The sequence below is a fragment of the Lolium rigidum genome, chromosome 3 (genome assembly GCF_022539505.1).
Source record: "Lolium rigidum isolate FL_2022 chromosome 3, APGP_CSIRO_Lrig_0.1, whole genome shotgun sequence".
Taxonomy (NCBI): Eukaryota; Viridiplantae; Streptophyta; class Magnoliopsida; order Poales; family Poaceae; genus Lolium; species Lolium rigidum.
Window position 1 is genome coordinate 304,355,351 of NC_061510.1, and position 72,089 is coordinate 304,427,439.

The 72,089-nt window shown below is 47.0% G+C and overlaps 2 protein-coding genes across 2 annotated transcripts; both read left to right on the plus strand.

The window, feature by feature from the left end:
- The first annotated feature begins 18,491 nt into the window (after positions 1–18,491).
- Positions 18,492–22,467, plus strand: LOC124703658 (2-(3-amino-3-carboxypropyl)histidine synthase subunit 2-like). The gene is made up of 9 exons (XM_047235882.1): positions 18,492–18,620; positions 18,796–18,904; positions 19,570–19,942; positions 20,336–20,405; positions 20,504–20,571; positions 21,166–21,281; positions 21,350–21,456; positions 21,604–21,743; positions 21,932–22,467. Exons 1-9 carry the CDS (start codon positions 18,520–18,522, stop codon positions 22,171–22,173), a joined length of 1,326 nt encoding a protein of 441 aa, XP_047091838.1. The 5' UTR covers positions 18,492–18,519; the 3' UTR covers positions 22,174–22,467.
- A 3,760-nt stretch (positions 22,468–26,227) lies between these two features.
- Positions 26,228–32,486, plus strand: LOC124696783 (putative receptor-like protein kinase At3g47110). The gene is made up of 4 exons (XM_047229458.1): positions 26,228–26,320; positions 29,304–31,234; positions 31,643–32,037; positions 32,116–32,486. The coding sequence occupies exons 1-4, from the start codon at positions 26,228–26,230 to the stop codon at positions 32,484–32,486; spliced, it is 2,790 nt and encodes a 929-aa protein (XP_047085414.1).
- The last annotated feature ends 39,603 nt before the right edge of the window (positions 32,487–72,089 follow it).

Sequence of the window (72,089 nt, forward strand, 5' to 3'; positions counted from 1 at the left end):
AAGTTGGGCTTAATTGCCCATGTATCTGTAACATATTAGATCGCATCTTAGTTTAGAGATAGAATCTTACTCGTGCACGGTTTGGTGCACGCCCACATTAGAAAGTCCGCTGGACTATAAATATGTACCTAGGGTTTATGGAATAAACAACAACCAACGTTCAACCACAAACAAATCTCGGCGCATCGCCAACTCCTTCGTCTCGAGGGTTTCTACCGGTAAGCATCATGCTGCCTAGATCGCATCTTGCGATCTAGGCAGCACAAGCCTGCCTACGTTGTTCACGCGTTGCTCGTACTGAAGCCTTTTGATGGCGAGCAACGTAGTTATCTTAGACATGTTAGGGTTTGCATTGTTCTTCATGCTGCATGCTTTCGTAGTGCAACCCTTGCATGTCTAGCCGCCCTTACGCCTATCTTAGGCGTAGGTGCGGCACCCCGCTTGATCATAGTTTAGTAGATCTGATCCGTTACGATTGCTCCTTGTTCTACAAGGATTAGTTTAATATCTGCAATAGTTAGGCCTTACAAAGGGGGGGAGGATCCAGCGGCACGTAGGGTGTCGTTCGTTGGCCCTAAGCAGGATGTTCCGAGGATCAACCTCGTGTTGGTTTTTAGACCTTGCTTAGGATCGGCTTACGATCGCCGTGCGTGGCCGCGAGGCCCAACCTGGAGTAGGACGATCCGATTATGCGGTGAAAACCCCACATCGTCGTAGATATCATTAGCTTTACCTTGATCAAGCAGGACCACCATATATTCGGACACCTCGTCTGAATCATGGGTGGATCGGCTCTTTGAGCCGATTCACGGGATAACCCGAGAGCCGATCGAGGCTCGTATTTAACGTTTACGTGTGTGCCCTGCAGGAAACTAAGCGAGGCATCATCCACACCTTCCCGACCAGGTATAGGTCGGGTGGCACGCCCTTGTGATAAACATCGGTGCGTGCGACCGGAAGGCTTTGCGGGCCGTCGCTCAGAGGGACTAGGGCCAGCCGCAGCCCTAGTTGTTCCCGGCTCTACGGTGTTGCCCGTCTCTGCCCGCCAGTGGGTTTCTGACGTCAACACATTCTGGCACGCCCGGTGGGACAACCTTCGACATCCACGACATCGCCATCTACATCCAAGATGGCGGAAGACACTCCGGTCACATACGCGGATCTGCTCGATGAGCTCAAGAAAAAGCATGACGAGATCAAGGCAACCCTCGAAGCCGAACTCATCGGCTCCTTCCACCGAACCCGCTCCCATGGCGTCGGGTGGAAGGGTTTCACACCTGAAGGCGCGCTCGATGGAGTGGACCTGTCCGCCCCGTCGGAAGAACGCACCGAGGTCGGCTGCGGCGAGGAGATCAACTACATGGTGGCTCATTCGCTGCACCGCCACTCGAGAGCCTCGGTGAACACCTTGGAGGGTGTCGCTCTGCGCGTCGTCCGAGGAAATCATGAGTCACCGGTACTCCCCGTCGGGACCGGCTCCGGGGACTTTCAAAGGAGAGATGCCGCTCCGGCCCCGGCCGTTCGCATGGGTAGCACCGGAACTGCCGAACTCATCGGCATACGTCGTCTACAAGATTGGTGGTGATCCTAGTGACTACCAATTCCTGCCTGAGCCACCTAAGGAGGTCCCGCACGGATACGCGTGCGCATACGTGCCAGACGGCAACGCCTTGGCACTCTCGAACCAGGCTGCAATAACGGCGGCCTCTGGAACGGCGGGAGGATCGTCGAGAGCCGATCCCGAGAAGCGGTCGTGGGCTGGCTAAGTACGCCGCCCCGACAAACCTCCAAAGCCCGGCCTCCTGCAGTTGGCTTAGAACCGAAAAGCAAGCATGGCTGGTTAAGTATGCCACCCCGGCGAATCTTCGGGGTTCGACACCTTCAGCCATCACAGCGGATCAGATTTGTGCAATTCGAAAGATCGGTTCGGTATGATGCCGAAAAGGAAGGCGTTCGGCTACACCAAGCCGTACCCCAACAGCTACGAACTGATCCCGCTGCCACCTAAATATCGGCTCCCGGACTTCACAAAGTTCGGTGGATCGGACGGGTCCAGCTCCATCGAGCATGTGAGCCGATATTTGGCACAGGCCGGGCACGATCTCGGCGTCGGATGAGTTGCGCGTGAGGTTCTTCTCACAGTCCCTCACAGGATCGGCTTTCGGGTGGTACACATCGCTACCACCGAACTCCATCGAAACTTGGAAGCAGTTGGAAGAGCAGTTCCATGAACAGTACCACTCAGAAGTTTCCGAGTCTAGCATTGCCGATCTAGCACAACTACGTCAGAAGCGCGGAGAAACTGTGACAGAATACATCCAGCGCTTCGAGAATCTTAGGAACCGATGCTTTTCGGTTCGTATAAGCTGAAAAGGAAGCGATCGAGTTGGCGTAGCAGTGCCTTGCAACACAGCTCAAGGACACGGCCTCCCAAGCAGATTATCCCTCGCCGGCGCACATGGTTCGAAGCTTTCAGCATATGAACAGCGCCACCCGGACCTGTACCAAGACAAGTTCAAGCGTGCAGTAGCCCTGGTCGATGCAGAGGAAGACGAAGTTCCTGCGGGAGACCAAGAAGTAGCAGTGGCTGAGTGGACTCGGGGAGGAACCCCCGTGTCTTGCAAATGGGTAAAGCCACCAGGCCCGCCCAGGGGATTTGATTTTGACGTGACCAAGACTGAGCAAATCTTCGACCTCCTACTCAAGGAAAAGCGGTTGAAGATACCTGAAGGTCTCAAATTCCCCACGGCGCAAGAGCTGAATGGAAAGCCATACCGCAAATGGCATAACTCGCTCTCCCATGCCACCAACGACCGCAGGGTGTGGCGTCGGCATATCCAAGCGGCGATAGAGAACGGGCGTCTAATTTTCAACCGGTACGCCATGAAGGTCGACACACACCCCTTCCCCGCCGTAAACATGGTGGAGTATGCTTGCCATGCAGGGTGCCAGCCGGGTTTCCTGTGCAATATCAACATGGTAGATCTTGGACACCACGCTTGCAAGGATGGAGATGAGGGCAGCTGCTCTCATAGCAAAGATAAAGAGGGAGCCGCTCCACGCGATCGGCTCCGCCAAGACGGCAAGCGCTACGTCACAGAGGGAGAAGTGAGGAACTTGAGATATCAGCGACCTCTCTCTGATCACCTCCTCAACAAGTATGTGGGTCAGTACGACCAACGCCGACGGTCCAGCGATGATGATGAAAGAAATCGTCTGGCCAGAGAAGCGAGAAGACATCGTCGGCATGATCGCGATGAGAAGGAGCACGAGCGTTGTGCCAAGGGAAAGGCAAGGGAGCAAGACGACGAGGACAGGCACTGGGATTGTCCTTTCTTCGAGCACTCGCTTGGGATTCGAGGAATGAGCCGATTGCCAACAATCGGCAATTGCCTAGAATGCAACCGGAAGAAGAAGGAGGCAGCCAACGTGTCCGTGTTCGAGCGCTTAGGACCTCTCCCGCCACGCGAGCAAACGAGCTGAGTCCCTCGGTTGGAAGATCTCGAAGATTCGGAAGACGAGGGAGAAGAAGAAGACAGGTACCACCGGCCAAGGTGGTGCCCTGATGGACTCAGCCGTTCCCAGAAACGCAGGGTTCAACGATTGCGCGGCCTGGAAGAAGCCGAGAGGCTATACTTGCATACATTGAGGAAAGCAAGGCCTGATCTGGCGGCAAAGGTTCAGCGAACCCTGGATGAAGAGGGTCGTCCACGGAAGATGGAGTGGCGCCCCAAGCAAAGGAAAGCCGATGATGAAACATCGGCTGGCACAAACATGGTGCTCGTTCTTCCGACGAAGCTCAGTGCTCCACGGTCACACGATGCACTCAAGGTGGGCGGCAGCAAGAGCGTTAACATGATGAAGTCAGAGATTGGGTTGGTTTTATCTACCGGCCTGAACGAGTAGCAAGAGCACATCAATGAGTAAACGTGGCGAGGCTGATCCTTGTGATCGGCCCCAAAAAATATATGAAGGGAACTTACAAAACCTTCACCGAGCAAGCAACGTGGAGGCCGATTCCAGCAATCGGCCAAAATTATCCTCACCCACCGTTCTGCTTGGGTTCAACATGTTATCCAACAGAGCCGATACCATCAATCCTCTTGACAGAATCGGCTCGGGGGGGCACCTGGTGGATAAAATACGAGGATATGCAACGGAAGCATCTCATCTTTTGGTGATGGGTATTGGAATATGGGGGCCGATGCGCTAGTCGGCCGTACAAACAAAAAAAATTCTGAAAATTCGATAATTTTCGAGCACAGCCGATGCAGCAGACATCGACTTAAGGATGTGAAAGCCGATGAATGGCCATCGACTCAAGAGGAGTAACCGTTACGATCAGAGGGCCAAGGGAGCACTAATGGAAGAGCTCCGCAATGGAGTAGTCTAAGGGCTTGGATCCTCTCTTCAAGAACAATGCCACCAAAGGAAAGGAGCCGATCTGGCCGGCAAGAACTGAAGAAACTCGGGGGGCAGCTCACCTTGAAGGTTCTCTGCTTGAGGCTACGTCATGAGTTAAGGCTAATGTCGGCACATGTGTCTGGTTCGCCTTCACTAAGGCTCGGGGGGCAGCTCGCCCTAAAGGTTATTGCCCTAGGGAGCCGATTTAATTGGAATCGGCTAGCCCTGCGACACAAGCTGGTTTGGAGAGCGGTGTTCTGTTACAGAGTCATCAGTTTGAGCATCCAAGACGGTTCCAGGGCTCTTTTAAAGTCGCTTGCTCAAAGATCAAGTCGCCAGCTTGCCAGGATTGGCTATGTCATCGTCATCGGCAGAAGCCAGCTAGCTTGGAGGGATGGCTAAATTGGCCCGTCTCGCAGATTATCATGAAACTGATGCGGTACCATCAGTCACTAAGCATGGATTAGGCCAACAGTCGACAAATTCAGCATGAAAGAAATCGGCGAAATCAAGCTAAGGGGATTCTTCATTAATATGAGGATTTCTTACAATGGGGAGCCGATTGCTCAAGGAGGGAAGAACAAAAGAAGGGTCTATTGACCAATCTACTACCGCTAGGCCTATACTATTAGATCCTAATCTACGGGCCATCACTGCCCTCATCGTCATCCTCAGAACTCTCATCGGCACTGCTGCCGATGGGCTCCTCGTCGCTACTCCCGTAGCCCTCCATGGGGGCTTCATCCCCGTCTTCGTCGTCGCCTGCCGTCGTCGTCCCACCACATGCGGAGGCGCTTCGCTGGCGGGTAGCCCTCGAGGGAGTCGTCGTCGTCGTCGTCTTCTTCTCCCTCTTCTTCAGAGGTGGGGCAGCCGTCCCAGGAGTACTGGTCGTCCTCACTTTTGGGCTCCAGTTCCCCATCGGCGAGGAACTGAAGATCTTCATCCCCGCTGGTCAAGGACTTATCGTCCTCAGACCAAATGGAGAAGGCATGGCTCTCCACGTCCCAGTCTTCCGGGGCACGAATCTCTGGCGGCGTCTCGCGGGAGGAGTCGGACCCGTAGGAAAACTCGGAGGAAGAGGAAGAAGACATGGCGGCACAGAGGGTTTTTGGTGCTAATGCGAGAAGGACGAAGGAGACGCAAGCTGTTTAGAACGGTTAAATAAAGGGGATATGGGAGAGATTCAATGCCACAGCAGTTTCCGAGAAGGTGTTGCCCAACCGGAAAATTTTACGGCCACGTGGAGAAGTGGAAGGGGCAAGGCATCATGATGGGGATTCTGCGGCAGCTCTGCTCTGCCACGACGTGACCCGACGAAAGAAAGCGTAATGATTTTGGAAATGTCATTTCCAAAACCAGGGGGCATGTGTTATCACCAGAATTTGACCAAGTCAGAGGTGGGCCGCGATCAAGATGGACGTAAAGAAATATATATATAGAAGGAATACGTGAATCGGCCTTTTATACCAAGTTGGGCTTAATTGCCCATGTATCTGTAACATATTAGATCGCATCTTAGTTTAGAGATAGAATCTTACTCGTGCACGGTTTGGTGCACGCCCACATTAGAAAGTCCGCTGGACTATAAATATGTACCTAGGGTTTATGGAATAAACAACAACCAACGTTCAACCACAAACAAATCTCGGCGCATCGCCAACTCCTTCGTCTCGAGGCTTTCTACCGGTAAGCATCATGCTGCCTAGATCGCATCTTGCGATCTAGGCAGCACAAGCCTGCCTACGTTGTTCACGCGTTGCTCGTACTGAAGCCTTTTTGATGGCGAGCAACGTAGTTATCTTAGACATGTTAGGGTTTGCATTGTTCTTCATGCTGCATGCTTTCGTAGTGCAACCCTTGCATGTCTAGCCGCCCTTACGCCTACCTTAGGCGTAGGGGCGGCACCCCGCATGATCATAGTTTAGTAGATCTGATCCGTTACGATTGCTCCTTGTTCTACAAGGATTAGTTTAATATCTGCAATAGTTAGGCCTTACAAAGGGGGGGAGGATCCAGCGGCACGTAGGGTGTCGTTCGTTGGCCCTAAGCGGGATGTTCCGAGGATCAACCTCGTGTTGGTTTTTAGGCCTTGCTTAGGATCGGCTTACGATCGCCGTGCGTGGCCGCGAGGCCCAACCTCGGAGTAGGACGATCCGATTATGCGGTGAAAACCCCACATCGTCGTAGATCTCATTAGCTTTACCTTGATCAAGCAGGACCACCATATATTCGGACACCTCGTCCGAATCATGGGTGGATCGGCTCTTTGAGCCGATTCACGGGATAACCCGAGAGCCGATCGAGGCTCGTATTTAACGTTTACGTGTGTGCCCTGCGAGAAACTAAGCGAGGCATCATCCACACCTTCCCGACCAGGTATAGGTCAGGTGGCACGCCCTTGTGATAAACATCGGTGCGTGCGACCAGAAGGCTTTGCGGGCCGTCGCTCAGAGGGACTAGGGCCAGCCGCAGCCCTAGTTGTTCCCGGCTCTACGGTGTTGCCCGTCTCTGCCCGCCAGTGGGTTTCTGACGTCAACAAAAACACACCTACATGATGCACAAATACACCATAACTGCATTGCAAAAACCACTAGAAAAGCAGCAAGATTTCTAGAAAATGGAGCAAGTTTCAGAATTAGACAGAGCCATGTTTAATCAACCAGTAAGCGCAAAACTAAACTAAACTTCTCCACCAAAACTAATGAAACATTCGATCCCGGTAGCATGCGTATGTAATTTGGAAACAATGCATTCAGCATTCGTCGAATGTATCATTTCAGAAAATGAAATAATGTACATTGAAGTTTTTACTCCCCATCCTGCAAGTCCTTCGTATTCTCTTGACAATACTTGGCTTTGGGTGATCTTTGCTGCCCCTCCTGAACACCTCGGATTCACTAGTACTGACGGTCATCCGCATCGGGATCCTTTGACAGTGCAAATACGTCTAGAATGGTTGGATCGAATGAGGTTTCTTCTAGGCCTTCTTTGAAACTTTGGAGCAAACCAACACCTGTAGAAGCACACTCGTTTTCGTCCGGATTTGGCCCTTCATCCATCCGGCGAGCCCACGCCAACCCCGGTCCCCCGGGGATCTATCGGGGAGTCCGGACGAGTGAAAAGCGGGGAAGGGCCCGCTCTGTCGGTGACCGGACACACGATCCCCACCGCCACCTCGCTCAAAATCGCCCCACCCCTCGTATCTCTCTCGCCGCCGTCACCACCCCGCCGGCTTGTTGCCCAGATTCCGCCGCCCCTCCTCCCCCACCTGCCTATATTCCGCCGTCTTTCGACGACGGCCTATCTGGCTGCTCCTCCGCCGGCCTGTTTTCCGACGACGACCTACTCCTCGTCGTTTGCGGCTCGGGTTGCCTCGACCACGCCCGTCAGGTGTTCGTCCATTTGCCTCGCCGGCCATGGACTCGGACGAAGAGGAGGAACAGATGTTCGTCGAGCTTATGCGAGAAGATATGGCAGCCGCTGCCCAAGACGAGGAGCACATGCTGATCCTCGGTTGCTTATCAAGCCTGTACGCCGGGGTGGCAACTGGTCGACGTGGTGGGTCGGCACCAGGTCGCCTGAAGTGCAAGCCGAGACAGCGAATGGAGAGCTACTGCATGTTGTAGACCGACTACTTCGCCGACAATCCATTGCACGGTTAGACTGTTTTCAGGCGTCGTTTCAGGATGAGCAGAAAGGTATTTCTGCAAATTGTGTATGCCATCCGAGACTTTGACCCCTACTTCAGATGCAAAGCCGATTGCACTGGCTTGGTTGGATTTTCGTCACTGCATAAGTGCACAGTGGCTATGAGGATGCTGGCTTATGGAGCTCCCGGTGATGGTGCAGATGACTATCTTCGGATGACGGAGTCCATCACCCTTGATTGTTTCTACCGTTTCTGCAGGGCCGTCATAGCAGTGTTCGGGGACTTTTACTTGATATCACCCACTGTCGAAGACACTCAGAGGATCTTTGCAACAAATGAAGCTAGGGGTTTTCCAGGGATGCTTGGAAGCATTGACCGCATGCATTGGAAATGGAAGAACTGTCCGTTTGCGTGGCAGGGAATGTACAAGGGTCACAAAAACGGCTGCACTGTGATACTTGAAGCAGTGGCTACCCATGATTTCTGGATTATGCACTCTTTCTTTGGTATGCCTGGATCCAACAATGACATCAACGTCCTAAACTGCTCCCCGATTTTTTCCAAGCTTGTTGAGGGTCATGCTCCCCCGGTGAACTATGTGATCAATGGTCGGCACTACAACAAAGGATACTACCTTGCGAGACGGTATCTATCCAAAGTGGGCAACATTTGTGAAGACTATCTCGAAACCTAGCACCCCCAAACTTTGCGAGTTTGTCAAGAAACAAGAAACTTGCCGAAAAGACGTCGAGCGTGCATTTGGTGTCCTCCAGCGAGAGATTTGCGTCGTCCGGTTCCCCGCTATGACTTGGTCCAAAGATCAGATGTGGGAGGTGATGAATTGTTGTGTGTGCTTACACAACATGATTATTGAAAATGAGCGAAAACATCCGGTTCCTCTGGCTGAGCAACAAGCACCATATGAGAGAGAGGGTCCTCTTGCACAGTGATGGCGTGTATTTCACACGTTCGTTGGGCAACCCCAAGAGGAAGGTATGATGAGCACAGCAGCAAGTTTTCCCTCAGAAAGAAACCAAGGTTTATCGAACCAGGAGGAGCCAAGAAGCACGTTGAAGGTTGATGGCGGCGGGATGTAGTGCGGCGCAACACCGGAGATTCCGGCGCCAACGTGGAACCTGCACAACACAACCAAACTACTTTGCCCCAACGAAACAGTGAGGTTGTCAATCTCACCGGCTTGCTGTAACAAAGGATTAACCGTATTGTGTGGAAGATGATTGTTTGCAGAGAAAACGGTAGAAACAAGTATTGCGGTAGATTGTATTTCGAGTAAAGAGAATTGGACCGGGGTCCACGAGTTCACTAGAGGTGTCTCTCCCATAAGACGAACAGCATGTTGGGTGAACAAATTACGGTTGGGCAATTGACAAATAAAGAGAGCATGACAATGCACATACATATCATGATGAGTATAGTGAGATTTAATTGGGCATTACGACAAAGTACATAGACCGCCATCCAAGCTGCATCTATGCCTAAAAAGTCCACCTTCGAGGTTATCATCCGAACCCCCTCCGGTATTAAGTTGCAAACAACGAGACAATTGCATTAAGTATGGTGCGTAATGTAATCAACAACTACATCCTTAGACATAGCATCAATGTTTTATCCCTAGTGGCAACAGCACAACACAACCTTAGAACTTTACATCCTTTGTCCCGAGTGTCAATGCGGGCATGAACCCACTATCGAGCATAAGTACTCCCTCTTGGAGTTAAAAGCATCTACTTGGCCAGAGCATCTACTAATAACGGAGAGCATGCAAGATCATAAACAACACATGTATAACTTTGATAATCAACATAACAAGTATTCTCTATTCATCGGATCCCAACAAACGCAACATATAGAATTACATATAGATGATCTTGATCATGATAGGCAGCTCACAAGATCCGACAATGATAGCACAATGGGGAGAAGACAACCATCTAGCTACTGCTATGGACCCATAGTCCAGGGGTAGACTACTCACACATCACTCCGGAGGCGACCATGGCGGCGTAGAGTCCTCCGGGAGATGAATCCCCTCTCCGGCGGGGTGCCGGAGGCGATCTCCGAGGATCCCCCGAGATGGGATCGGCGGCGACGGCGTCTCGGTAATGTTTTCCGTATCGTGGCTCTCGGTGCTGGGGGTTTCGTCACGGAGGCTATTTGTAGGCGGAAGGGCAAGTCAAGAGGCGGCACGGGGGCCCACACCACGGGGCCGCGCGGCCAAGGGGGGGCCGCGCCGCCTAGGGTTTGGCCACCCCGTGGCCCCTCTTCGTCTCGTCTTCGGTCTTCCGGAAGCTTCGTGAGAAAATAGGCCTCCGGGCTTTTATTTCGTCCAATTCCGAGAATATTTCTTTACTAGGATTTACGAAACCAAAAACAGCGAGAAAACGACAAGCGGCACTTCGGCATCTTGTTAATAGGTTAGTTCCGAGAAAATGCACGAATATGATATAAAGTGTGCATAAAACATGTAGATAACATCAATAATGTGGCATGGAACACAAGAAATTATCGATACGTTGGAGACGTATCGGCATCCCCAAGCTTAGTTACTGCTCGTCCCGAGCGAGGTAAAACGATAACAAAGATAATTTCCGGAGTGACATGCCATCATAAACTTGATCATACTATTTGTAAAGCATATGTAGTGAGTGCAGCGATCAAAACAATGTGTATGACATGAGTAAACAAGTGAATCATAAAGCAAAGACTTTTCATGAATAGCACTTCAAGACAAGCATCAATAAGTCTTGCATAAGAGTTAACTCATAAAGCAATAATTCAAAGTAAAGGTATTGAAGCAACACAAAAGAAGATTAAGTTTCAGCGGTTGCTTTCAACTTGTAACATGTATATCTCATGGATATTGTCAACATAGAGTAATATAATAAGTGCAATAAGCAAGTATGTAAGAATCAATGCACAGTTCACACAAGTGTTTGCTTCTTGAGGTGGAGAGAAATAGGTGAACTGACTCAACATTGAAAGTAAAAGAATGGTCCTCATAGAGGAAAAGCATCGATTGCTATATTTGTGCTAGAGCTTTGATTTTGAAAACATGAAACAATTTTGTCAACGGTAGTAATAAAGCATATGCATCATGTAAATTATATCTTATAAGTTGCAAGCCTCATGCATAGTATACTAATAGTGCTCGCACCTTGTCCTAATTAGCTTGGACTACCTGGATTATCACCGCAATACATATGCTTTAACCAAGTATCACAAAGGGGTACCTCTATGCCGCTCTGTACAAAGGTCTAAGGAGAAAGCTCGCATTTGGATTTCTCGCTTTTGATTATTCTCAACTTAGACATCCATACCGGGACAACATAGACAACGAGATAATGGACTCCTCTTTTAATGCTTTAAGCATTCAACAACAATTAATTCTTTTCTCATTAGAGATTTGAGGATGTTTGTCCAAAACTGAAACTTCCACCATGAATCATGGCTTTAGTTAGCGGCCCAATGTTCTTCTCTCACAATATGCATGCTCAAACCATTCAACTCGGTGTAGATCGCCCTTACTTCGAGACAAGACGAACATGCATAGCAACTCACATGAAATTCAACAATGAGTTGATGGCGTTCCCCGATAAACATGGTTATCGCACAACAAGCAACTTAATAAGAGATAAAGTGCATAATTACATATTCAATACCACAATAGTTTTTAAGCTATTTGTCCCATGAGCTATATATTGCAAAGGTGAATGATGGAATTTTAAAGGTAGCACTCAAGCAATTTACTTTGGAATGGCTGGAAAATACCATGTAGTAGGTAGGTATGGTGGACACAAATGGCATAGTGGTTGGCTCAAGTATTTTGGATGCATGAGAAGTATTCCCTCTCGATACAAGGTTTAGGCTAGCAAGGCTTATTTGAAACAAACACAAGGATGAACCGGTGCAGCAAAAACTCACATAAAAGACATATTGAAAGTATTATAAGACTCTACACCGTCTTCCTTGTTGTTCAAACTCAATACTAGAAATTATCTAGACCTTAGAGAAACCAAATATGCAAACCAAATTTTAGCATGCTCTTTGTATTTCTTCATTAATGGGTGCAAAGCATATGATGCAAGAGCTTAAACATGAGCACAACAATTGCCAAGTATCACATTACCCAAGACATTTATAGCAATTACTACATGTATCATTTTCCAATTCCAACCATATAACAATTTAACGAAGGAGAAACTTCGCCATGAATACTATGAGTAGAAACCAAGGACATATTTGTCCATATGCTACAGCGGAGTGTGTATCTCTCCCATAAAGTGAATGCTAGGATCCATTTTATTCAAACAAAACAAAAACAAAAACAAACCGACGCTCCAAGAAAAAGCACATAAGATGTGGCCGAATAAAAATGTAGTTTCGGGGGAGGAACCTGATAATTTGTTGATGAAGAAGGGGATGCCTTGGGCATCCCCAAGCTTAGACGCTTGAGTCTTCTTGATATATGCAGGGGTGAACCACCGGGTGCATCCCCAAGCTTAGAGCTTTCACTCTCCTTGATCATGTTGCATCATACTCCTCTCTTGATCCTTGAAAACTTCCTCCACACCAAACTCGAAACAACTCATTAGAGGGTTAGTGCACAATATAAATTGACATGTTCAGAGGTGACACAATCATTCTTAACACTTCTGGACATTGCATAATGCTACTGGACATTAGTGGATCAAAGAAATTCATCCAACATAGCGAAAGAGGCAATGCGAAATAAAAGGCAGAATCTGTCAAAACAGAACAGTTCGTATTGACGAATTTTAAAATGGCACCAGACTTGCTCAAATGAAAATGCTCAAATTGAATGAAAGTTGCGTACATATCTGAGGATCATGCACGTAAATTGGCATAATTTTCTGAGCTTCCTGCAGGGCAGTGGGCTCAGATTCGTGACAGCAAAGAAATCTGGAACTGCGCAGTAATCCAAATCTAGTACTTACTTTTCTATCAACGGCTTAACTTGGCACAACAAAACACAAAACTAAGATAAGGAGAGGTTGCTACAGTAGTAAACAACTTCCAAGACACAAAATAAAAACAAAGTACTGTAGGTAAAAACATGGGTTGTCTCCCATAAGCGCTTTTCTTTAACGCCTTTCAGCTAGGCGCGAGAAAGTGTGTATCAAGTAACATCGAGAGATGAAGCATCAACATCATAATTTGTTCTAATAATAGAATCATAAGGTACCTTCATTCTCTTTCTAGGGAAGTGTTCCATACCTTTCTTGAGAGGAAATTGATATTTTATATTACCTTCCCTCATATCAATAATAGCACCAACGAGTTCGAAGAAAAGGTCTTCCCAATATAATTGGACAAGATGCATTGCATTCAATATCCAAGACAACAAAATCAACGGGAACAAGGTTATTGTTAACGGTAATGCGAACATTATCAACTTTACCCAAAGGTTTCTTTGTAGAATGATCAGCAAGATTAACATCCAAATAACAATTTTTCAGCGGTGGCAAGTCAAGCATATTATAAATTTTCTTCGGCATAACAGAAATACTTGCACCAAGATCACATAAAGCATTACAATCAAAATCTTTAACCTTCATCTTAATGATGGGCTCCCAACCATCTTCTAGCTTTTTAGGAATAGAGGCTTCGCGCTCTAGTTTCTCTTCTCTAGCTTTTATGAGAGCATTTGTAATATGATGCGTGAAAGCCAAATTTATAGCACTAGCATTAGGACTTTTAGCAAGTTTTTGCAAGAACTTTATAACTTCAGAGATGTGGCAATCATCAAAATTCAAACCATTATAATCTAAAGCAATGGGATCATCATCCCCAATGTTGGAAAAAATTTCAGCGACTTTATCGCGAGCGGTTTCAGCGGTTTTAGCGGTTTCGAGGCAGTTTTTCGCGCTTTGCATTAGAAGTGGAAACATTGCTAACACCAATTCTTTTATTAGTATGAGTAGGAGGTGCAGCAACATGTGTAGCATTAGCATTACTAGTGGTGGTAATAGTCCAAACTTTAGCTATATTCTTCTCTTTAGCTAGTTTTTCATTTTCTTCTCTATCCCACCTAGCACGCAGTTCAGCCATTAATCTTATATTCTCATTAATTCTAACTTGAATGGCATTTGCTGTAGTAACAATTTTATTTTCAATATCCCTATTAGGCATAACTTTCGATTTCAAAAGATCAACATCGGAGGCAAGACTATCAACTCTAGAAACAAGAATATCAATTTTATTGAGCTTTTCCTCAACAGATTTGTTAAAGGCGAGTTTGTGTACTAATAAATTCTTTAAGCATGGCTTCAAGTCCAGGGGGTGAATTCCTATTATTGTTGTAAGAATTCCCATAAGAATTAGCATAACCGTTACCATTATTATAAGGATATGGCCTATAGTTATTACTAGAATTGTTCAGGTAAGCATTGTTGTTGAAATTATTATTTTTAATGAAGTTTACATCAACATGTTCTTCTTGTGCAACCAATGAAGCTAACGGAACATTATTAGGATCAACATTAGTTCTATCATTCACAAGCATAGACATAATAGCATCAACCTTATCACTCAAGGAAGAGGTTTCTTCGACGAAATTTACCTTCTTACCTTGTGGAGCTCTTTCCGTGTGCCATTCAGAGTAGTTGATCATCATATTATCAAGAAGCTTTGTTGCTTCACCAAGAGTGATGGACATAAAGGTACCTCCAGCAGCTGAATCCAATAAATTCCGTGAAGAAAAATTTAGTCCTGCATAGAAGGTTTGGATGATCATCCAAGTAGTCGAGTCCATGGGTTGGGCAATTTTTAACCGAGAGATTTCATTCTTTCCCAAGCTTGAGCAACATGTTCAGTATCTAATTGTTTAAAATTCATTATGCTACTCCTCAAAGATATAATTTTAGTAGGGGGATAATATCTACCAATAAAAGCATCCTTGCATTTAGTCCATGAATCAATACTATTCTTAGGCGAGAGATAGCAACCAATCTTTAGCTCTTCCTCTTAATGAGAAAGGGAACAATTTTAGTTTAATAATATCACCATCTACATCTTTATATTTTTGCATTTCGCATAGTTCAACAAAATTATTAAGATGGGCAGCAGCATCATCAGAACTAATTCCGAGAAAATTGATCTTTCATGACAAGATTCGATAAAGCGGGTTTAATTTCAAAGAATTCTGCTTGTAGTAGCGAGGTGGAGCAATAGGTGTGCATAAGAAATCATTATTATTTGTGGTTGTGAAGTCACACAACTTAGTATTTTCAGCGTTGGCCATTTTAGCAATAGTAAATAAAGCAAACTAGATAAAGTAAATGCAAGTAAACTAATTTTTTTGTGTTTTCGATATAGCAAACAAGATAGCAAATAAAGTAAAACTAGCAACTAATTTTTTTGTATTTTGATATAATGCAGCAAACAAAGTAGTAAATAAAATAAAGCAAGACAAAAATAATGTCAAGAGATTGAGAAGTGGAGACTCCCCTTGCAGCGTGTCTTGATCTCCCCGGCAACGGCGCCAGAAAATATGCTTGATGGCGTGTATTTCACACGTTCGTTGGGCAACCCCAAGAGGAAGGTATGATGAGCACAGCGGCAAGTTTTCCCTCGAGAAAGAAACCAAGGTTTATCGAACCGGGAGGAGCCAAGAAGCACGTTGAAGGTTGATGGCGGCGGGATGTAGTGCGGCGCAACACCGGAGATTCCGGCGCCAACGTGGAACCTGCACAACACAACCAAACTACTTTGCCCCAACGAAACGGTGAGGTTGTCAATCTCACCGGCTTGCTTGTAACAAAGGATTAACCGTATTGTGTGGAAGATGATTGTTTGCAGAGAAAACGGTAGAAACAAGTATTGCGATAGATTGTATTTCGATAAAGAGAATTGGACCGGGGTCCACAGTTCACTAGAGGTGTCTCTCCCATAAGACGAACGACATGTTGGGTGAACAAATTACGGTTGGGCAATTGACAAATAAAGAGAGCATGACAATGCACATACATATCATGATGAGTATAGTGAGATTTAATTGGGCATTACGACAAAGTACATAGACCGCCATCCAAGCTGCATCTATGCCTAAAAAGTCCACCTTCGAGGTTATCATCCGAACCCCCTCCGGTATTAAGTTGCAAACAACGAGACAATTGCATTAAGTATGGTGCGTAATGTAATCAACAACTACATCCTTAGACATAGCATCAATGTTTTATCCCTAGTGGCAACGAGCACAACACAACCTTAGAACTTTACATCCTTGTCCCGAGTGTCAATGCGAGGCATGAACCCACTATCGAGCATAAGTACTCCCTCTTGGAGTTAAAAGCATCTACTTGGCCAGAGCATCTACTAATAACGGAGAGCATGCAAGATCATAAACAACACATGTATAACTTTGATAATCAACATAACAAGTATTCTCTATTCATCGGATCCCAACAAACGCAACATATAGAATTACATATAGATGATCTTGATCATGATAGGCAGCTCACAAGATCCGACAATGATAGCACAATGGGGAGAAGACAACCATCTAGCTACTGCTATGGACCCATAGTCCAGGGGTAGACTACTCACACATCACTCCGGAGGCGACCATGGCGGCGTAGAGTCCTCCGGGAGATGAATCCCCTCTCCGGCGGGGTGCCGGAGGCGATCTCCGGGATCCCCGAGATGGGATCGGCGGCGACGGCGTCTCGGTAATGTTTTCCGTATCGTGGCTCTCGGTGCGGGGGTTTCGTCACGGAGGCTATTTGTAGGCGGAAGGGCAAGTCAAGAGGCGGCACGGGGGCCCACACCACGGGGCCGCGCGGCCAAGGGGGGGCCGCGCCGCCCTAGGGTTTGGCCACCCCGTGGCCCCTCTTCGTCTCGTCTTCGGTCTTCCGGAAGCTTCGTGAGAAAATAGGCCTCGCGGGCTTTTATTTCGTCCAATTCCGAGAATATTTCTTTACTAGGATTTACGAAACCAAAAACAGCAGAAAACGACAGCGGCACTTCGGCATCTTGTTAATAGGTTAGTTCCAGAAAATGCACGAATATGATATAAAGTGTGCATAAAACATGTAGATAACATCAATAATGTGGCATGGAACACAAGAAATTATCGATACGTCGGAGACGTATCACACAGCCTAATCACCAGGTGCCTCCATCATGGGCCGCCTTCATTGCTATGCGCCAGGAGATTCTAGATTCTACAATGCATCAACAACTGCAAGATGATCTGGTGGAGCACATATGGACGCTCCGAGGCAACGCCAACACCGACGCCAACTAGTCTGTCATTTTGTTTGAAAAATTGTGAAATTGTGTGCTTCATTTGTTTCAGCACTTGTTAAACATTGTACTGATTATCGCCGAATTTGTTTCAGCAATTTTCGGACTCTTGCTCGCCGAACTTGTTAAATTTTATGTTGAATTTGTTTGAAATATGTCAAATGGTCGAGGTTGGGGGTTTGCCGAGGGGACGGCTGGAACTTCGGCGCTCCCCAGGCCAAATCTTCCTCCAATCCGGATGAAAATTTCGCCGGATTTGGGCGTGGGGAGCGCCAACGAGTGGGATATGCTCTTAGAGCATCTCCAACAGGCGCTCTATCCCGCGCTGTATCCAAAAAAGCGGCTGGTTTAGCGCTCGGGCGTAAAATTATGCTCCAACAGGCGCTCTATCCCGCGCTGTAAAATACAGCTTGAGGCAAAAGCGCTATATCGTGCACTATATCTACCGCGCCGGAAAGAGCGCGCTGTATCCGTCGCGCGCGAAAGCAGTACAGATTTTTACAGCTTCAAGGTTTAGAGCTTCTGCTGGAGGTGAATATGCCCTCACGCACAAAACATGGATAGAGCGCGCTGTAAAGCGCTTTTACAGCGCCAAGATTTAGCGCTCCTGTTGGAGATGCTCTTATGTCTTTGGTATAACCAATTGAAATTATTTCTTCCTGGGGAATGGAGGGCGTGATGACTGTGTCTGAACCCTAAATTTTCTATCCAACGGCTCAAACAACCACTCAGCTGCAGCGGCGGCCGGCGGCCGGCGGCGGCCCAAAGGGCAAAACCCTCTTCCTCCTTCCCCCTTCCTTCCCCTGCGAGCTCTCCTCCAGCCCTTCTGCTCTGCGCTTCCGAATTGAACTCATTCTCAACTCGAACCCCCGGCCATGGACAGCATCAGCTCCAGGTACGAGATCTCGAGGACGGCCAAGTTCCTGCGGGGCCGCGCCTACACCAGGGTCGCCCTCCAGGTAATTTCCCCCCTTCTTCTTCTTCTATCTGCCAAGATTTTCTTTTTTTCGATTTCGAGCTGTATCGCTGCGTTTGATTCCCGAACCATTCACCTGTCCCTGGTCTCGTCTTCATGGCGCTTCTAGTTCCCGGACGAGCTGCTCAAGGACGCGGCGCCGGTGGCGCGGGCGCTGCGCAGGGAGCTCGGCGGCGGCGGCGGCGGCGGGACCAAGCTGTTCGTCATGGCCGACACCGCCTACAACTCCTGCTGCGTCGACGAGGTGGGGGCGTCCGCCATCGACGCCCACTGCGTCGTCCACTACGGCCACTCCTGCATGAGCCCGTGAGCCCTTCTTGTCCCTCCTCATCGCCAGTTCTTGCGCTCTGTTCCTTACAAAAGCGTCACTTGCTTAGCTGCGCTCTGTTCCTTACTGCAGGAGCGTCGGTTGTTACGCTCTGTTGCTTATACAAATCTAAATGCAGAACTGTGTGCTGACACCAACAAATCTAAAATGCAGAACATCGAATTTGCCTGCTTTCTTCGTATTCGGGAAGGCACCGTTGGATGTCGGTGCGTGCTGCCGTTCATTGCTGGATTGCTCGAGAGAAAGCAATAAACCCATTCTTGTATGTCTCGAACCGTTTCTTATGATGAAAATTGTGCTTCAGTTCATGGAATAAACACCAATCCTGTTTCTTGTTATTTGAACTCTGAAGTCCACAACTTTCTTAAACTTTACATTACAAGATTAACATACTGAAAACGTTTGACTTTCTTACTGCAATAAAATTAGCCTTTCTAACAATAATGGTACATAAACTTGAAGTTAGAAAAGTGGAAATTCCTGGATATATACATTTTCTTTATAACTTGTAACATTTATTGTTGAGAACTGTATGTACTACTGGTAAGCTTAAAATTAATATCAATTAGACCATATCTTTCTTGAGGAAGTACACACAAATAGTTTGATTCTAAACTAGACGATCTGCAAATAACCTGAGCCTCTAAGTAGTTAGAACAAAGCCAGAGGACTGTTGTCACTCAGTTGTGAGGCCCTTAATGGCAACATCTGCATTAAATTACCCTGTTTCCAGTAATTATTGTGTAAGGCATGAATATGGCTTAATTTATCTGTTGAGTATTTCACTATGTTGCTGCATGTTTCCAGTATTACTACTATTTTCTTGTTTGACTGTGAAATAGCTGGTAAAATGTGTTAAACTATCAATTTTAATCTTATTTAATTCTACTTGTAGTACTAATTCTGCTGCTCTGACTTATTACATAGGTGTTATGTGGATTGGAGTATGCACATGCCTTGGATGATCTTAAAGGAGCAGCTGCGGAATTATGCAAATCAGATTCTTGCAATCATGAAATTCAGTATGCAGATGTTATGTGTTCGCAAATGAGTCCTTCATCAAGTCCTACTGCTGAAGAGCAATGCCCTCAGTCCAATGAAAGCACACACAATGATGATTTGGCGAACTTTGTGAATAGTTGTTGTAATGTGGAAGGGTCCATGCGCAAGTATAATCTTGGAGGCCTTACGTGGAGTATATCGATAGATGAGAAAATAGATGACTATTTGTTATACTGGATTGGGGAAGATAACTCTGCTTTTGCTAATGTTGCACTTACTTTCAATAAATGCGTTATAGGTTTGTTTATGTCTTCCACCTGCTCAATTTTCTAGTCTGCTCTAGAATATATAATATCAATGTACAATCAAGTTTGCCTTCTCTCTTGACATGCGTAAATGAATTACAAGATAATATGGAAACAACACTATCGACAGTTTGCTTGTTTGACTCTTACAACATGTATACTTAATCCTCAATTATTTATGATTTCTGCTAAATTATCTATATTGTTGCCATATTGTAACCAGTAGGTCCCTTCATTTTATTAGGGGCCTGGCACCCTGGTATGCAGTGGTTCCATTATAATTTGATAGCATCGGTTTGAGCATCCTTTTGTTAAATGTTTGCTCCAAAGATAAGATGTCTTTATGATGAAATGTGTTTGAATATTAATGAAATTTTTACATGCAGTTAGGTATGACACGGTGGCAAATCAATTGTCAAGGGATGTCTCCCATCTAATGAAAATTCTTAGGCGCAGGTAGATTTCCATCCACCAGATGGATTCTTTTGTTTCCGTGTGAAATGCATGTATGATATTATCTGTATAGTATTAATTACAATACAAGCTGTTTGTAGATATTACCTGGTCGAGAAGGCAAAGGATGCAAACATCATTGCCATTTTGGTGGGAACTCTAGGTGTTGGTATGTACATTGCTACCTTTGATATTAAAAATACCAATGCTTGGCAGGTTAGTTTGAAAAGCAGGTGGGAACTCTAGGTGTTGGTATGTGTACATAGCTACCTTTTATATTAAAAATACCACTGCTTGGCAGGTTAATTTGAAAAGCAGGTCTGTTTGAAATTCTAAGAGGGTCTAGTGTTGGTTCTGCTACGTGATATCAAGGCACTATTCGAATTTGACTTGTGCAAGCATGCCATGTGTTGAACATTGCATCTGTCTGTATTTCAGTGTAAACATGCCATGTGTTGCCGAATCAAATTTGTTGTGCATGTTAGGTCTAATTTGGTTTTATATGGCCCGGTCTGATTGGTTCAAGCCATGGCTGATTCTACTGGTTTGAAGAAATTCAAAATGAGAGATGTGTATGAACTGTTCAATTTTTGTGGTTGGTTAGCCAGATTATGCTTTTTTATCAGTTGAACTTCCTATTTTTAGTTTTAGTTTTTTCATAATAATTCATCCACTGCACTATGCAACATTATTTCCTTAGCTTACATATTTAGATTTTTCACTTTGCTAGTTATGTGGCACATTGAAGTGTTTTATGATGCAGCTGGTTATCTTGACATAATTGAACAAATGAAAAATCTGATCAAAGCTGCTGGAAAGAAATCTTATACGCTGGTCATGGGACGGCCTAATTCTGCAAAACTTGCCAACTTTCCAGAGGTACTACTAAGTTCTAAATTGCTCTCCTTCTCATATGAAGATTAACTGACAGATTTTTTCAATGGCAGTGTGAAGTTTTTGTATATGTTTCTTGTGCCCAAACTGCTCTATTGGATAGCAAAGAATTTTTAGCCCCAGTTATCACACCATTTGAAGCTGTATTAGCTTTTAGCAGGTACATGCATTATCGACACTAGTAGTATCCTTTGCAACACTACACACATCAATGAATTACTAATTTATTTGTAATAGTTAGGTCTGGCATTAAACTTGAAGAATGTGTTATTTACGTTTTTTTATTAAATCCGTGACGTGCTTTCAGGGGAAGAGAATGGACTGGAGAATATCTTTTGGATTTCAAGGATTTGATTACTTCAGAGAAACCTGAAGTTGCAAGCAGAAGTAAAGAAGCACGATTTTCTTTTATCAAAGGTGGCTATGTTGAAGATGATTTTCCTCAAGGTAGTATCTATACATCTGTCACTGTGTGCACTAGTTTTATTGGCATACTGAAGTTCCTGCAACATTAATATATTGTTTATTGAGCTCTATCTTTCACGTGGAAGCGCTAATACCTGGTCTCATGGTTCATGTATGTCTTTCTCTTTTCTTCTAAATCTTACCTGTATTTCGACCATTTGTCCACACAGAAAATGAAGAGCATCCGGAAACATCACTTGCACTGGCTGAGCTAACGGAGAAGACCCTTAGTGTCCGAAACCAAAATAACGATGCAGTTCTCTACCAAGGAGGTGCCAAGTCTGCGATCGACTACCTCAAGGCACGGTCCTACCGTGGTCTCACTGGAGAATACGAGGTAGCACCAGACACGGTCTTGATAGGCAGGACAGGGAGGGCTGCTGTTTACTCTGACGAGAAAACAAAGCAATGACGGATTGCTGCATGCGGTGCTGTGGGCATTTTCCTTTGCCATGTTTATTCATTTTAGCGGGAAAAGAGAGACTTGGATGACGTGTTACTGGCTTAGGGCCTTATTGGGCTGTTATTTCTTTGTTGTATACTAGAAACTACTGTATTCATAGGGTCAGTTTTGTTGTGATCCATGAGCCTTGTGGAAATATGTGTACTACTATGGCACCTGATGAGAGCTTGTGATAAACGCAGTCTGCCAACTGAAGTACTCCATCTGTCCCAAATTTGGATAAATCTAAGACAAGTTTTATTAGACGGAGGGAGTAGATCATTTGCGGTATGGTTTATTGTTCCGTACCCTGTCTAGGCAAACCTCTTGCTTCTACTACTATGTCTCTAGATGTGGGCTTGGTTTGACTTGCTTCGTTAGTTCACCTTGGTTCTGAAAAGGGATAGTTATGGAGGAAGTTGGTACACCTTGGGAATTGGTTTTGCCCAAAGCATCGGACCAATGATCACCCATGATTTCTGTGTACCACTAGTGCCAAATTGGTCCGTCCGGATTAGCCAGACAAAATGGGAGTTTGTATTGATGTACGGAGTAATTGTTTTTACCACGGAGTTGCAGGGGAAAGCTCTGGCAGTAGATTGTTATTGAAAGAAACAAAAGTTATTGACAAGATATATTGGGAATGTACATCAAGGAGGACTGGATATGCAAAGCTTTAAGCCAAGCCTGAATAAAGATAGAAAGCTCCTCCACTCTAAAGTAGATAATAATATAAGAAGTATCTTTTTTTGTACTGTAGTTTCCAAGGTTGTTAGCCTACCCCAACTATTTGGGGAAAAAGCTTTGATGTTGTTTGTAATTTCCAGGGTTGTAAAAGTAAAACTTGTTTTTTCTCTGACCAGTGACTGCGGATATTCCATGGTAGCCGCATAAAAAATGCAGAGGGTGCAGATGCAGTCATTTATGACATGTAGACTACGCCTCCCAGTGTTGATTCTATATATATCTAGGAGAAGGCTAACATAGAGATCCCAGATCCAGGTGATGCGAGGTAAGAGCGTCAGTGTGCTGATTCCTGAAAGCCAAAGAGTATTACTGTATTTCCTGTAGGAGTAGGAGGTGCCGGGAGAATCATGATCTCCAATTTGTCAAATCACCCTGACCACTAGTATTTGAGTCGCTGTTCCAACTGAAACTGACGTCCCCGTCTTGCCGCCACATGTCAATGACCAATAGTCAATGTTCCATAGGCATTCTGTAGTTGAGAAAACAAATGATGCAAACGTTCTTGGCATTTTGGTGGGAACCCTATTTGTTTCTGTGCGTCTGCTACATGGTACTGATGCCCTGTTCCAGTTTTACTAGTGCAAACATGCCATGTGTTGAGGCGTTGAGCACTAATTGCATCCCTCTCTATTTCACTACTGAAAACCAAATTTCTTGACCATGTTGGGTCTAATTTCAACGCCTCCGCAAGGAAATGTCTATACAGTTGTCGTCGAACGCCCTAATCCTGCAAAACTTGCCAATTTTCCTGAGGTGCAACTAAATTCTGAACTGTTTTCCTCAGCATATGAGGAGTAACTGAAAAAAAACCAACGGCAGCGTGAAGTTTTTTTAAATTTGTTTCTTGTGCCAAAAACATACAATTGTTCGCCTCCTATCTGTTTTTTTGGTTACTCCTGATATATATTTAGCTAGAGGTTGAGGAAGACTCACGCAGGTTCAGGCAACACACTTCTGCCTCCTTTTCCTTTTCTCAACTCAGTAAAGATAACGGTGATTACAAGGGCTTAAATAGCCGGTCCAACCCAGCTAATACGCACCCACTAATCCATGCAACACACGGTCAAGCCACACAACAGCTTGATCCGATTCTTACTCCACGCACACACACGTTCAGCACTAACACAGCTGAAGCTCGTCTAACGGCCACGCGACTCGGCCATTTTGATCCCTGCATGCAGCAAACTCCTACTAACAAATACTTAGCTAATTCACGTGCATGCAAGTACTAAACTAGCCGCTGAACCGCACTCTCTCTATCACTAGTGCAGTACTCTCTTGCCAGTCTGCTCCTCTGCCATTAGTACATGCACTTAATTAACCCAGCAACTAAACACATGACATGATGCAATCAAAGATAAAGATGATACTAAAAATGTATGCAACAAGGTTAACTCCAACAACTCCGATGAAAAAAAAGACCGCAATGAAGAACTGCTGCATGCCTGCGGGCATATCCGCATCTGAATTGTTTGCCTCTCCTCGCCGATTCACTTTCATGGATGTCTTTTACTGTCCTAGGGCCTTCTTTGGCATTTCTTTTAGGTTTTGTGAACTAGAAACTAATTAATCACATGACCAGTTTTCATATGGCACTTTTTTTTTGCGAACCAAGGAGCTTCATCAATTACTCAGGGCTATTACAATCTTCCTCAAGAATAGTAGCTAAAAACTATGGTATATAGTTTAACCCCAACTGTGGCACTTGTTCAGAACTTGGGATATACACGGATCAAAGTCGCTGTAAAGAAATCGTATACGGTGGTCATGGGACGGATTAATTCTGTAAAACTCCTCATGTGAAGAGTGACTTTAAACAATCAATATCTTTGTTCTCAAAATCCGGACCACTAGTCTAGGAGGCGTTGTCTGAAGGATACACACTGTCCCAAGTTTACCAGCAGGATTCACTAAACTATAGCCAATGTTCTGTATACAGTATTTTGGAGGAATATAGCCAAGCTTGTGCCAATAAAATCGTGGCAATGAAGCTAAGACATCTTTGGTTTCCTTAAGCCTTTGACCAGCCGGTCAGTGGGTCTTATCCTAGTTCAGAAGAAACTGATCAGAAGAAAATGATCAGCTGACCAGTGTAGAAACCACTTCATGGATCTATGGATTTTAGGAACCACTTCATGGATCTATGCATAGTTCAAAAGTTGGAGTCAACTAGCATTGTAGGAACACACCCAATACATGCATGAAAGCATGTGTTCTGAATAAAGTTGCCTTGATTTGATTCTCAAAGAACAAATTCTGATTTGGTGGTGTGATCGGTACTATTTTTGCTTTCTGCCCCTTTGCAACTAATAGTCAAGGCCTGAAAGTTTCAGAACATGTGTAGTCCTTCCAATCATGTCTGAGCTGAGATGGAAATGTAGTACTATTCCAATTTCCAAATTGGTTCATATTGCAAATGTTGGTACTGGTTTTGCAACTTGCAGCTATTGCATGCGTATGTGTGACATACCCTACTTGTTTTAGCTTATTTTTAGATGGATCTGCTCATTCATTTAATTTCACATTTTCTAGGTCAGACCATTGATATTTGACAAAGCTACAGATGACAAACTGCATCAGGAAGAACAGTCTGTGTGTTGCAATACTTCAAGGAAGCTCAGTACATGTTGAGCAATGGGCCATATTTAGTATGATGCTTTACATGTCGAAAGATGATTCAGGACTAGCTAATTATCAAACATTTATAGCTATATCTTAATACTGTGTAGTTTAAACTGAAACAACTCAGATTTTGCTATGATATTGCTCTGTTGATTGTTTAGATCATGAGATGCATTACAATGTGAATATGATTGGAACCTGATATTTTACTCTAGTACTTGAATTTGGCATGAATGGCAACCTGCGATATTGGGGAGAATCGCTCCCTCATGCCTTTAGTCACCAAGGTCCATAATTTCTTGGTTATAAAAGTGTCTGGTAACAACGGCTGCGTGTCAAACATCAACTAGAGACTCTGGAGAAAAGAACCTCTCCCGGGCCGCTCGCGCGAGCGGCTCTGGAGAAACCCCAACCCTAAAAAAAACAGCGCCCCTCGATCTCGCCCGTCTGGCCGCTGCCGCCGCCGGCGCCGGCGGTGGCGGCCGCGCCCGGCCGTCGAAGACGGCGGGTGGGGGGTGGGCGCGCTCCGACGGGTTCCCTTCGCGCGGAGGGAGACGTCATCCGGGCGGCGCGGTGGGTGATGTGCGGCGGCGGGGGCGTTTTCTGAGCTCCGTCGTCGCGGCCGGGCTGCGGCGTCAAGCCGAGGGCTGGCGCCATGGCCGGCGGTCTTGGGCAGGGGCCTGGGCTGCGCGTGTCCGCCCGGGACGGCGGAAGGCGCCTCCTTTCCCCCGCTCCGGGCGAGGCTTGGGTGCGTGTACTCCGTTTCCGGCAGGTGGCCGAGACTCCGGCTGTCCTGCTGCCTCGGCCTTCTGGTGGGTGTCGCGGTCCGGCGATGTCTCGGCCGTGGCCATGGGATGGCGGCGGCGGGCCCAGATCTGGGCCGGCGGGCCTAGGTCTGGGCCGCTTCCTGGTGATCTTGGCAGGGGCCGGGTCATCTGGTCTCTCTCGGGTTTGCTCCGGCTCGTGAGTGCTTGGGATCTTTGGCTGGTGGGGTGGTGAGGCAATGGTACGGCGACGGCTCGCCGCTGCCGGTATTTTGATCCTCTCCAGCCAGTCTGACAACCGCTGGGACGGTGTGTCTCGGAGCTGCTTATCTGGTTTGGTCTCGTGGAGTTGGGCCTGCTGGGACGCTGGCGTGCGCGATCGTGTGTCCGCGAAAGCACCGCAAGGCTTCGGCCAATGCCGGCGACGACGATGTTTCCGGACGCCGTTTACCTCCTTGGAGGCGTGGCCATGACATACTCACCCCGCCGCTGGTTGCTGTCCCCTGGGTTTTATCAGCTGCAATACTGACCGGCGATTTCGCCGAGGTCCTCCGCGGAATCCCTCTCGTCGATGCCCTGCGTCAGGCTATGATCGGCTTCTTCTAAACGGTGTGCCTTCGGATAGCGCGGCCTCTCTCGAGCCTAGGGTGGTTGTCGGAGTTTGTGCCGTGGCACGTGGGACACCGGTACTCCTCATTAGCTGGTGGTTGTCCTGATGGCCGGCGCAAAGACTTAGGTCTTCCTTGGTGTGGGTGTTGAAGCAGCCGCGAAAGCGTTGCACGTCCCCGTGCCGACAACGGCGACGCTCGAGAGCGCCGCTCCCCTTCCCGGAGGCGTTGTCGTAGAGCTTCCCCTTTGATCTCTCGGTGGCTCGTCTCGCTCTTTAGCGCAGTCTGCTAGTCCCATGGTGGCAGTGGTCTTCTGCTAGCTGCCGTGTGTACCTCTTCAGTCGGGAGCAGTTCCGCGGAGTGGCGTCTCGGCGCTTGAAGTTTCGGCCTGAGACACCGGTGTTTAGCTAAAGTCTTGGGCGCCTGTGTAGTTTGTGGAGTTCCGAGCCTGGCTCTGCTCCGCCTAGTCTTTTTTGTTAGACTTTAGCTTTCACCACCAGTGCTTGTATTTCGAACTGGTATCCCCAGTTTTCATTTTCTTTTGTTGTGTTGCTGTCCTCGTTGTAACCTTGTGTGGCTTTATATATAAAGCTGGGCCGATGGGCCTTCTATTTTTTTTTTTTAAAAAAAAAAGTGTCTGGTCATCAACTAGTACACGGTGACTAAGGCTTTTAGTTACCAACTTACCATGCATCCATTGGTTTGAAGAGATGGCTAGTCATGGACTACCACACAGCGGCTAAATACTTTTAGATATCATGCAGCTAGACCTCCATGAAGAAGTTAAGAAGAGCCATGTGAAAGTAGATTTCCCAGCAGGAAATATGCAGAGGGAGCATCTCCATTCGTTGGTGACATGAAGGCTGCGGCTCAAGTGTTGAGCCTAGATAAATGGCTATATGCCTATATCATTCATGAGAAGCCAAGCAAATGTCCAGATCCAAGCCTGGAAGTTCCACGGGCTAGGATTAACATTCCGAAGAAAAAATAACCTGGCATTTCTGACTCAAGATATTCCGTGCAGCCGCAATGAAGATTTCCATAGAGAAGCCAAAAAGTACCATGTGAAAGGAGATCTTTCACCAGGGAGACTGCAAATGTAGTTATTGGTGACATTCCAGTAAAAAAGTTATTGGTGATATGAAGACTCCACACGCTCCTCTGTTCTATAATTCTTGTCGTGATTGTAGTTTAAGATTGAACTAGAACCATGGCAAACATTATGGAACTAAGAATAACTGAACCCAGGGAGTGCTAATTTTTTTTCCAATGATAGGTGGGAGTCCCAAATTAGAGGTCCAAATCCAGTTGATCGAGGTAAGAGTTTCCATGTGCTGAAAAGCCAAAGAGTAGTAGTACTTCCGGTAGGATTAGAAGACGCTGGGAAAACTATAATCTGAACCTGGCCTTAAAATCCGGGCTACTAGTCTAAATGGTGCTGTCCCAAGCATACCCACTGTCCCAAGTTCACTCCGAGGAGTCACTGCAAATAGTCAAGGTTGTGTTGATAGTATATTGTGAAAACTGAGCCAAGGTTGTGATGATAATATTGTGGATACTAGCCAAGGCTTGGCTGCCAAGGCATCTTTCATTTTTTATGAGCCCTTGACCATCCGGCCGGTCGATCACGTCATACTTTCAAATAAAAGGACGAACGTGGAGTCATTTTCATCATTCCAGTATACCAACAACCACACCCTGGATTCTATGGACAAGTGACAGACGAATAGTAGAGTCAACTATCATGGAAAGGAACGTCATAGAATGTGTTTTCAATGAATTTGCCTTGACTTGAATGCCTATTAGCTAGAGAGAATGGAGTCCTACAAAAGACAGAGAAGAAACGGACATTCGCTCCAGACTCACCTCGATCGGTCTTGTTTACTGACCAAGCTCTTCGCCGGCTATTGCTTCATCGCCATCGGAGTCTCCACCGTGCCGCCGTAGCTGCCGGGTGGCTGTCCGTTTTGTCTCTAGCCGCTGATATTGATCACCCAGCCATAGGCAAGTAAGCTTCTCTCGTTTAATCATCTGTTCTTGCTATTCTCTTTTGCTTCTCTTCACGAACTGCATCCATCGTCGTTCTCTTCTTTTACATAGGGACGTGAAAAAAAGTCATGAGTGTCGCACATATGTACAGTAGCAAAGTCTTCCATTTATTCTGAATGAAGCTTCCCGAAGAATCTTGACAAAGGGAGGTTTAGCTGCAAGTGAAACTAAATCATTTTCAGGTAAACTACATATAAAATTAATCATGTTATTTGGATGTTCGAATGTTTTTTCTGACTATCTAAATATCACCCTTAATCTATTTCATGTTGTTTATGCATATGAATATTTATGCGTATGAATATTGTAGAGATCCGGCCAGAGTAGCATATACAAGACAATGAAGGATACTGTCGTTGGGCAGCTTCTCATGCTGCTCATAGCTTCCGGTGCTGCACAAGCCATCGCCAGCTCCACCCTTGGGAATGAAACAGACCGGATTTCCCTGCTTGAATTCAAGAAGGCCATCCTCCTCGACCCACAGCAAGCCTTGGTGTCCTGGAATAAGAGCACTCACCTCTGCGACTGGGAAGGCGTCTCCTGCAGGACCAAGGATCTACGCCGTGTCGTCTCTCTTCGCCTTGCGAACCGAGGACTGGTTGGGCAAATCTCTCCTTGGCTTGGCAACCTGACGTTCCTGAGAAATCTAGCCCTGCCGACGAACATTCTTACTGGGAAAATCCCTCAGTCCCTTGGCCGCCTTCGTCGCCTTCAAACACTCTACTTGAGCAACAACACTCTCCAGGGGATCATTCCCAGCTTTGTCAACTGTTCCGGACTCAAGGTTCTGTGGCTGAACAACAATGGTCTGACTGGGCAAATCCCTGCAGATTTCCCTCCAAACATTCAACAGCTGCAGTTTTCATCAAACGATATTAGTGGAACTATCCCCCCTTCTCTCGCCAACATCACAGTGCTCAAGAAGATTAGCTTTGCGTTTAATCGTATCCATGGCAGCATCCCTGATGAGCTCGCAAAGTTGGACGGGCTAGAGATTCTGTACGTGGGCAGTAATAATTTGGTTGGCAGATTTCCAGCAGCCATCCTTAATCTTACCAGTCTCATTGGCCTGGGACTCAATACCAATATGTTAGGTGGTGAGCTGCCTCCTGATCTCGGCAACTCTCTACCTAATCTCCAAATACTCTCGTTTGCCCAGAACTTCTTTCATGGCAAAATCCCACATTCGTTTGTAAATATGTCCAATGTACAAGTATTCGACATATCAACGAATAATTTTACCGGGGTTGTGCCAAGCTCCATCGGCAGACTCTCTAAACTTGTCGAGTTCAATATTCAGATGAATAAACTCCAAGCAAGCCACAAGCAAGAGTGGGAGTTTATGATTAGCTTATCCAACTGTACTGAGCTACAAGTTCTATCGTTAGCAAGCAATCACTTACAAGGTCATGTGCCAAGTGCGTTGAGCAACCTTTCCATTCAACTTCAGCATCTATATTTGGGACAAAATCAATTGGAGGGAAGTTTTCCTTCCGGCATAGCCAACCTCCCAAATCTGATCATTATGGGATTGGATTACAATCGATTTACAGGCATGGTGCCACCATGGCTTGGATCTTTCAAAAAATTGCAAAAACTAAGCTTATCCACTAACATGTTTGCAGGCAACATTCCTTCTTCCCTTTCCAACTTGTCTCAATTAACAGAACTCCTTCTAGACACAAACCGATTCAGTGGGCACATACCCACAGGCTTGGGAAACTTTCAATCGCTTGCAACACTAAGCATTTCCAATAATAATCTTCATGGTGGGGTACCAGAGGGGATCTTCAGAATCCCAACAATCGCGCAAGTTGGGTTATCGTCTAACAACCTTCATGGGCAACTTCCTGCCGAAGTAGGCAAAGCCAAGCAGCTCATGATTTTGTTGCTTTCATCCAACAAGTTATTTGGAGATATTCCTAGCACTTTGGGCGATTGCAGAAGTTTGGAAGACATTGAGTTGGACAACAATATTTTCAATGGAAGCATCCCGACTTCATTTGGCAACCTATTTAGCCTAAAAATTCTCAACTTGTCATACAACAACCTAACTGGACAAATACCAGATTCTCTTGGCAAACTTGAGCTTCTTGAACAACTAGATTTTTCATTCAACCATGTTGAGGGTAAGGTTCCAATACATGGGATATTCATGAACACAACTGCCACGCATATTGATGGAAATAAGGGCCTCTGTGGTGGTTCAGCAGACTTACACTTGCCTCCATGTTCTGTACTGTCTTTAAGTTCATCAAAACACAACCTATCTTTAGTACTCAAAGTAGCGATCCCACTCACCTGTATCCTTTCACTTGCTATGGTGATCTTTGTCTTATTTCAATGGAGGAAAAACTATATGAGAAGATCTATGCATATGTATTCGCCCTCATTCGATAGCAAATTCCCAAAAGTTTCTTACAAAGACCTTGCCAGAGCAACAGATGGATTCTCAGCATCCAATTTGATTGGGAAGGGAAGATACAGTTCTGTGTATAGAGGGGAAATACTTCAAGATAAAAATGTGGTTGCCGTAAAAGTATTTTGCTTAGAAACAAGGGGAGCCCAAAAGAGCTTCATTGCAGAGTGCAATGCGTTGAGAAATGTTCGACACCGTAATCTAGTCCGTATCTTAACTGCATGTTCTAGCATCGATTCTAGTGGAAATGATTTTAAAGCACTAGTGTATGAGTTCATGCCAAAAGGGGATTTGCATAACTTGCTATACTCAATGGAATACGATGGGAACTCTTCAAAATTACGCTACATATCACTAGCTCAAAGGTTAAGCTTTGTGGTAGATATATCAGATGCAGTTGCGTACCTGCACCATAACCACCACGGAAGTATTGTTCATTGTGATCTCAAACCTAGCAATATTCTTCTGGATAGTGACATGGTAGCTCATGTTGGAGATTTTGGACTTGCAAGGTTGCAAGTCTATCCCGAACCATCATCCTCTGGTAACTCGACATCGAGTTCTTCGGTTGCGATAAGGGGAACCATAGGATATGTTGCTCCAGGTATTCTCCAATTTTGTATCGCTGTGTTTTGCTTCCTATTCAACTTGGAATCTGGTGATTTAACCGATATCTTAATATGTGCAATCTACAGAATATGGCGGGGTGGTCAAGTTTCTACTGCCGCAGATGTTTACAGCTTTGGGGTCATTCTACTCGAAATATTCATCCGAAAGAGCCCAACAGATGACACGTTCAAGGATGGATTGAGCATTGCAAAGTTTGCAGAGATCAACTTCCCTGACAAGATGTTGCAGATTGTCGATCCACAATTGGCACAAGAGTTGTACCTACGCCAAGAAGCTCCCGTGGCTGATGACAGTGCAGTACATTGTTTACGTTCTGTGCTTGATGTTGGCCTTTGCTGCACCAAGTCATCTCCAAGTGAACGCATCAGCATGGAGGAGGTGGCTGCCAAGCTGCATCGGATCACGGACGCATCATGCATATATGGGAACTTAAGAGGAACCTGAAGTAGTTGAACGGTTGCAGAACTGGGCCCCAAAAATTTGCAAAAGAATTGTCTTGTGGACCTTTTGTTCTCTTCGAATGACTAGCCACTCTCTGTTTTTTAATATGTAAATGGTCTAGTTGAAGAAAACAAAGATATATATATATGCATCTACAATTCCAATTTAGTCTGTTGTTTCCACTTTGTGGCAAATGTTTGTCAAAGCATATAACATTTGTCCTTCATACAACATGGTGTGCTACTCAAGAATACACAAGCTGATGCTAATACTTGTCTTCTATATAGTTACTCAAGGAGTGTTTGCCTTTTAATACTGTACTTTGTTGGGCACTTTGTTTTACTACCTTATGTTCTGCTCTCAGGAATGGAAAGTACAGTGCTTGCGTTCGTTACTTTTCTGGGCCTAATACATTGTCTTTATTGGAGGAACTCACTGTAGCCCCACAAGCCCATGTCTATTAACCTAGTTCTCTACAATATCATCTATACAATTTTACAGATTTATTACTGAAAGGTTTTTTGCAAATATGTTTCTATCTGCCAGTATAATTAGAAGAGAAGTTTCAGTGCAAAAGAAAAGAGACACGAACTGATGTGAAGTGGAAGAATCACAAAAGGGAGGGGCCAAGTAGCTGTCAATCACGAGATGATCTAAAACCAAACTACTCAAGTTTGGATGAACTGATTATGCATTGAACTATTTGTTTAGATCGAAGATAGTGATATCTGGTGACGCTTCGGTGTTGTATTCAGTAACATTTTTCTCCAAATTTTCATAGCATCAAACTTACACAATGAGTCACACGTTCTATCCTATCTCTGCGAAAGATCTGCATCAAAGTTGGTTCACAGTCATGGATAATAACTCCTGAAGCGAGTTGGAATTACAAGGACATGGAGACACTGTCACTTGTTCAGTACATAGAAAAACTGAACACTGACCGTGGCTGTTCGCGCGACAGATCGAAGACGCCGGGGCGGGGACCTCCGGCCGTGGCTATTCTGCGGAGACCTCTGGCCGTGGCTGTTCTCGCGGCAGGGGTAGGATGCCGTGCGGAGGCCTTGGTCCGCGACGTCTCGTCGGGGCGGCGCTGCGGGTTGCGTCCGGCGGCCTTGGCTGCTTGGGCGGCGTGGCGGCGGCAGATCGCAGCGTGGAACACGCCCCAGCAGAGCACGGCTAATAGCATGTGCAAATGAGTAAAGGGAGTTATATAGTCTAACATGCACAATTCAGCAAAAGAACAAAACCAATTTGTAGGAATGAATCAATTGCTTTGTTTCATGAAAGTTCCGAGACAAGGACACATCAGGCCTCTAAATTGTTTTGTTTGAACCCTCGTTGAGAAAGAAGTTCATATAACCCCCATAAGTATCATAGTCTGAACGCAGCACCCCCTTATGTTTAAAGTGGCACACATAACCCCCTAACTATCAAAAACCAGGCAATTAACCCCCTGACCCCTTCTAAGCTGTTTTGCTGGCTGGTTTTGTTGACGTGGACCTGGTTTTAGGCCATGTCATGCCGTGCACCTTCGAGTTATTATGGTTCTTTGGTTCTCACATGCCATGACATTGCCATGCCGTGCACCGTCTAGTGGAGGAACGCCAGAACCAAAAGGGCGCAAGTCAGGCACGCGACACCGCACCCGGCAGGAGCTCCGGCGAGCCAGTCGCTACCGTACGGCATGAGCTCGTGCACCACGGCACCCCCTCTTGGAAGGCCCGACGAGCGTGATCAGACCAGGATGCCTCGCCCTCCTGATGGCTTCCCCCGGGCGAGCAAACACTGCCACCAAAAGTTGGAGTTCGCATGCAGCTTTCTCAACGCCGTTCCAAGTACCGATCTCAACCGTTGCTCGCTCTCAAGGAGCCTGGTGGACACAGACACGTAACCTGTTCGACGAAATGCAATAAGAACAGAGCAGATGTAGCTCATAGTGGCGGATGTGCCGGTGTTGATCAGGGGTGATGACTGGAAGGAGCATGGGCGTCTCATTGGTTAAAGGGCTGGAGGAGCAGAGGGCATGGCGCGCGGCAGCCCCGATCACAACTACAGCGTCGATGGCGTCTTGCCGACCTTTGTTGGAGATAAGCGTGGTGTGGTACGTGTGTGCTGATTCTCCGTAGGTACCTAATCAATCTAACAAGTTGCATACGTGAAGCTAGCTAGCACGTTTCGATTAAGCATTCAAGCTAATCGATTTGCTTGGAGTATGGATTTCGATTAAACCGGAGCTGTGGAGCCTGGGCTGATGGATCCCGTGCCCGCTTCCACCTGCTGCCAGCCGTTGGTGTGGCCGTGTGCCCCGTGCGTGCGTGCGCCCGCGCGTGGCTTCCACGCGAAGACGCGTCTTTATTCGATGGTTTGCAGCCGTGCTCTCGGCGGTACTTCGGCAACACAGTGGTCCGCCGTCCACACATCGGTATCGGCCATGGTGGCCGGTCATCCACTCTGCTCATATAGGAACTACAACGTGAGGAGAGATGATTCTGGTATGCTAAACAGGCATTGTGGCGCTACATCAGGACGACGTGGCATCCACATCTGTATAATACCAGTCAACAAAACTGGTTTTGACTTAGCAAAACAGCTTTCACTAGGCCTGAGGGGGTGTTTTGCCCGGTTTTTGATAGTTAGGGGGGTTAAGTGTGCTAGTTTAAACTTAAGGGGGTGCTGCGTCCAATCTCGAATACATGTGAGGGTTATATGAACTTCTTTCCCTCGTTGATATCTCTCCAAGGGCGTTAAGGATAAAAGCGAGTATTGGAATTCTCCATTGCGGTTTGCGATCAAAATAGCCCTCACTGTTATGTGAACCATAAGGCATGGTATATTGGAGGGAGTTGAGACAATTTTGTGCCAATAAAGTTGTGGAAATGGAGTCAAGACATCTTTGATTTTTTAAGCCTTTGACCGGCCGGTCAGTGGGTCTTAGCCTAGTTTTAATGATCAGCTGACCAGTACGTGTAGCAACCACTTCATGGATGTACTCCCTCTTTCGCATTTTATTAGGCGTGTGTATCCCTAGGTCGCAAATTTGATCAAATTAGCATTAATTATATGTTGTAAAAATTATATCATTAGAAAGTATAAATATTCTATTTTCTAATGATATAATTTTGCATTATATAAGTAAAATTATATAAGTTAAATTGGTGACCTAGGGATACGGAGAAAACTAGTAAGAGGGAGTATTGGGAAAATGATGATAGAGTTTGGAGGAGTGCTCCTGTGCTTTCCGACTCATTTTTGCACACTTGACAAAGAAGACTGACGGCTATGATTAAGGGCGCTAATCTCACCTACTTATCCTAATGAAAAGGTATTACGTCACTTTCAAATCCCACACAAAGAAACATGTGCCAAATCCCACACAAAGAAACATGTGCAAACTCTTGTCCAGCTCGCCCCGTTGGCCTGGCCCGTTCGTACCCTTCTGATCGCTCAACTCCCTCTGCCTTGTCCCGTTTGCCTTAGGAGGACGCCGCCAGCCCCTTGCTGAGACTCTCTACGAGCGCCCTGCCGCGCAACCTCCTGCAGCTCCATAGTCAAGTGCTCCATCAAGTGCGCCCGTCTCTCAGCCGTGCAGCCCCTCCATACGAGCAGCCGAGGCAGGCGTGCATGAGGACTCACATCCGGTGGCGGTGCTGCAGCTGCACGAGCTCCTGGACGAATGAACTGCCGAGAGAGATGAGGTGATCGTTCGTCTCCTGGGGAACGAACGGAGGTGTCATGGGAGGTAACCGACAGATCATGGTGTCGAGGGGCTAGAGCAGGCGCGGGACGAGCTCGACGGTTCGGGCCAGATGAATTTGAGATGCGAAGTGATGTTAGTACCCTTTCATTAGGCAAACCGATGTGATTAGCTCCCTTAATCACAGCCATCAGGTTGCTTCGGAAAGCGTGCAAAAAACGAGAGTTGAAAAGTACCGGAGCACTCGCCTAAAGTTGGAGTCAACTAGCATTGTAGGAACAAATTATGATAGCAACCCATTACATGAAAGCATGTGTTTTGAATAAAGTTGCATTGACTTGATTCTCATAGCACAAATTCTGATTTGGTGCGGTTGCTACTATCTCTGTTTTCTGTCCGTTGCAACTACTAGCTAGTCAAGGCCTGAAAGTTTCAGGAGTCAGGACATCTAGGGTCCTTCTAATTATTTATGAGCTGAGATAGAAATGTAATACTATTCTAATTTCCAAGTTGGTTCATATTGCAAATGTTGGTACCGGTTAGCAACTTGTGGCTATTGCGGATGCAACCATAGCACTAAAGCATAGGATCCATTCTCATCAGGACTCCAATGTTATGCCTACTTCGACGAAATTAGTACTAGGATGTGTGACCTTATGGGAAGTCCACCCCTTTCATTCGAAAAAAACTTGTAGCTGTTGTATGCCTATGCATGACATACACAACTTGTTTTAGGTTTTTTAGATGGATCTGCACATTCATTTAATTTTGCATTTTCTAGGTCAGACCAGTGATATTTGACAAAGCTATATATGAAAACCTGCAGCAGGAAGAACCTTCTATGTTGCAATACTTCAAGCAAGCTCAGTACATGTCCAGCAATGGGTGATATTTAGTATGATGCTTACATGTGTTAGAGCAATATGCTTGTTGTATTACCAGGGGCCAAAGGCCACAATATATAGTACATGTACAGGTGCACATATGTAGAAAGCCCCCTAACATATGGGGAAACTACAATATACAGATATATACATCTAACACCCCCCCTCAAACTCATGGTGGATCCACAACATTGAGTTTGGAGAGTAAGAAATCATGCCGCGCTCGAGTCTGGGCCTTCGTAAAGAAATCCGCCAACTGCAAATCTGAAGGCACATAATGAACCGCAACAACATCATCCTGCACCTGAACACGTGTGTAAAAAGAATCAACACCAATATGCTTGGTCAGCTCATGCTTGACCGGATCACGTGCAATACTGATAGCACATGTACTGTCAGACAAAAGTGGAGTGGGTGTCGTAACAGATACCCCAAAATCTGCAAGCAACCACCGTAAACAGGTCACCTCAGCAATCAATAAAGCCATAGCCCGCAACTCAGCCTCAACACTCGAACGAGAAATTGCTACCTGTTTCTTCGTCTTCCAAGCAACAAGAGAACCACCAAGAAACACACAGTAAGCAGAAAGTGAACGACGATCCGTAGGATCACTCGCCCACGTAGCATCCGAGTAGCACTGGAGCTGAAGAGAGCTGGAACGGGGAAAGAAAAGGCGACGAGTGATCGTGCCACGAAGATAACGAAGAACACGGAGGAGATGACTATAGTGATCAGTGGTAGGAGCGGAGACAAACTGACTCAGAATATGAACAGGATAAGAAATATCAGGACGAGTGACAACAAGATAAACAAGACTCCCAACAAGATGGCGATAACGAGTGGGATCAGGAAGAGGATCACCATCGATGGGACGAAGCTTAACATTAAGCTCCATAGGAGTATCAACCGTGCGCTCATCCCCAAGAGCAGCACGAGCAAGAAGATCCCGAATGTACTTTTCCCGAGAGATAGAAAAGCCATCGAAGTGGAGGAAACCTCAATGCCAAGAAAATAACGAAGAGGACCAAGATCAGTCATAAGAAACTGATCGCGAAGACGAGCCTTAACGAAGGCAATATACTCAGGATCATCACCAGTAATGATCATATCATCAACATAGAGAAGAAGAAGAGTACGTCCACGAGGAGAAGTGTGAACAAAAAGTGTTGGATCATGAAGACTAGGAGAGAAACCAGCAGCGAGTCACCACAGAGGCGAAGCGCTCAAACCGGGCACGAGGGGCCTGTTTGAGACCATAGAGAGAACGTCGAAGACGACAGACCATCCCATCGGGAACAGAATACCCAGGAGGAGGCAGCATGTAAACCTCCTCACTCAACTCGCCATTAAGAAAAGCATTCTGAACATCAAGCTGGGAGACAGACCAGCGGCGAACAAAAGCAATAGAAAGAAGGGTACGCACAGTAGTCATATGAGCCACAGGGGCAAAAGTCTCATCATAGTCACGGCCGTGCTCCTGCTGAAAACCACGAGCCACAAGACGCGCTTTATAGCGCTCAAGAGAGCCATCAGAGCGAGTCTTAATTTTATAGACCCACTTACACGTGATGGGACGAACACCAGAAGGGGGAGAAACAAGATCCCAAGTGCCAGTGCGCTCAAGCGCAGCGATCTCCTCAGCCATGGCAAGCTGCCATTCAGGATGACGCTCGGCATCCCGATAAGAAGTTGGCTTGGAAACGACAGAGAGACCATACTGACTAGGAGAGTAACGAACTGGAGCACGACGCTGACGAACAGGCCGTGAAGGGGGAAGCTCATCTGCAGAAGATAAGTCATCAGAAGAAGAGGAAGAAGGGACAGCATCGGAAGGAGCCGAAGCCGGAGAACGGGGAGTACTAGGTGGACTAGACGAACGAGAGGACGGCGCTGAAGGGGGCGCATCAGGAAAAAGAAGAAAAGAGATATCATCCACCGGGTAAGTACCCGAGGTGGGGCGAGGATAGAAGGGACGTGTCTCATCAAACGTGACGTCACGAGAGATGCGCATCCGACGACCAACGGGGTCCCAACAGCGATAGCCCTTATGCTCATCATCAGTATCCGAGAAAAACACACTCAACGGATCGAGCGGTCGGTTTGGTGCGTTCGCGAGGAGGCAGAAGGACATAGCGGACACAACCAAATGAACGGAGAGTCGAGTAGTCCGGAGAAACACCGGAGAGACGCTCGAGAGGAATGCCACCCCGTAGAGCAGCGGAAGGCTGAATGTTAATGAGGTGGGCCGACGTAGCGACAGGCCTCAGCCCAGAAATGTGGCGGAAGAGAAGAAGCAATCATCATAGCACGGGTGGTCTCAAGAAGATGACGATGCTTACGCTCGGCGACGCCATTTTGAGCATGCGCGCCGGGACAAGAAAACCGAGCGAGGGTGCCCTCCTCAGCAAGGACACCACGAAGGTGCCGGGAGATATACTCACCGAGCAGAATCAGCACGGAACACGCGAATGGGTGAGGAATACCGAGTGCGGACCATGGCCGCAAAACGCCGATAAATAGAGAGCACCTCACTGCGAGAGCGCATGAAAAACACCCGGGTGTACCGTGAAAAATCATCAATGAATAAGATATAGTATCGATGGCCCCCTTTCGAAGCGAAGGGAGCCGGACCCCAAACATCCGAATGGACTAAATCGAACGGTCGCCGAGAGACGGACACACTAGTAGGATAGGGAAGCTGAATCTGTTTGCCTAACCTACAACCCCGACGAGTGTAACGACCCATCTCCAGAGACAAACCCCAGAAGGCCACGATGAACCAAAGACGACAGGCGAGAGTCACAAAGGTGACCAAGACGATGATGCCACTGCTGAAAAGAGCCGGTGACAGAGGCAACAACCGGAGGAGAACTAGCAGATAAAGTGGCAGCGGAAGGAACACGAAGCCAGTCTAACTCCCAAAGCCCCGGAGACTTACGGCTACGAGGGCCAGCTCCAACCGGGGCTCGTGTGCGACGATCCTGAACCGCACAAGACTCGGCGTCAAGAATGACGCGACAACCGGAATCGGTGAGCTGGCTAGCAGAGAAAAGGTTCATCCGAAGGCGAGGAACATGAGAAACATCGGGGACGAGAGAAAGAGGGAGTAGAAAGTGTGCCTCTACTAGAAACAGGAATAGAGGTACCATCAGCCGTGACAACACGGACGGGAGATATAAGAGACCGAAGAGCAGACGTGAATAGAGGACTCGGAGGTCATATGAAAGGAAGCTCCGGAATCCGGATACCACGGGGACGTACCTGACCGTGTAGAAAGTGGTGGTCGCGCGAGTGCCGGAAGAGCCGATCCACGGAACCAGCAGTGCCCGACGAGGAAGAGTCTGTAGTAGCGAGCAGACCACGAAGACCCCTGAGAATGTCCTGATCAGAGAGTGCAACTGCAGAAGATCCTGAAGAGCCAGCCTGCTGACGATCCTGGAACTGCGGACATAAACTGGGATACCGCGTCCAGCAGGTGGAGGAAGTGTGGCCAACCTTGCCATAGTAGGTGCAATGAGGATGAGGGCGGAGACTCGGACCGCGAGGCTGCTGACCTAAACTGGAATCCCAAGCATCAAGCAGGCAGTGAAGCTGTGCTATCTCATGCGCAGAGAGGGGCACGACTGGAGAGGTCGACATACAATCAGGTGCCGACGAGGAGCTATCACCCACACGCACAGAGGCCACCAAAGGGGCCGACAGAGAGCAACACGCCGATGAAGACAGAGTCGGCAAAGCACGGTCATAACCACGTGAAGAGGCCGCGAAAGTCGATGTAGAGCGGCAGACCGACGTAGACGGAGTCGACGAAGCGCGGCCATAACCGCGGGAAGAGGCCGCAAAAGTCGATGTAGAGCGGCGGGCCGACGTAGACGAAGTAGACGAAGCGCGGGCAGAGCCGCATGAAGAGGCCGCAAAAGTCGATGTAGAGCGGCAGGCCGACGTAGACGAAGTCGACGAAGCGCGGGCAGAGCCGCATGAAGAGGCCGCAAAAGTCGATGTAGAGCGGCAGGCCGAGGGAGACAAAATCGGCGAAGCGCGGCTCGGGCCGCGGGAAGAGGCCGCGAAAGTCGGTATAGAGCGGCGAGCCGACGTAGACGGAGTCGGTGAAGCACAGGCAGAGCCGCGGGAAGAGGCCGCAAACGGCGATGAAGAACTAGCCGTCATACACGGAGGCAGCGGACAAAGACCAAGTACCGAAGGGAGGCCCAAAGATAAGGCGGGATCAGCAGAAGAAGACATCGGATAACAGTATTTTTTTTTTGTTTTGCTCTTTTTTTTTTTACCTCAGACGTAAGTCAACTAGCCGCTCCGATCGAGAACACAGCGGGCGAGGCTGGAGGCGGCCGAGCGGAACAAGGAGCACGGCCACGCGCGGGCCGATCGGAGAGCAGGGAGCGGCCAGGGAGATAGGCCAGGGAGCACGGGTGAAGCAGCGTCAGTGATTCAGCACGGAGCGCGGGTGAAGCAGGGAGATAGGGGGCAGCACGGATCGGGGAGCACGGGAGATCGGAGAGCAGGCGGGCAGCACGGATCGGGCGGGCGTATCGCGCGCGAAGGAGCAGAGCAGGAGATCGATCCGGGCGTATCGCGGGCGGGGCGGGCGTATCCGGGCGCTGTGAATCGAGCCGCGCGGACGCAGGAAGGAGTCCTGGCGCTGCAGCGGGAGCGGCCTGGCGCTGGAGCGAGAGCGGCCTGACGTCGGGCGGCGAGCCAGCTCCCAGATCGGGCGGAGGGGGAATCGGGCGGCGAGCGGGAGCAGTGGTATCCGGCCTCCCGAGCGTGAGCAGGTCGGGCCTGCGACGGATTTGGAGCAGAGGACGGGCGATTGGAAGACGAACAAGCCGGAACTAGAGGATCAATTTTTGCTCTGATACCATGTTAGAGCAATATGCTTGTTGTATTACCAGGGGCCAAAGGCCACAATATATAGTACATGTACAGGTGCACATATGTAGAAAGCCCCCTAACATATGGGAAAACTACAATATACATATATATACATCTAACAACATGTTGAAAGATAATTCAAGATTAGCTGATTGTCAAATACTTGTAGCTATATCTTAATATGGTGTACTTTAATCTGAAGAAACTCAGATTTTGATATGATATTGGTCTATTGATTGTTGAGATCACGAGATGCATTACAATGTTGATATGATTAGAACCTGGTATTTTACTCTGGTTTTTTTTGTGCAGGTATTTGAATTTGATATGAATAACAACCTAAGATATTGGAGAGAATCCCATCCGTCATGCCTTTAGTCACCAAGGTCTATAATTTCTTGGTTACAACAAATGTCTGGTCATCAACTAGTACCCGGTGGCTGAAGCTTTCAGTTACCCACTTACCATGCATTACCTGGTTTGAAGAGGTGGCTAGTCACCAACTACCACACAATGGCTACACACTTTTAGTTATCATGCAGCAAGACCTCCATGAAGAAGCCAAGAAGAGCCATGTGAAAGTAGATTGTTAGCAGGAAAGTTGCAAAGCGTGCATCTGCATTCATTTGTTTCATGAATGTTGTAGAGGCTGTGGCTCAAGTGTTGAGCCTATATCATTGAGGAGAAGCCAAGCAGAGGCTAACATATCGTTCCAGTTCTAGGTGTTCGAGGTAAGAGGGACCATGTGCTGAAAAGCCAAGCAGTGATACTTCCTGTAGGAGTAGGAGGCACCGGGAAAATCATAACCTCTACTTGTTCCAATAATCCGGGCCACTAGTCAAGAAGGTGTTGTCCGAGATGCACTAACTGTCCAAAGTATATTGCCAAGAGCCACTGAACAACAATCAAGCAGCTTGTGTCGATAGTATATTGCGGAAAGGGAGCCAAAGGTGTGCCAATAATATTGTGTAAATGGGGGCAAGCCAAGGTACATGTTGCTTGTTTGAGCCTTTGAACAGCCAGTTTGCGGATCACATCATATTGCGAAGAAAATGAATAGAATCCCGGTCTACCAAGAACCATCATGGTTCTACAGGCAATTGAGGCGGAATGGAAGTCGACCAACATGAAAAAGAACATACACATCATGTGATATACCGAGTTTTAATTAAAGTTGCCTTGACTTGACTCTAGCTAGATGCTAGCATTCTAGGCTATAAAGACCACAGAACTGGCATTCTATTCGATCTGGTGCCCTCTTGATCTGTTTTATGATGAAACTTTATGCTTTGCCTCACAGAATTAGCATCAACTATGTTCCTTGTCATTTAGTTCCGGAGTCCATAATTAAATTCTATAAACTACAATACACGATGAACACGCTGAAAATGATTGCATGTCCAACTAAAATAAAATGACCGTTTCTAACTATATTACCCAAAATTAAGTTAGAAAAGAAGGCATTTTTGGATATAGACATTTTGTACTAAATCCCCGACACTTATTATGTATCAGAGGGTGTAGTATTTATTGGTGGGAACAATGTAATTTACTGTTAAGTTTAGCTTAAAATTAACATCAATTGGACCATATATCCTTCTTAAGGAAGTCCAGAACGGTGTGCAAATAAAATGAGCCTATAAGTAGCTAGAAAAAAATCAAATTGACTGGACCATGGTTATTCTCTCTTGTGTTGCCGTTAATGGCATCTGCATAAAATTTCCATGTTTCAATAATATTGTGTCAGGCATGTACGTGATATAATTTATCTGATTAATATTTCAATATGCTGCTCCATGTTTCCAGTATTACTCCTATTTGGTTGTATGACCACGAAAGAGCTGATAAAAATGATTGCACTATCTTGATTATCTTTTTATAGATTTCTCACCACATATGCCATGTGGTATTCTAGTGAGCAATCAATTCTAATATTATTTAGTTTTACTATTTTATATAAAATCCCTACTTTACATTTATAAAGCTAACACAGCCGAACGATACACCGTGTTGAGGAGAGCCTCTTACAAAGCATAACAAATACCAAACAAAACTTGAAAAAACAGAGGACAAATAATTATCGGAGCACATATCCATACAGAGCTATGCCGATGAGGAAGAGCGCCTACTGGATGGGCAAAGTTGTCGGGGCGGGGCTCACCCTAAATTTCAAACACACCAACAAACGTTGCACACCGCTGCGAGAGCACCACACCAACACAGGCACCACCAGGGGACAAAGGCTCGAAACAGCAAAAAAGACCCCACAACAGTTGAAACAAGCTTGGCATTGAAGATGAACGAATCTCCACTAATATAATATAATATAATATAAAAAGAGAGAGAGGGTGGTGATCCAACTAATATTGGCCTTGCAACACTACGATCAACGCTCAGGCTTCGTTCGGTTGTTCCCTACCCGACCGGTTTTGGGCCCAGATACACGTGGTCACACCAGGGTTGGGCCCGGGGGGGGGTAAAATACCGGCCCACGCTGGAGACCCGTTCGGTTAAACCTCGTTGGTTTTCTGCCCCGCCTAGTTTTGTACAAAACCCTCTGTTTTGGCTGGTTTTTAGAAACGCTAGGCTCGACCCGTGGATAGCATCCCGACTCCGAGCGCGACGCGATAGTGGCGGCGGCGGCGACTCGAATGGAGGGTTTGAGGGGACGGCGGCGGCGACTAGACGGTGGCTGGCTGGAGGAGAGGAGTTGACGCTGCCCTTCCTCGACGCGGACGCCGCCGTGGAGCCCGACCGAAGCCCTAGCCGGAGAGCTTCCTCTTCCCCGCCTCCGACGCTAGCCGGTAGAAGGTAAATAATCTCCTCCTCCTCCCCTCCGCCTCTTCTTCTTTTCTGGCTTGTTCGTGTTGGTTGGTCCCAGTAGTGATGTTTCGATCTGGCTTCGGTCTGCTCGGGATGAACCAGAGATTGATCTAGTAGATGTTGTACAGGGTGAGATGTTGAACCAGAGATTACTCTAGCTTTATTCCTATGGTCCGATCTGTATCTCAGAGTTTGAAAATACTGCTCTAGCATGGTTTTGTTAATATTTTGTTTGATGTGGAATGTTGCCGTCTAGATGTTCACCTAGGCTGTACAGTGATGTTCACATCCATGTGTATGTTATAGTTTATGTTTGTTCATATGGTTGTCTAGTCAACTGTTGATGCAATACAAATGATCTCTAGGACTCAATACAAATGATGTTCCAATTTAAGCATTGGTGAATTGATCTGAGAATCCCAAAATAATCAGTTCTTGCTGTATCTTTTTTTTGTTATTGTAATCCAACATGCAAAATGACTGCCAAACAATGACAGATAAGCTTGATAGCAAGATTTTTCTTTCTTCTGAACCAATTACAGAGCTGTGTTTCAATTGAAGTAGAAAATTTGCTCGATTGTTTACGCAAACTTGTCTTTCTTGTACTATATTAATTCATCACTCCATACTCCACAGTTGGAGATGGATGAAGTGATTGCGATTGCTTGCAAGTCTGATGTGTTGAGGCAGTACTAACCTGTTGAGTGTAAAAGTGTAATTGAGTGATGTGGTATTTAGCTGCAATTATACTCTTTGTGTTTTCTTTGTGTTTATGGTATTTAAATCTACATCTTTCAAACTAAGGTAGATGGCTTTGAGAATTACGGATCGGATTACGAAGAGAGAGGAGGAGGAAGAGGAGGAGGAAGAGGAGGATGATGATATGATTCTATTTCTTTTACCAATGCTGCATCTACTGGGTGAACCAAGGGAAAAAAAAGCCCCGCCATACATCGACGATAAGAGGCGAGGAGGTTGTAAGGGACTTGCTGGAAGGCTCTTGTGGATTTGCTCCATGAGTGATGACCCACAAGTATAGGGGGTGTATCGTAGTATTTTCGATAAATAAGAGTGTCGAACCCAACGAGGAGCAGAAGGTGTTGACAAGCAGTTTCGATGAAGGATTCACTGTAAATGCTCACAGACAAGTATTCAGGGGGTTTTGATATAGCAGATGAATAAAGTACAAGTAAGTAAAATGCGAGAGTAATAATTGCAGCGAGTGGCCCAATCCTTTTTAGCACAAAGGACAAACCGGTTTGTTTACTTATAATGACCAAACGTTCTTGAGGACACACGGGAATTTAGTCTAGTGCTTTCGCTTCATATAGCTGATTAATCTTCATTGTTTTGATAAGTGTTGTGTGGGTGAACCTATGCTAATGCACCGCCCTTCCTAGGACTAATACATACTTGTGATTATACCCCTTGCAAGCATCCACAAATACAAGAAAGTAATTAAGATAAATCTAACCACAGCCTTAAACTCGGAGATCCTGCTATCCCTCCTGCATCGATGTACCAACGGAGGTTCAGGTTTCTGTCACTCTGGCAACCCCACAATTAGCAAACGAATACAAGATGTATTCCCCTAGGCCCATAAAGGTGAAGTATCATGTAGTCGACGTTCACATGACACCACTAGAATAATAACACCACAACTTAAATATCAAACCATTGAATATTACCCAACATAATTCACTACTAACATTTAGACTTCACCCATGTCCTCAAGAACTAAACGAACTACTCACGAGACATCATATGGAACATGATCAGAGGTGATATGATGATGAATAACAATCTGAACATAAACCTTGGTTCAATAGTTTCACTCAATAGCATCAATAACAAGGAGTAATCAATACCGGGAGAGTTTCCCCTACCAAACAATCAAGATTTAACCCTAGATGTTACAGCGGTGACGAGGTGCAGCGGTGGAGATGGCGGTGATGATGATGGAGATGATGGTGATGATGATCCCAATGATGTCCAGCTCGATGACGGTGTCGATGGCGTCGATTTTCCCCTCCGGAGAGGAATTTCCCCGGCGGATTTCAACCTGCCGGAGAGCTCTTTTCTCTCTGGTGTTTTCCGCCCCGCAGAGGCGGCTGTGTCTCTTCGTGATTATTCCCCGGAGCTTGGGTTTTCGGGGCGAAGAAGTACGCGAAAGAGAGGCGGCCGAAGGGGGCTATGGGCCCCCTCCCCACCAGGCGGTGCGGCCAGGGCAGGGCCCGCGCCGGCCTATGGGGGGGCCCATGGCGGCCCTCCTCGGTCCCTCCTTTTGGCTGGCTTCGTCTTCTGGAAAAATAAGATCTTCAGTGTAATTGCCGTCAATTGTTGATCTTCCGAAATATTGCATTCTGACGGTGCTTTTTCCAGCCTAATCCTGACTCCGGTGAGCGATTCTCCAATAATCATGAAACATGCAAAATAGGTGAAATAACATAAGTATCATCTCTAAATATGAAATACACCAATGAATAACAGTCAATTATGATATAAAATAGTGATGCAAAATGGACGTATCAACTCCCCCCAAGCTTAGACTTCGCTTGTCCCCAAGCGAAACTGAACTCAGTAAACAAGACCACATGTTTATGGAGTGAAGAGTCGATAAATAAAATACGGACAAGAAACATCATATTAATTCACACAAGACATTCTAGTGAACAACTTCCCCATATGATTCAACTTGAAACAAGTAAAAGGAAATCACAAATAAAGGTGCATAGGAAATCATAATTGGTGATGGCAAACTTCGTTCTTGGTCAGAGAACAATTGACAGATTGTACTTATCTATCGAGCAGCGCTCTTATATTAAAGCTTATATGGCAAAACTTGCATACTCAATCATAATAATCTCCTCATAATCATTGATAACCTTCAAAGCTATATTCATTCGGATAAAACTTGTACTAAACAAGGAAGAATAAAAGGCATGATTAAGTAGATCACAGTATAAATGGTTTGATCACAACAACTCAATTGCTTGCTTAAGACAGAGGGAAATAGGTTTACTGACTCAACATAAAGTAAAAGATAGGCCCTTCGCAGAGGGAAGCAGGGATTAAATCATGTGCTAGAGCTTTTTATGTTTTGAAATCATATAGAGAGCATAAAGGTAAAGTTTTGAGAGGTGTTTGTTGTTGTCAACGAATGGTAGTGGGTACTCTAACTCCCTTTCCAAACAGACTTCCAAAGAGCGGCTCCCATGAAGGACGTTATCTCTACCAGCAAGGTAGATCATCCCTCTTCTCTTTTGTTTACACATGTACTTTAGTTTATTTAAGGATGACACTCCCCCCAACCTTTGCTTTCTCAAGCCATGGCTAACCGAATCCTCGGGTGCCTTCCAACATTTCACATACCATGGAGGAGTGTCTATTGCAAAATTAAGTTACTTACTGATGAATCATGGCAAAACATGTGAAGAGAGTTATTAATGAAAGTTGATTAATTGGGGCTGGGAACCCCGTTGCCAGCTCTTTTTGCAAAATTATAGGATAAGTGGATGAAGCCACTAGTCCATTAGTGAAAGCTGCCAACAAGATTCAAAGATAAAACAGCACATACTTCCTCATGAGCTATAAAACATTGACACAAATAAGGGATGATAACTTTTGAATTGTTTAAAGGTAGCACATGAACTATTTACTTGGAATGGCAGGGAAATACCAAATAGTAGGTAGTTATGGTGGACACTGATGGCATAGGTTTGGTTTAAGGGTTTGGATGCACGAGAAGCATTCTCTCTCAGTACAGGTCTTTGGCTAGCAAGGTTGATTAGCAAGCATACGAGTTGAGGGAAACAAACAAACATACATGTGATAGAAACAATCATGCATCTTCCTTGTAAGCACAAACAATTTTAACTTCAGAATACTAAGCTAGGAACTAACGAGAAAGAAAGATAAAGAAATAACATATCTACATGTATTTCCTATTTTCTACTTAAACTCAAAGTGTTGTTGCCATTGACCAATGCTAATTAAGTTTGCCAAAACCAAATAGATTTACTCAATGCTCCCAAAGTGATACCAATACTAACAACAAGATCAATCATATAATAGAGATTGCAAACTAAAATAAGATGTGCAATATGTAAATGATAAAACTTCTCATTAATATTCCATAATGATAACTCACACCAAGGGATACATAGATAACCAACTAAAGAGAGATACTTCCATACCGCAACACATCTTATATGATAACTTCCCTACTCATGATATGACGCTACTTGACAGTAAAAAGGTAAAAGATAGTGATGATGTGATACCGCGACACTCCCCCCAAGCTTGGAACAAACCAAGGGGGTGCCAATACCGATGATGAATTACTCCTTCGGCGGTGTTGTGGGTATACTTTATGGGTATATCAACGGCATGGCCTAGATCCGGCAAGCCCGGGTGGCCCATAGTTGGTGATGAGGCATGCGGCCCATCGGACGGCCCAGTTGCTGTAGATTCTGAAGGATGAAGTCCAGCCCAGGAACAGGAAGCCGGATCCTCAACCGACCTACGAAGGAGGCCGGATCCGTGACGGCCCATGAAGTATCCGGATCCAGCACGGTCTTAGAGGAAGGCGGATCCTTGACGTACATGGCAAGATATTGTACCGTAATTAGGCAACTTGTATTCCGGCTAGGACTCTCCATGTAAACCCTAGATCCGTGCGCCTTTATAAGCCGGATCCCGGGGAGCCCTAGAGGCACAACCACAACTCATTGTAACAACGCGAAAGCGCCCAGATAATTCCGGACAAGCAGCAGTAGGGCCCTGTCATCGTGCGGGTGTTCCGAAGCTGGGTAAATCGCGTACCACCGTCCCGTGTGCACTCCGCCCTATGGCCCCTACTTCTTCTCCCCCTCGTGAGGATCCCTCCTCCGAGGCACCGTCGATTAGGCAACGACAGTTGGCGCCCACCGTGGGGCCAGCGGCGTCTGGAGGCCGGAACCGGGAGGGTTCCGCCATGGGAAGCTACGGCGACACCATCGTTGTGGGGCGCATCCTTTACGCCGGAAACCTTCCGATCGTCCCTCCGGACGAGTGCTGGATTCCGGCTAAGACAAACCCCGTCAAGCTCTCCATCGTCCTGATGGCGTGTATTTCACACGTTCGTTGGGCAACCCCAAGAGGAAGGTATGATGCGCACGGCAGCAAGTTTTCCCTCAGAAAGAAACCAAGGTTTATCGAACCAGGAGGAGCCAAGAAGCACGTTGAAGGTTGATGGCGGCGGGATGTAGTGCGGCGCAACACCAGGGATTCCGGCGCCAATGTGGAACCTGCACAACACAACCAAACTACTTTGCCCCAACGAAACAGTGAGGTTGTCAATCTCACCGGCTTGCTGTAACAAAGGATTAACCGTATTGTGTGGAAGATGATTGTTTGCGTAAAACAAGTAGAACAAGTATTGCGAGTAGATTGTATTTCGAGTAAAGAGAATTGGACCGGGGTCCACAGTTCACTAGAGGTGTCTCTCCCATAAGACGAACGAGCATGTTGGGTGAACAAATTACGGTTGGGCAATTGACAAATAAAGAGAGCATGACAATGCACATACATATCATGATGAGTATAGTGAGATTTAATTGGGCATTACGACAAAGTACATAGACCGCCATCCAACCGCATCTATGCCTAAAAAGTCCACCTTCGAGTTATCATCCGAACCCCTCCGGTATTAAGTTGCAAGCAACGGACAATTGCATTAAGTATGGTGCGTAATGTAATCAACAACTACATCCTTAGACATAGCATCAATGTTTTATCCCTAGTGGCAACAAGCACAACACAACCTTAGAACTTTTCATCACTCGTCCCGGTGTCAATGCGAGCATGAACCCACTATCGAGCATAAGTACTCCCTCTTGGAGTTAAAAGTAAAAACTTGGCCGAGCCTCTACTAGAAACGGAGAGCATGCAAGATCATAAACAACACATAAGCATAACTTTGATAATCAACATAACAAGTATTCTCTATTCATCGGATCCCAACAAACGCAACATATAGAATTACATATAGATGATCTTGATCATGATAGGCAGCTCACAAGATCCGACAATGATAGCACAATGGGGAGAAGACAACCATCTAGCTACCGCTATGGACCCATAGTCCAGGGGTAGACTACTCACACATCACACCGGAGGCGACCATGGCGGCGTAGAGTCCTCCGGGAGATGATTCCCCTCTCCGGCAGGGTGCCGGAGGCGATCTCCTGGATCCCCCGAGATGGGATCGGCGGCGACGGCGTCTCAGTAATGTTTTCCGTATCGTGGCTCTCGGATGCGGGGGTTTCGTCACGGAGGCTATTTGTAGGCGGAAGGGCAAGTCGAGAGGCGGCACGGGGGCCCACACCACAGGGCCGCGCGACCAAGGGGGGCCGCGCCGCCCTAGGGTTTGGCCACCCCGTGGCCCCTCTTCGTCTCGTCTTCGGTCTTCCGGAAGCTTCGTGAGAAAATAGGCCTCCGGGCTTTTATTTCGTCCAATTCCGAGAATATTTCTTTACTAGGATTTCTGAAACCAAAAACAGCGAGAAAACAACAGAATCGGCACTTCGGCATCTTGTTAATAGGTTAGTTCCAGAAAATGCACGAATATGACATAAAGTGTGCATAAAACATGTAGATAACATCAATAATGTGGCATGGAACACAAGAAATTATCGATACGTTGGAGACGTATCAGCATCCCCAAGCTTAGTTCTGCTCGTCCCGAGCAGGTAAAACGATAACAAAGATAATTTCTGGAGTGACATGCCATCATAATCTTGATCATGCTATTTGTAAAGCATATGTAGTGAATGCAGCGATCGAAACAATGTGTATGACATGGGTAAACAACTGAATCATAAAGCAAAGACTTTTCATGAATAGCACTTCAAGACAAGCATCAATAAGTCTTGCATAAGAGTTAACTCATAAAGCAATAATTCAAAGTAAAGGTATTGAAGCAACACAAAAGAAGATTAAGTTTCAGCGGTTGCTTTCAACTTGTAACATGTATATCTCATGGATATTGTCAACATAGAGTAATATAATAAGTGCAATAAGCGAATATGTAGGAATCAATGCACAGCTTCACACAAGTGTTTGCTTCTTGAGGTGGAGAGAAATAGGTGAACTGACTCAACATTGAAAGTAAAAGAATGGTCCTCATAGAGGAAAAGCATCGATTGCTATATTTGTGCTAGAGCTTTGATTTTGAAAACATAAAGAGAGCATAAAAGTAAAGTTTTGAGAGGTGTTTGTTGTTGTCAACGAATGGTAGCGGGTACTCTAACCCCCTTGCCCGACAAACCTTCAAAGAGCGGCTCCCATTTTATTTGATTTTTGGGTGGCACTCCTTCCAACCGTTCTTTCACAAACCATGGCTAACCGAATCCTCGGGTGCTCGCCAACAATCTCATACCATGAAGGAGTGCCTTTTTATTTTAGTTTTATTATGATGACACTCCTCCCAACCTTTGCTTACACAAGCCATGGCTAACCGAATCCTTCGGGTGCCGTCCAACAATCACATACCATGGAGGAGTGTCTATTTTTGTTAATTAATTTGGGACTGGGAATCCCATTGCCAGCTCTTTTTGCAAAATTATTGGATAAGCGGATGAAGCCACTAGTCCATTGGTGAAAGTTGCCCAACAAGATTGAAAGATAAACACCACATACTTCCTCATGAGCTATAAAACATTGACACAAATAAGAGGTAATAAATTTTGAATTGTTTAAAGGTAGCACTCAAGCAATTTACTTTGGAATGGCAGGAAATACCATGTAGTAGGTAGGTATGGTGGACACAAATGGCATAGTGGTTGGCTCAAGTATTTTGGATGCATGAGAAGTATTCCCTCTCGATACAAGGTTTAGGCTAGCAAGGCTTGTTAGAAACAAACACAAGGATGAACCGGTGCAGCAAAACTCACATAAAAGACATATTGAAAGCATTATAAGACTCTACACCGTCTTCCTTGTTGTTCAAACTCAATACTAGAAATTATCTAGACCTTAGAGAAACCAAATATGCAAACCAAATTTTAGCATGCTCTATGTATTTCTTCATTAATGGGTGCAAAGCATATGATGCAAGAGCTTAAACATGAGCACAACAATTGCCAAGTATCACATTACCCAAGACATTTATAGCAATTACTACATGTATCATTTTCCAATTCCAACCATATAACAATTTAACGAAGGAGAAACTTCGCCATGAATACTATGAGTAGAAACCAAGGACATACTTGTCCATATGCTACAGCGGAGCGTGTATCTCTCCCATAAGGTGAATTCTAGGATCCATTTTATTCAAACAAAACAAAAACAAAAACAAACCGACGCTCCAAGAAAAAGCACATAAGATGTGATGGAATAAAAATATAGTTTCAGGGGAGGAACCTGATAATGTTGTCGATGAAGAAGGGGATGCCTTGGGCATCCCCAAGCTTAGACGCTTGAGTCTTCTTGATATATGCAGGGGTGAACCACCGGGTGCATCCCCAAGCTTAGAGCTTTCACTCTCCTTGATCATGTTGCATCATACTCCTCTCTTGATCCTTGAAAACTTCCTCCACACCAAACTCGAAACAACTCATTAGAGGGTTAGTGCATAATATAAATTGACATATTCAGAGGTGACACAATCATTCTTAACACTTCTGGACATTGCATAATGCTACTGGACATTAGTGGATCAAAGAAATTCATCCAACATAGCGAAAGAGGCAATGCGAAATAAAAGGCAGAATCTGTCAAAACAGAACAGTTCGTATTGACGAATTTTAAAATGGCACCAGACTTGCTCAAATGAAAATGCTCAAATTGAATGAAAGTTGCGTACATATCTGAGGATCATGCACGTAAATTGGCATAATTTTATGAGCTTCCTGCAGGGCAGTGGGCTCAGATTCGTGACAGCAAAGAAATCTGGAACTGCGCAGTAATCCAAATCTAGTACTTACTTTTCTATCAACGGCTTAACTTGGCACAACAAAACTCAAAACTAAGATAAGGAGAGGTTGCTACAGTAGTAAACAACTTCCAAGACACAAAATAAAAACAAAGTACTGTAGGTAAAAACATGGGTTGTCTCCCATAAGCGCTTTTCTTTAACGCCTTTCAGCTAGGCGCAGAAAGTGTGTATCAAGTAACATCGAGAGATGAAGCATCAACATCATAATTTGTTCTAATAATAGAATCATAAGGTACCTTCATTCTCTTTCTAGGGAAGTGTTCCATACCTTTCTTGAGAGGAAATTGATATTTTATATTTCCTTCCCTCATATCAATAATAGCACCAACAGTTCGAAGAAAAGGTCTTCCCAATATGATTGGACAAGATGCATTGCATTCAATATCCAAGACAACAAAATCAACGGGAACAAGGTTATTGTTAACGGTAATGCGAACATTATCAACTTTACCCAAAGGTTTCTTTGTAGAATGATCAGCAAGATTAACATCCAAATAACAATTTTTCAGCGGTGGCAAGTCAAGCATATTATAAATTTTCTTCGGCATAACAGAAATACTTGCACCAAGATCACATAAAGCATTACAATCAAAATCTTTAACCTTCATCTTAATGATGGGCTCCCAACCATCTTCTAGCTTTTTAGGAATAGAGGCTTCGCGCTCTAGTTTCTCTTCTCTAGCTTTTATGAGAGCATTTGTAATATGATGCGTGAAAGCCAAATTTATAGCACTAGCATTAGGACTTTTAGCAAGTTTTTGCAAGAACTTTATAACTTCAGAGATGTGGCAATCATCAAAATTCAAACCATTATAATCTAAAGCAATGGGATCATCATCCCCAATGTTGGAAAAAATTTCAGCAGCTTTATCACGAGCAATTTCAGCAGTTTTAGCAGTTTCGAGCAGTTTTTCGCGCTTTGCATTAGAAGTGGAAACATTGCTAACACCAATTCTTTTATTAGTATGAGTAGGAGGTGCAGCAACATGTGTAGCATTAGCATTACTAGTGGTGGTAATAGTCCAAACTTTAGCTATATTCTTCTCTTTAGCTAGTTTTTCATTTTCTTCTCTATCCCACCTAGCACGCAGTTCAGCCATTAATCTTATATTCTCATTAATTCTAACTTGAATGGCATTTGCTGTAGTAGCAGGTGGAGCAATAGGTGTGCATAAGAAATCATTATTATTTGTGGTTGTGAAGTCACACAACTTAGTATTTTCAGCGTTGGCCATTTTAGCAATAGTAAATAAAGCAAACTAGATAAAGTAAATGCAAGTAAACTAATTTTTTTGTGTTTTCGATATAGCAAACAAGATAGCAAATAAAGTAAAACTAGCAACTAATTTTTTTGTATTATTTTGATTTAGTGCAGCAAACAAAGTAGTAAATAAAATAAAGCAAGACAAAAACAAAGTAAAGAGATTGAGAAGTGGAGACTCCCCTTGCGGCGTGTCTTGATCTCCCCGGCAACGGCGCCGTAAAAAGAGCTTGATGGCGTGTATTTCACACGTTCGTTGGGCAACCCCAAGAGGAAGGTATGATGCGCACAGCAGCAAGTTTTCCCTCGGAAAGAAACCAAGGTTTATCGAACCGAGGAGGAGCCAAGAAGCACGTTGAAGGTTGATGGCGGCGGGATGTAGTGCGGCGCAACACCGGGGATTCCGGCGCCAACGTGGAACCTGCACAACACAACCAAACTACTTTGCCCCAACGAAACGAGTGAGGTTGTCAATCTCACCGGCTTGCTGTAACAAAGGATTAACCGTATTGTGTGGAAGATGATTGTTTGCGAGAAAACGGTAGAACAAGTATTGCGAGTAGATTGTATTTCGAGTAAAGAGAATTGGACCGGGGTCCACAGTTCACTAGAGGTGTCTCTCCCATAAGACGAACAGCATGTTGGGTGAACAAATTACGGTTGGGCAATTGACAAATAAAGAGAGCATGACAATGCACATACATATCATGATGAGTATAGTGAGATTTAATTGGGCATTACGACAAAGTACATAGACCGCCATCCAACTGCATCTATGCCTAAAAAGTCCACCTTCGAGGTTATCATCCGAACCCCCTCCGGTATTAAGTTGCAAGCAACAGACAATTGCATTAAGTATGGTGCGTAATGTAATCAACAACTACATCCTTAGACATAGCATCAATGTTTTATCCCTAGTGGCAACAAGCACAACACAACCTTAGAACTTTCTCGTCATCGTCCCGTGTGTCAATGCAGGCATGAACCCACTATCGAGCATAAGTACTCCCTCTTGGAGTTAAAAGTAAAAACTTGGCCGCAGCCTCTACTAGAAACGGAGAGCATGCAAGATCATAAACAACACATAAGCATAACTTTGATAATCAACATAACAAGTATTCTCTATTCATCGGATCCCAACAAACGCAACATATAGAATTACATATAGATGATCTTGATCATGATAGGCAGCTCATAAGATCCGACAATGATAGCACAATGGGGAGAAGACAACCATCTAGCTACTGCTATGGACCCATAGTCCAGGGGTAGACTACTCACACATCACACCGGAGGCGACCATGGCGGCGTAGAGTCCTCCGGGAGATGATTCCCCTCTCCGGCAGGGGGCCGGAGGCGATCTCCTCGGATCCCCCGAGATGGGATCGGCGGCGACGGCGTCTCGGTAATGTTTTCCGTATCGTGGCTCTCGGTACCGGGGGTTTCGTCACGGAGGCTATTTGTAGGCGGAAGGGCAAGTCGAGAGGCGGCACGGGGGCCCACACCACGGGGCCGCGCGACCAAGGGGGGCCGCGCCGCCCTAGGGTTTGGCCACCCCGTGGCCCCTCTTCGTCTCGTCTTCGGTCTTCTGGAAGCTTCGTGAGAAAATAGGCCTCCGGGCTTTTATTTCGTCCAATTCCGAGAATATTTCTTTACTAGGATTTCTGAAACCAAAAACAGCAGAAAACAGCAACTGGCACTTCGGCATCTTGTTAATAGGTTAGTTCCAGAAAATGCACGAATATGACATAAAGTGTGCATAAAACATGTAGATAACATCAATAATGTGACATGGAACACAAGAAATTATCGATACGTTGGAGACGTATCACGTCCCAGTTTGCGGCATACACATCTTCATCGGGGAAACCGTCGATTCCGACGGAAACCCACTGGTAAGTAGCACTGACGCGACCGCCGCTGAGCAGGAAGCAGTCGCGAAGATCAGATCTGAGATGCAGGAACTTCCCAGCGAAGATTCCGCCTTAGATCTGGAAAAATCAAAACCCACCCAATCCGCCCCTGAGCAGGAAACAACGGTGGAAGACCAATGCAGTTCCGCCTGGGTCTCCCAGGTGTTAGAGAAGCAAAGGTGTCACTTCGTACACTTCTTGGCCCATACCGCCGGAACCGCCCCTCAAGAAGCCGGAGCTGGTCCCGAGCAGGTCGAGGCACCGGAAAACAACGCTGCTCTGGATCAGCAGGAGGCTGTCGGAGAAAGCGGTACTCTGGTTGAAGAGTCGATCCTGGGTAACCTAAGCCCAATTTCCGGGGATGCCCCCTCCATGGATACTGAAGAGTTCGATCGCAAGGTTAAGGAATACGGTTACGGTGATCAGCCCGAAGTTGAATCCGCCCAGCCTAAACAGGTCCTCGCAACCTTGGCGGCGCTGGATCAACGCGAATCAGAGGATGACAACACCTACTCCGATCCACAGCCATCCCGTGCAGGATCTCCGCTCTCGCGGGAACGTCCGCACAAGGAAGTACTATCCCCAGAAGAGCTGGTTGAGCAAGCAGGCATGGAGGCAATCGCACACTCGGATATTCTCAACAAACCCATAACCCCTGACGATGCCGCAGATCCGGAGGCTCTAGAGGCTAAAAGGCAGGAGATGCTGGCAACAGCCCAGAAATTCGCCAGAACCGCAGCGGCAATGCTGGATGAGAGGAAAGAAGCCGCGCACTTCGTGGAAAATTTCCACCAGCGAGAGCTTGAGGTTGACGAACAACTGGTAAAAGTCAAGGAGCTCCAGCAACACTAGAAAGACAAGGTCACCGAGCTTCAGCGGGAGGCCCATAAAATCAGGCGGGATGTTGTACCTCCCCGTAAGATCACCTTCGCGACCACCACTGAGCAACAGCCACTCGCAACTCCAAAGGATAACATGAAGAAGGCTGCGGAGATCTTGAAGAAAAAGACCGAGGAGATTGAGATCGACTACGTCCGTACGCTTGTTGCCTCAGCAATGAAGCAGCAGAGCAAGGCAGACACTTCGCGCAGGTTGGAATCCAACCCGGAGCATTGCATCTCTACTGCGCAGAAGGACGCCTACGACAATCGCCATCGCGATGACGAATCGCGAACCGGATCCTCGGAACGCAGAAGGAAAACCAGAGAACACCCAAATCCAATCCCTGTACCATCAAAGACACCTCCGTCAGATCCGAGAAAGGGAAAGGATGCGATGTACACTGGTAGAAACAAGTACCAGAATCCCTCACCTCCACCCAACGGATACCCGCGTCCTCCACTCCCTCGCCGCCGTAGTCCAGTCGGAAACACCAGGCCTCACGGTCCAGGTGGAATCAACATCCGCAACAACGTGCCGCCTCCGAGGAACAGAGAGCCTACGCCGGAACCCCGCCGAAGCCGGAACAATGATCGAGAACCCGAGCCTAGGAGGAGTCGGAACGAGGAACGTGACCCAGAGCCTCGCAGAAGCTAGAACGACGAAGGCAACCAGCACCATGGTGAAGGCAGCCATCGAAGCCGGAGTCAACACCGCGAAGGACGGGGAGAGTCGGATGGCGGAAGCAAGAAGTCACACCGGCCCCCTCGCAGGTCTCCCTCACCACCATCTAGCGGTGGAGGCGGAGGTGGAGGCGGAGGCGGTGGCCGGAGATCTCGCTCTCGCTCAAAACCCCCCCACCACGGCTCGCGGGACGCACGGGAACGTCTCAATGAATACAGAACTGATTACATAGGCCCAAAGTACTTCGGCAGGATGATTCGAGAGGAACCAACGCCAAGGATGAACCTCAAGCTACCCGGAAACCTGAAGACCTATGATGGCACCGAAAGGCCGGATACCTGGATTGAGGATTACTATAATGCAGTAACCTTTGCCGGAGGAACCCCTAATATCGCCTGCCGCATGCTTCAGCTGTACCTTGTGGGTCCAGCCCGGATCTGGCTCAGTGACCTCGAGAAGAATTCCATCTTTTTTTGGTTTGACCTAAAGACCGCCTTCGAAAAGCACTTCAGGGGCACCTACAAGAGACCTTCCACGACAAGCGACTTACAGGCATGTATCCAGAAGAAGGGTGAAACATCAAGGAACTTCCTCACCCGATGGTTGGCATGTAGAAACGAGTGTGAAAATGTCGATCATACGACAGCTATGCACGCCTTTATAGGTGGACTGCAGAGGGGAGGATTGTTGCGGCACAAGCTCACTTGCTTGGCTAACGCAAACAAACTGACTTTGGATGACATGATCTCCATTGCCAGCGACCACACTGCCGCCGATGACGACGCAGGCGAAGACCTCGCAGCCACAACAATTCCCCTACACCAGCAGAAGAAGAACCGTGATAACGGTAACACTGGCGGCACTAAGCGGAAAAATCCACCTGACGACCAGAAGTGTGGCGGATCCGAGATGGTCGCCATGGCTTTCCAACGCGGAGGTCAAGGAGGCGGAAGAGGCCGCGGACGCGGAGGCGGAGCCGGCAGGGGCCAGCAGCGTGATGACGAGGTCACCGCTGCCGGAAACCGCGCTCCCCAAACATACGAGGAGTACAGAGACATGCCCACTCACACTAACCGCAACTGCAAGTGGGTCAATGATCTGAAAAACGACCCGGAAGCAGGATACAAGCGAGCCCGGAAGCACCGCCCACGCGGCAAAGGAGGCAAGGGCAAGAACAAGGACAAAGAGGAAGACAGGTTCCGAGGCGATGGATGAGGATGACGCTTCGCCGGAACCCAAAGAGGGATCCGCAGCTAAATCCAACCCCTTTGGCAAAAAAGAGTGTAGGCGCGTACCACACCTTCCTCGGAACCCCAACAGTCCGCGCAAGCAAGTCAGCTTTCCGGATCCTGAATGCCACAGTTCCAGCTGTGCCGCAGTATGTCAGGCGGTCGGAAGTCCCGTGCACGTTTGATAGGCAGGATCACCCTACCATTTTGCCAAAAGAATGCTACGCCTTGGTTGTAAGTCCCCGCATTGACGGGTATGACTTCTCCAAGTGCCTCATGGATGGCGGAGCCATCTTGAACATCATGTACCTGGAGACTCTGGAGCGGATGAACCTTACCAAGGAGCATCTTAAACATAGCACCACTGAATTTCATGGTGTGGTTCCGGGTAAAAAGGCGAATTCCCTTGGCAGCATCAGACTTCCCGTGGCCTTCGACGACATTAATAATTTCCGCAAAGAGATGATCACGTTTGAGGTCGTGCCCTTCAAGAGCTCCTACCACGTCATCTTCGGCAGGCCCACATACCACAAGTTCCACGCAAGAGCGTGCTACATCTACAACAAGCTCAAGATTCCGGGTCCAAATGGTATGATTACCGTATCCGGAGACTACAAGAAGGATCATGAGTGCGAGTTGGGCGAAGCCGCCTTCGCAGAGTCTGTGATATCTGGAGAGGAGCTGAAAGGCTACAGAGCCACGGTGGATCCGACTGAAATGCAGACCACCAAGAAACAGATCTCCGAACAGAAAAACTCCTTCAAGGCCGCGATAGAGGCCAAGAAAGTCAACTTCAAAGAAGGGGACGCTACCAAGCAGTTCTCGGTCGGAGCCAACATGGCCCCCAAATAGGAAGACGCGCTCGTCGAGTTCCTTCGCGCTAACATGGATATCTTCGCATGGCAGCCTTCTGACATGTCCGGAGTACCAAGGGAACTCGCTGAGCACTACATCAACATAAACCCGGGGGCTAAACCGGTGAAGCAAGCTATGTGACGCTTTGGAGATAAGAAGCGCCGCACCATAGGAATGGAATTAGCAAAGTTACTAGAGGCAGGTTTTGTAATAGAAGTTATCCATACTGAGTGGGTCGCAAACCCCGTCCTTGTACCCAAAAAGAATTCTGAAATACTAAGAATGTGCATCGATTACTCCGGCTTGAACAAGCATTGTCCGAAGGATCCGTTTCCCCTGCCGCGCATTGACCAAGTCATTGATTCGACGGCGGGGGCGGAACTTCTGTGTTTTCTTTACGCATATTCCGGGTATCATCAGATCCGGATGAAGAAGTCCGACCAAAAGGCGACCTCGTTCATCACCCCATTTGGCACTTACTGCTATGTTACTATGTCCTTTGGCTTGAAAAACGCAGGTGCCACCTACCAACGTACGATGCAGCGGTGCCTGAAGGACCAAATTGGCCGGAACGTACACGCTTACGTCGACGACATCGCGGTCATGACCCGAAAAAGATCCGACTTGATCAGTGAACTCACAGAAACCTTTGAGAATCTCCGATGATACAAGATGATGTTAAATCCGCTGAAGTGCGTCTTTGGCGTTCCAGCCGGAAAACTCCTTGGCTTCATTGTCTCTAATATGGGCATTGAAGTTAACCCGGAGAAAATCAAGGCAATCTTGTGCATCAAAAGGCCAACTTGTCTCAAAGATGTGCAACGACTAACTGGTTGTGTTGCAGCGATCAGCAGGTTTGTTAGCCGTCTTGGCGAGAAGGCGCTACCCCTGTACAAGCTATTGAAGAAGACAGACAAATTTGTCTGGGACGAGGCAGCGGATGCAGCGCTTCAAGGGTTGAAGGAAATACTCACCTCCCCACCTATTCTAGCAGCGCCAGTAGAGTCAGAGCCTATGCTCCTTTACCGGGCGGCTACCAACAGAGTCATCAGCCTCGTCATCGTGGTGGAGCGACAGGAAGAAGGACACGAGTATGGAGTCCAAAGACCAGTATACTACATCAGCGAAGTGCTGACGGAATCCAAACAAAGATACTCTCACTTTCAAAAGCTAGCCTATGGAGTATTCCTGGGTAGCAGGAAGCTGAGACACTACTTCCAGGAGCATCCAGTAATAGTCGTGAACAAAGCTCCGCTGTCAACGATTCTCAATAACGCTGACGCAACATGACGCACAGCAAAATGGGGCATTGAATTATCCGCCTTCGACATCAACTACAAAGCCAGGACTGCGGTTAAATCCTAGATCTTGGCGGATTTTATTGCAGATTGGACAGAAGCTCCGGATATAAATCTGGAGCCGGAACCAGAGACATGGGTTATGCACTTCGATGGATCCAAGCAGCATCAAGGCTCAGGAGCCGGAGTCACCCTGAAGTCCCCTACCGGAGAAGAACTGCAGTACGTTCTGCAGATCCACTTCGAAGCTACAAACAACATGGCGGAATACGAGGCTCTACTACACGGTCTGCGCATCGCTAAGGAGATAGGGATCAAGCACATCATTTGCTGCGGCGATTCCGACCTGGTGGCACAGCAAGTGGCCGGAACCTGGAACGCCAGAAACTCCGTCATGGCGGCTTACAGATATGAAGTTGACGAGATCGCCAAGTGCTTCCTCGGATACGAAGTCAAGTACGTCAGGAGAGACGACAACGCAGCGGCAGACATGCTATCCAAGCTCGGATCCGGCAGGAAACCAATTCCGCCTGGTATTTTCCTGGAGCATCTACGGATACCCTCGGTGAAGGGCGCTGACAACCCACAAGTATAGGGGATCGCAGCAGTCTTCGCGGGTAGTAAAACCCAATTTATTGATTCGACACAAGGGGAGACAAAGCATACTTGAAAGCCTTAACAGCGGAGTTGTCAATTCAGTCTGCACTCGGAAACAGACTTGCTCGCAAGAGTTTATCGAGTAGTAACGGTTTTATAGCGATAGCGGTAGTGAAATAACAACGGTAGAGTAACGAGAGACAGCAGTAGTGATTATAGTAAACAGCAGGATTAAAATACTGTAGGCACGGGGACGGATAACGGGCCTTGCATGGATGAGAGAAACTCATGTAACAATCAAGCGGGGCATTTGCGGATAATAATAAAACGGTGTCCAAGTACAAAGCAATCAATAGGCATGTGTTCCAATTATAGTCGTACGTGCTCGCAATGAGAAACTTGCACAACATCTTTTGTCCTACCAGCCGGTGGCAGCCGGGCCTCAAGGGAATCTACTTGGATGTTAAGGTACTCCTTTTAATAGAGTACCGGAGCAAAGCATTAACACTCCGTGAACACATGTGATCCTCACATCACTACCATCCCCTCCGGTTGTCCCGATTTCGTCACTTCGGGGCCATTGGTTCCGGACAGCGACATGTGTATACAACTTGCGGGTAAGACCATAAACAATGAATATCATGATGAAATAATAACATGTTCAGATCTGAGATCATGGCACTCGGGCCCTAGTGACAAGCATTAAGCATAACAAGTTGCAACAATATCATCAAAGTACCAATTACGGACACTAGGCACTATGCCCTAACAATCTTATACTATTACATGACCAATCTCATCCAATCCCTACCATCCCCTTCAGCCTACAGCGGGGGAATTACTCACACATGGATGGGGGAAACATGGCTGGTCGATGGAGAGGCGTCGGTGGTGATGGTGGCGATGATCTCCTCCAATTCCCCGTCCCGGCGGAGTGCCGAACGGAGACTTCTGGCTCCCGAGACGGAGTTTCGCGATGTGGCGGCGTTCTGGAGGGTTTCTGGCGACTTCGACTTCCTCCTGTGCGTTTTTAGGTCGAAGGCAATAAGTAGTCCGAAGGAGGGCGTCGGGGGCCGACCGAGGCCGCCACACACTAGGGCCGCGCCGGCCTAGTGTGTGGGGCCCTCGGGCCCCCACCGGCTCGCCCTTCGGCTCCGCCAATATTCGGGAAAATAGGACCTTCCGCATAAATTCGAGGATTTTCCTGAAAGTTGGATTTCTGCACAAAAACGAGACACCAGAACAGTTCTGCTGAAAACAGCGTTAGTCCGTGTTAGTTGCATCCAAAATACACAAATTAGAGGCAAAACAATAGCAAAAGTGTTCGGGAAAGTAGATACATTTTGGGCGTATCAGGCGCTAACCCGGAAAACCCAGATGTGGCAGTATCTCCGGCTAGAGAAGTGATGGCTATCATTCCGGTTTGGACGCAGCCTTTCCTGGACTACCTCATCGATCAGAAGTTGCCAGAGGACGAGGTCCTCGCGCGATAGATCATCAGACGAGCAAGATCCTACACAATCGTTGACGGACAGCTCTACAAACGAAGCGCAACAGGAGTATTTCTCAAATGCGTCTCTAACCAAGATGGTATTGAGATACTCAGAGAGATCCATGCAGGGGACTGCGGGCATCATGCCGCCCCCAGATCACTCGTTGCAAAAGCTTTTCGGCTTGGATTTTACTGGCTCACAGCTAAAGAAGATGCTGACAAGCTAGTGAAGACCTGCCGAGGTTGCCAGTACTACGCTACTCAACCAAACGCTCCAGCCCAAGAGCTGAAGACCATCCCTATCACCTGGCCATTTGCGGTCTGGGGGCTCGATATGGTTGGTAAACTAAAGAAATCATCCCCTGGCGGTTTTGAGTACCTCTTGGTCGCTGTTGACAAGTTCAGTAAGTGGATCGAGGCAAAGCCAGTGAGGAAAGCCGACGGTGTTACGGCACTAAAATTTGTTTGCAGCCTCGTGATGAGATTCGGCATCCCACACAGCATAATCACAGATAACGACACAAACTTCACACAGGGAGAATTAAAGGATTATTGTGAGGAAGTAGGGATACGGCTAGACCTTGCCTCTGTGGCTCATCAAAAGTCCAATGGTCAGGTCGAAAGAGCCAATGGCCTCATATTATCAGGAATTAAGCCACGCCTTGAAGAACCGCTGCGACGCGCAGCTGGAGCTTGGGCTGATGAGTTGGACTCTGTCTTGTGGAGTTTGCGAACTACCCCTAACAGATCAACATGATTTACCCCGTTCTTCCTGGTATATGGATCCGAATCCGTGCTCCCCTCCGACATCATCCATGATTCGCCGCGAGTCTCCGCCTATAATGAAGGAACTGCTGACGAGGCCAGACAGCTATATGTGGACCTGATAGAAGAAGCTCGGAACCTAGCTGACCAACGCTCCACCATATACCAGCAGAAACTCCGACGCTATCATAGCCGTCGAGTTCGGAATCGCTCTTTCATGGCCGGAGACTTGGTCCTCCGCCTTCGTCAGGTGAAAGACCATAAGCTACAATCTCCATGGGAAGGACCCTTTGTCGTTAGCAAAGTGCTCCACAATGGATCGTACTACCTTGTCGATTTTGAAGAGCTCAAGGACAGACCTGCCAACTGGCACCGGAAACGCAAGCGAGAGGATCCGGATGACATCTACGACAAAACAGATCGCCCTTGGAACATTGCACAACTACGTCCTTTCCACACTTAAGCAAATTTTCCGAGTTACATACTCTGTAATAGTTATACATGATCAATGAAATAAAGCTTTTGGTTCACTCTCTGAGTCCTTTACCTCCTTTACTCGTTCATTTTTAGATCGCGTATGTTTTTCCAACTAAAACCTTAGAGCTGGATATTTCCGCCTAGGCGTGTATGAAAGTTGTGATTTTCAAAAATCTTCCTTTAGGACGTAAGCTTAAGTTTTCTGATGGAAATTTTTTCCGTTGCGAACTCGTGGATTCCTACTAGAGATTTCCGGCACCTTGGCTGGGGGCTTGTTTCCGCGGTTATTGACGGATTGCCATTGGGCTTCGTCGCCATCGGCGAGCGTTTCCGGCTAAAGGTTTTCCGGCTCGCGGAAGGTCAAATGAGCAAGCCGGAAAACATAGAAATCAGCACTTGCTTTCCAACAAAAACGAAACATGCAAATAATATTAAAGGATAGCAGGATAAGTTGTTTCCGCCCATGCATAATTGTTTCGTCCCTAACTACTTAAGAATTTAAAGTTATATTACAAACCCTCTCGGGGCCAAAATGATGCATTGTTTTTTCCGCAGGACCAAGTTTTTTACTTCTCCTTAGCCGGAGAAATTTCCACATTGGCATCAACTTCTTTTGCGTCAGCCGGAGTTTCCTTCTCTGCGTCTTTGGCGGGCGAGGAGACATCTTCGTCTTCTTCCTCTTCATCTGCAGTCGGAGAAGCAGCACCACCTTGGTCCTTCGAGCCTGTCCATGTATAGTGGCTTCCGGATTAGGCAGGCCTGGATTCCGGTTCGCGCTCCTTGAGAAGCTCAGCTTCGAGGGGCTCGTCAGCAGGAAGAACCACCTTGTCATAAAGTTCATCATGGCGAATTCTCTGGGAAATGCGTGTATCATTACCACTGACTGCATCTAGAAGTGCATTGATATCCGCGTCCGGAGGAACGCCAGCAGTGACATATTCAAGGTTTAGCTTCGGGTTTTGCGCCAAGCACATTGCCAAGGACATGGCAGCTGCGCCCCGTGCCAAAGAGGCTTGCAGATCCACCACCAACTCCGGAAGCACATCCATCCTCTTGATGAGCTTGCGCACATCGCAGGTTCGGCTCTTCTTGATGTTGAGGTTGTGGCAGATTTTCCTGGAGGCGGAGATGAGGTCTTTGCAATCTTCTCCGGCCAGCTGCAGCAGGTCATCGCGCGGGAACTGGCTCCAACGTTCCTCATCATATCCAAGTGGATCTGGAAGACGCAGTTTTTTGATAAGTATAACAAGTTAAGCGCAACATACGCACTATTCTATGAGTTTCGAGGACTTACCCATGAAGTCGGAATTGAGCAGATCCCAGCAGCTCTCCGCTGTCTCCATATATTTACGGAGTCCACCAAGCTCTTTTTGCTGCTTCTGGATGGTGTCGCTGTCAGTTTTGCTTTTCAGCTCGAACTCGCCTTCCTTTCGGATAAGCTCCGAGTTCTTTTCAGCAAGTTTTTTCTCCGCCTCTGCGAGTTTCGCCTCAAGATTCTTCTGGGAGGCGCGCAGGGTTTCCAGCTCGGAGGAGGCTACCGCGAGGGACGAGGATGCACCTATTCAGAAATATTAAACGTCAAGTTTGAGAGGCGGAATATAATCCACAGGCAAACGGCAGTCGGAAACCAACCTTGAGCTTCAGACAGTTGCTTTTTCAGATCTGCGTTTTCTTGTTTGAAGAGTTGGATCTTCTCCGCCTGGCTGAGGGTAACGCGGCGTTGTAGAGCAATATTTTTATGCAGCTCATAATGCAGAGCCTGCTGTTTCTGAAAATCCAGTCAGAGCCGGAGTAAGTTCCACAAGTTTTTTCGGTTAAGTCTTTCTAAAGCATTGCTGCCGGAAATTTTTCCGCCATAATGCTTGGGGGCTACCACGACATTTAAATCTTTCTTCAGTTTGAATTTTCTCTAAGTATCTAGACACTAACCACTCTAGTTTCCGCCTAAATACTTGGGGGCTACTAGGGAGTTACCTTTTGTTTGCAGATAAGTTTGTCCAAGAATTGACCGGTTTCTTTCTTGAAATTTTGGATCTCCAACGTCTCGGTATCCGGCTTGCCCCAGGCATTGTTAAGCATCGAGTTAAGCAGATCTTGCTCGAACTCCCATTTTTCCGCCTCCATCAGTTTGTTGAAAAACTTTGTGGCATAGGCTTTGGGGGTGGAGGTAAGATCAGCCGGATCACCAAAGTTCTTGGGAAACACGACCATGTCACCGGTGCTAGCTTCAGCTTTGCCGGAGGAGGTGACCTCTGCTTCTCCGCGGCCTTGTGCTTCAGCTTCGTTAGGGGCAGGGCCCTTGCCGCCGGAACTTTCTCCGCCCGCTCTGCCGCTACTGACCGGAATTATTTCCGGTGGAGTGGATGCAGCAAGAGCTGGAGATTGGTCCGCGGGAGGAGGAGATGGTTGTGGAGTAGCTCGGGGAGCGACTGGCGGAGTAGGAGTGACAGGACCAACGGCTGGGGATTTCTTCATATACTTAGTGATGGGCTCTTGCACGTTGGTCCACGCGGTGGTGGAACTCGGATTCCTGCAAGCAAGCAAGGGAAAAAAGTGTAAGTAACAAAGCTTACCAAGACAAAAGACGCACGGTACTCGGAAACTTACGTCGCGCCCGGAATATTGGGACGTGAGCGTTTTCCTGCTGTTGCCAGCAGTTTGAGACGCTCGCGTTCCGCCTTCTTGGAGTCGAGCGGAGGCGGCTTGGTCACTTTGGGCTTCTTGGCGGAGGCCTCGCCGCTACCTCCGGCATCGGAGCCGAAAGTTTTGGCGCGAGGACGCTTCGAAGGTCGATAGGAAGCCTTGCGGGGCACACGCTCCTCGTCATCCTCAGGGTCCTCCAGATCCTCCTCCGCCGCGTCGCCGCTAACAGGGACTCGGAGTATGTTGCGAAAATTCTCCTCCGCCAAAGTAGCAAGCTGTGGAGATGATAAAAGAACAAGTTAGAACACTCAGAAGATATGAGAAGTTGAAGAAGTGCGAAGGAATAAGTGCTTACCGGAGGACACTGGTCATGTGTGCTGATGTCTTTAATCAGTTCCGGGACCGGCTGGCCCCGACCTATCTTCACCAATGTCTTGAATCTACTTTTGAGAGAATCAGCCGGAAGATCATGGCGTGTGACCCGGAGGGGATCATCCGCCCCAGTATAAGCGCACATTAGGCGTGCGTTATAGCGCAGAGGCTGGATTCTCCGGGAAAACCAGCTGAGCGTGAGCTGGGCTCCGGTCAGTCCGTCGTGGACTAACCAAGAAATCCTCCGCGCTGCCTTCTCTAATATCGGCGTTTGGGCAAGCGTGTGTTGCGGTCAGAAACCCACCGACGAGCAGCGACGGGCAACACGGTAGAGCCGGGAGGCTCCCAGGACTGCGGCTGGCCCTGGTCCCTCCGAGCGACGGCCCGCAAAGACTCGGCACGCACGTCCGATGCTGTTGCAAGGGCGTGCCACCTGATCTATACCGATCGGGAAGGTGTTGGATTGCCTCGCTTAGTTTCCCGCATGGCATACACGTAAACATTAAATACGAGCCTCGATCGGCTCTCAGGTTGTCCTGTGAATCGGCTCAAAGAGCCGATCCACCCATGATCCGTACGAGGTGTACGATCAGATGGTGGTCCTGCTTGATCAAGATAAAGCTAAAACGACCTACTACGATTTAGGGTTTTCACCGCATAATCGGAACTTCCTACTCGTGATTGAGCCTGGCGGCCACGTATGGTGATCGTAAACCGATCCTAGATAAGGCCTAAAAACCAACAAAAAGTTGATCCCCGGAACATCCTGTGTAGGGCTAGCAAACTACACCCTACGCGCCACTGGATCCTTCAACCCGTTTGTAAGGCCTAACTATGCAGATATTAAACTAATTCTTGTAGAACAAGGAGCAATCATAACGGATCGGATCTACTAAATAATGATCAAGCGGGGTGCCGCCCTTACTCCTAAGATAGGTGTAAGGGCGGCTAGACGTCTAAGGGTTGCACGACGAAAGCATATGATACAATGAACAATGATAACCCTAACACATCTATGATAACTACGTTGCTCGCCATCAACAAGGCTTCAGCACGAGCAACGCATGAACAACGAATAAACGTTTACTGCCTAGATCGCAAGATGCGATCTAGGCAGCATGATGCTTACCCGGAAGAAACCCTCGAGACAAGGGAGTTGGCGATGCGCCTAGATTGGTTTGTGGTGAACGTGATTGTTGTTTATTTCATAAACCCTAGATACATATTTATAGTCCGTAGACTTTGCTAACGTGGGAATAATCCCAACCGGGCACGAGCCAAACGTCTACCTAACCGACACGTATCCTACTATGTTACAGATACACGGGCAAACTAGCCCAAACTTTGCATACAAGGCCGATTCATGTATTTCTTCCATGTATATCCTTCAAGCCCATCTTCAATCGCGGCCCACCTCTGATCCGGTCAAATTCTGGTGATAACACATGCCCCCTGGTTTTGGAAATGACAATTCCAAAATCATTATGCTTTTCCTTCGTCGGGTCATGTCGTGGCAGAGCCAAACCGTCGCAGTATCCTTCATCATGATGCCTTGCCTCCTCAACTCCTTTGCAGGATTTGATAGCTTTAACATCACTCCCTCGGAAACCGCAATGGCATTAAATCTCCACTATACCTCCTTTTATTTAACCGTGCCGAACGATTCGCCACTTCATCCTCTTGCTCTGTTCCGGCCATCGGCACCTAAAAAACCCTCTTTCCCTGTAGCAATGTCTTCCTCTTCCTCCATCTCCTCAGGCCTCTCTTTCCAATCTTCCTCCTCGAGCGAGCAGGAGTGGAACTTTGACCACGTGCCAGACGGCCCACCCGAAGCACTCGTCGGGTCAGATGGTGACTTACCTCTGACCGATGGGGAGGACGACCTCGAGTTCCTCATCGAAGGGGAGCTGAAGAGCGAGAGCGAAGACGACCTCCACTCCTGGGTGAACCCCACCTCCTCCGACGAGGAGGAGGGAGAAGAAGAAGCAGAGGAAGAAGAAGAAGAAGAAGAGGAGGAGGATGATTCCTCCTCCTCCGCTGGGTATCCGCCGGCGAAGCGCTTCCGCGCTTGGGCGGACAGCGAGGACGATGATGATGACGAGGAAGAAGAGGCTCCGGCCGAGGGCTGGGGCGGCAGCGATGAGGTACTCTCCAGAAGCAGCGCCGACGGAATCTACGATGCCGCCGACGAGACCAGCGAGGATTAGTAATGTAGGACTAGTAGCTCCTGAGCAATCGGCTCTTCTTTTGTTCTTCCTTTCTTGAGCAATCGGCTCTTCATTGTAAAAAAACCCCCTTATTAATGAAGAAGAAATTTCTCAGCTGATTTTGTCCTTTTACCAATTTTACCGATTGCTAAAATAAGTTAGCAAATCAAGAGCCGATGGCAGCGCATCGGACCTTGCCATGAAACGCGAGCAAAGCCAACTCTATTATCTATCCAAATGGTAATCTGCGACTTGAACAGATCCGACCTACGGCCATATGAACCTCAGATATCAATCGCGCAGGTTCGCAACTGCAATGGATCCACGGGCAACATCACCCAATGCCCACGTTATGGTTTCCGGCCTGAAGGGGATCCTTAACCGCTCCTCGCTGTCCGGACATAGCGCCCTGCCCCATTTTTCTGCAGCAACAGAAATGGCTCTGACCCTGTAGATGATGACGGCTTCCCTTTCAGGCTCCTTTCAACAGCTCTGGTGGTCTTCTTTTGCAACAACTCATCGCCTTCGAAGAAGGTTATGATGCAGGGTCAGCCGATGACACCCCAATCGGCTTCTAAAAGCAGATCATCTGCCAGGTCAGCTGCCCCCGAGCCTCAGTCAAGGCGAAAACGGTGGTGAGGACACACAATTCAGACCAATGGACCCGAGCTCGAGCAAATCGGAAAAACCACCATGTAGAGCCAGCCAAAGCCGAACACCTTTCTTTCGTTGAAAGCCGATGTTGCAGATGATCACCAACGGCTTAATGAGCAGAAGGCCACCTTGTACATCAAAACACCTCTGACAACACTGCTGAACTGGCAACCTTGCGCACGCAGCTTTGAACACGCAGCTGGTAGATCCATATAATTTGTACTAAAGTCGATGGATGTGCATCGGCTTTGCTCCTTAGTTCTAAAGTCGATGTCCGTGCATCGGCTGTACATCGTGAGAATTTTTTTTACTGGCCGATTTTTCTATCGGCCCCCAATATTTCACTACACATGTATCGCACATGTTCATCTGATTAGGTGCCCCCGAGCCGAATCCTTCAAATAATTGAAGATATCGGCTCTCCAATCATCCTGTTCCAGGAACTGCACCTGAACTTCTGACCCGTCTGGCATGTCCTTGTATCCTGACGCCATCTGTGCGAGATCATTGGCGTTGGTATTCTGAGACCTTGGGACCCAATTGAAATTGATGTACCGAAAATGTGTCATCAGCTCACGACACTCCACCCAATATGGAAAAAGTGACTCACTCTCGCACTTGTATTCGTCCGTGAGTTGAGAGATCACCAACTTCGAGTCTCCAAAAAGCTCCACTGCCTCTGCCCCGGCTTCCAAAAGCAACTTCATTCCCTTACGCACTGCCTCATACTCAGCAACATTGTTGGTGCAAGGGGTAGATAGCCTGATGGCGAAAGAATATGTTGCCCCCCGAGGCGACACGAGCAGAATGCCGATGCCACAACCATCGTCACAAGCCGATCCATCGAAGAACATAGCCCATGCACGTACAGTATAGTGCTGCTATATTAGTATTAATCCGTTCAGCTATAAGATCGGCCAACGCTTGTCCCTTGACCGCTTTCGCAGGTCGATACCGAAGATCGAACTCCGTCAACGCAAACATCCACTTACCAAGCCGGCCTTTC

Coding starts and splice junctions, on each gene's coding strand:
- LOC124703658 (XM_047235882.1), top strand. CDS start 18,520: ATGGCCGACACCGCCTACAACTCCTGCTGCGTCGACGAGGTGGGGGCG. Junction 18,905..19,569: donor AAAGCAATAAACCCATTCTT/GTATGTCTCGAA, acceptor CTTATTACATAG/GTGTTATGTGGATTGGAGTA. Junction 20,572..21,165: donor GGTGGGAACTCTAGGTGTTG/GTATGTACATTG, acceptor TTTATGATGCAG/CTGGTTATCTTGACATAATT.
- LOC124696783 (XM_047229458.1), top strand. CDS start 26,228: ATGGCCGGCGGTCTTGGGCAGGGGCCTGGGCTGCGCGTGTCCGCCCGG. Junction 31,235..31,642: donor TTGCCTCCATGTTCTGTACT/GTCTTTAAGTTC, acceptor TGCATGTTCTAG/CATCGATTCTAGTGGAAATG. Junction 32,038..32,115: donor TATTCTCCAATTTTGTATCG/CTGTGTTTTGCT, acceptor ACAGAATATGGC/GGGGTGGTCAAGTTTCTACT.